Here is a 71,023-nt window from a genome sequence, read left to right on the forward strand (position 1 = left end):
TCATCATACTGAGGGAGGAAGATAAGGGGATTAGTTCTTCTGGATCTAGACAGGCTTTTAAGAAAATCTTAGCAGAGCTCTCACTAAATGATAAAGACTTTGGCACCTGAAATAGGTGAAATCCTTTTTTTACAGTAGCTTAAGTAGGGACTGAATAATCACTAATTGGGGTTGTGTTTAAGGGAATTCAAACCTCTGAAATCTCTTCCATCTACAGGTCTGATTATTTGGTTACTGTCTTTGAGCATATGTGTGCAGGAAGCATGGGGTTGCGGGGGGAAGAACACTAATCCCTCTTCAAAGTCTACTTTGAATAGGCATCATGTTTGCATTTTCACCTGTTATTTCACTTAGTCTTCACCATAGGCTTTCTAGATTGGTATTATTCTTAGTCTACCTAAGGAGTTCACAAAGGTTAGGTAACATGCTGCAAGCCACACACATGATAGGCAGCACAACCACACAGTATTACACATCTCCAGGTGGGTGGCAGATGATTGCATCGTTTGTCCCCAGCCCCTCCCTAGTGTAGGTAAGCCCGTGCACTGCTCACTGGGTCACTGGGGCAAGTTACTCCCACTGCCCTCTTGGTCTAACGGCTAGAGACAAAGCTGCAACAGAGGCCCACTCCTACTAGGAGAAAGGCATTTTGATCGGCATCTCTTCACAGAGGCTCCAGTGTTCTGGAGCTTTGTATACAGGAAGAGTCTTGTTGAACAATGAAGCCAAACCTTGCTTCCAAAATTCCCAGTTTTGTGGTTCACTGTGCATGAAGAGGCTTGAGACTTACCCTTGAGACAAGCTGGGACCATGATGATAAAAACTAGTTTGTGAAGGGAGGAGGCTGGGCTGATGGGATCTAGGGAGACAGGTAATATCTGGACCTTTGGTAGTTCATGTTATTCAAAGTCAGCAAGGTTTTTGTTGTTTTTTGCGACAGAGTCTTGCTGTATTGCCCAGGCTGGAGTGCAGTGGTGCATTCTCAGCTCACTGCAACCTCTGCCTATTGGGTTCAAGCAATTCTTGTGCCTCAGCCTCCCAAGCAGCTGGGACGACAGGCGTGGGCTACGAGGCTTGGCTAATTTTTTGTTTTTTTGAGATGGAGTCTCACGCTATCTACCAGGCTGGAGTGCAGTGGCTTGATCTCTGCTCACTGCAGCCTTCGCCTCCTGGGTTCAAGTGATTCTCCTGCCTCAGCCTCCCGAGTAGCTGGTATTACAGGAACCCCCAACCACATGATAGGCAGCACAAATACAAAAAATACAAAATTTTTTGTATTTTTAGTAAAGATAGGGTTTCACCATGTTGGCCAGGCTGGTCTTGAACTCCTGTCCTCAAGTGATCTGCCCACCTCAGCTTACCAAAATGCTGGGATTACAGGCATCAGCCACGGTACCTGGCCAAGATCATTTGATGTTCTTGGGTGAATGACCACTTTCACCTGGATCCAACCAATTTTTGGTGCCCCAGGGAGCATGATCCAGACTTCTCTCAAGATAGAGGGTGTGCTAAAGGCAAACTCCAGCAGTCATCCTATCCCCACGCATTCTGCCTTTCTAAAGATAAGCTCTTCTGCTCTGCTGTTACCACTCAGTACTCTAGATTAAACCTCTTTCCGATGTTCATTCTGTACCCATGACGACATTTCTGCTTCCTGGAATGTTGTAGCCTTAGGGATGAAAAACTCACCAATCAGCTGTGGTCTACCTGAGGCAAGTCAGTCACCTTCCTACTCTGCTGTCTTCCACAGCCAGCAGTTGGCCACAGAACCAAGCACTGACTCACCAGCCTCCACAGTCTGGTTCCTTTTCAGCCTCTGCCCACCCCTGCCGCCCATCCTCCATCATCTATTCTGGCCATCTCAGATCCTTCCTGCCTTGCTCACTCCCACCTTTCCCTGCATCCGGCCCTCTGTACTTTCGTCTGTTTGAACGCTCTTATCTCCCCACATCCTGGGCCTCCATTCAAACCTTCCTTTTCCCTGGAAGTACAGCTTCAGTGGTTAACATCACAAAGCAAAACTGACTTCAACAAACTTTCCAAGACAACCAGGGACCAACACGGTTCAGATAAAGGGGATAACTAGGCGGCTTTAAGATCACTTGTAGTTCAGAGGTCACCCGGGGCATTAGGATCCATGCAGAGACCTGCAGAGCCAACCTACTTCCCCAAAGCACCCCCTTCATGCTGCCAGAACTTGCGCTGCCTCTCAGGAGAAACGGGGCTGCTACAGCTGAGTCACACAGGTGGCTGTGGGCCAGCCCGGAGCAGAACTGTGTTGCTTGGCATTTCTCCCAGTTCCTCTCGGGGCAGACTTCTGTGACTGTGTAGGGATTCATACTTACCATTGCACTCCACACGGAGATACTTTAATTTCTTTAAAAAGAATTTATTCACCCCAATGTTCGCTCCCACCTTACCCCCATTCCCTGCGCCCTTCCCTCACTCATGGCAGTATCCAAATCATCCCCAAATGGGATTGCTGTGCTTGAACACCTCCCATGATGCCTCTTATCCTCCACATGCATTTAGTTAGTTCCTGAAGCATACAGTCCCCTTGACCTGCAAACCCCACCTCAGCACGCACCTTGCCAGGTTGGAGAAGTCCTGGTACCCAGCGCAGTCTGCTTTGTTTTGCAGTGTCAGTGATCTCACAAACACTTGGCTGGCCACACAGTCCTATCTATAACTTCCAGCAGATAACTCAAGTGGGTGACTGGGGGGCAGGAGCCAGGTCTTGGTTCCTGTGTGTGCCCCAGGCCCCCCAGCACAGGGCCCACCCCTTTCATCTGGCTCAGCCAGGTCTTCCAGAATGGGCTCTGCTGAGATCCAAACATATTCGCTATTTGTGAGGTTAACTCATGGTTGGGCGTAGTGGCTCACATCTATAATCCCAGCACTCTAGGAGGCCAAAGGCAGGCGGATCACCTGAGGTCAGGAGATCGAGACCAGCCTGACCAACACGGAGAAACCCAGTGTCTACTAAAAATACAAAATTAGTTGGGTGTGGTGGTGCATGCCTATAATCCCAGCTACTTGGGAGACTGAGGCAGGAGAATCACTTGAACCCGGGATGTGGAGGTTGCAGTGAGCCGAGATTGCGCCATTGCACTCCAGCCTGGGAAACTTTGTCTCAAAAAAAAGAAAGAAAAAGAAAAAAAAACTTCTTCCTGGAACCTAGCAGGTATTCAGTTTATGGCCAAATCTCAAGGGAATAAAGGGAAAAGTGGGTCCAATGTCCTTTGGATTATCTTTACAAAGCAAGCACTGTCTGTAAACTTGTAATCTTCAGAACAAATGCTGGCCCTGTCCAGGTCTGTCCACAGGACAAGTCTTAGCTCCATTATGAGCTATGATGTCGACCAGCCACACTCAGTGGCGGCTCCTGGTTCCTCACTTTCCAGGGCAGCTTCTGCAGCAGCTTCAGTTCCTGCCACAGAGTCAGTGCACATTGATTCCCACTGCATTACTGAACACACTCCTGATCCTGGGCTCTGAGCTGGTCAGCTGGCTCCAAAGGTGTTAATCATCAGCACTCAGGTCTGCTGTCCTCACAGAGTCCCAGTGCACCTGGGATCCGAGTATCTCCACGTTGTCTTTGCTCCCTTCAAGGTTCACATCCTCAGGGTCCCACTGTGGAGAAAAGATACAAAGGGTACCTGGGTGGCATGGATGCTTCTCATCTGTTGAACCCCCCAAACAACAGCTCCAATCCTGGTTCTCACGATCCAGGCACAGACAAGGACAAAAGGGTAAGGACAAGTCACCCAGGCCTGTGTTTCTAGGACCTAAGGAGGCAAGCATAACTTTAAATCACGGAACGAATGAGCATCCACCCGAAACATAATAGCTCACTTTCTTCCCACCCTCATTTTCCAGCGTTCTCTGCCTCTACCAAGTGCTTGTCTAGTAAGACTGAGTCATGTTCTGTTTATCCTGACTCCATGCCTAACTCATTCCTGGAAAAAAAGCAGGCAAACTTAATCCTTTATTTTATTTGTTAAAGACAAGGCCTTGCTCTGTCACACAGGCTGGAGTGCAGTGGTGCAGTCATAGCTCACTGCCTCAAACTCCTGGGCTCAGGCAGTCCTCCTGCTTCGGCCTCTCGAGTAGCTGGGACTACAGGCATGAACTACATGCCTGGCTAGGTTTTTAATTTTTAGTAGAGATAAAATCTTGCAGTGTTGCCCAGGCTGATCTTGAACTCCTGGACTCAAGCAGTCCGCCCGCCTCACCTCCCAGAGTGCTCAGCTTTTATGAGGTTGAGCCACCACGCCCAGCTTCAGCCTGTTCTTTATGGGCCAGGTAAATACCTTTTCAGGAAACCTGCCCTGACTGCCTTAGCCCATTGAGCTCGCACCTGCACCTTGCTTTGTATTACCTATTCCACTCATTTGCACCTGAGCACAGACAGCCCTGACATTTATTTGGACATCTGCCTTGTTGTCTCAGGTAGATGAGCTCCTCAGGAACAGAGCAAAGGTTCGCTCTTGCCTCCTACATGGTGCTTCCTCCAAACCTGAGGCTCAGCAGACTTGTCAACACTTAAAACCCAATTCAGCGTGGTGGGCACTGCCAGTGACTATTGCATCACTGACTCAGATGAGTATGGGAAATTAAAATTTGCTGGGGTAAGAGTGAAAAGTTAAAACAAGTGGGCATGCTGGGCGCAGTGGCTCACACCTGTAATCCCAGCACTGGGAGGCCGAGGCAGGCGGATCATGAGGTCAAGAGATCGAGACTATCCTGGCCAACATGGTGAAACCCCATCTCTACTAAAAACACAAAAATTAGCTGGTCATGGTGGTGCTTGCCTGTAGTCCCAGCTAGTCGGGAGGCTGAGGCAGGAGAATCACTTGAACCCGGGAGGTGGAGTTTACAGTGAGCTGAGATCGCGCCACTGCACTCCAGCCTGGGTGACAGACTGAGACTCCATCTCAAAAACAAACAAAAACAAAAACAAACAAAACCAAGTGGGCACATAAGCATTGACGAAGCTGTCTGTGAAGTCCTCCCATTGTTCTGATATGATGGATTAGAGCCCAAGGGGCTCCTTAGTGTTACCTTTGGAGTTCCAGCCATGGAGGCAGGTAGGGATTGGGCTCAAGTCCTCCTCCTGTCACTAATTTGCCTTCGTTTTCTGGGGCCTCAGTTTCCTCATGTGTAAGCTGTGGTATTGGATCAGCACCTAGATAAGAAGATCTCTCCCGTTTCTGAGCCTCTTTGATGATTCTGAGGCACAAGGTCACATTTGACAGTACCAGGAAACCCGGGAAACAACAAGCAAAGCTGACATAGGATGTGTCTGCCTGGGCAGACGATCTATTTGGACAAGATAACAGAGCCAGGCATGGACATGCACTCCAAGAAAGATGCTCTAACGCTGCTCAAACTGAAGCTGAATCAAACATTCTGATCCTTAGAGGTCCCAGAGAAGATCCTGAAGGCCCCCTGAGCCACTGATGTCATGCCCATGCCATGGCAATTATAAAACACAAATCGCAGCTTTGTTTTGAACAGAAATAAAGAGCCCAGTTTGTTAGTGATGCACTGATAATAACTGAATCGAGTTCTAATACTTGGTGATTTTAAAAGCCATCATGTTAAAAAGACCACCTGATCCCCAGTGACCCTGCAGTGACCTGGTCTGTGTCGCTCATCCCCTGTACCTGTTTGGGCTTGTGCCAGCCACTTCGAAGTGCAAACATCTCATTAACTTGGATTGCAGACTTGGCTGGAGCCCTTTAACCAAATTCCTTTCTGACACTATCAGATCCCAAATAAAAGTGCCCACCAGGCCCCTCAGCCTGCATGACCCACCTCCCCAGTGAAAGAAGTAGGGCCCCGTTCTGTTCTCTGAGGATGGCCAGTGTGCTCTTTGATGAAAACTGTTTCCCACCTGAGGTCTGAGACCTAGATCATTGTTGTCAGAGTGTGTTCTTGGCCAGTCACACCAGACGCACCCGGGCTGCTGGCTGCTGGCTGAAAACACTGATGCTGGCTGGGCGTGGTGGCTCATGCCTGTAATCCCAGCACTTTGGGAGGCTGAGGCGGGTGGATCACGAGGTCAGGAGATGGAGACCATCCTGACTAATATGGTGAAACCCCATCTCTACTAAAAATACAAACAATTAGCCGGGTGTGATGGCACGCGCCTGTAGTCCCAGCTACTCAGGAGGCCAAGGCAGAAGAATCGCTTGAACCCGGGAGGTGGAGGTTACACTGAGCTGAGATCGCATCACTGCACTCCAGCCCGGGTGACAGAGCAAGACTCCGTCTCAAAACAAAAGAGAACAAAACAAAAACCCACTGATGCTGGGGGCCCACCCTAGCCCCCACAGGTAGGGGCTTGAGACCTAAGGTTTAGCATGTTTACAAGCTCCTAGAGTGATTCTTAGATGCCCTGATAATTGAAAACCGCTGTTCTAGCTTCTTAAATGCCTGCTTAAGAATTATTCTTGCCAACCCTGACCAGTTCAGGTGCCTGCAAACAGAAACAACCTGTCCCTTTGATCAAATGAGCCTTTAAACTGGTACAGGGTACGCACCACCACACCCAGCTAATTTTCGTATTTTTAGTAGAGACAGGGATCTCCCCATGTTGGCCAGACTGGTTTCCAACTCCTGACCTTAGGTGATCCGCCCCCATCAGCCTTCCAAAGTGCTGGGATTACAGGCGGGAGCCACTGTGCCCAGCCTAAAACTTCATTTTGTAATAAAACCACTGCTGGAAACCAAGGCATGAAGAGAATCTGAGCAAAAGATGATCCGTTTTCATATCAGAAACCATCCTAGGAGACGATAGGCACAGGTAGTCACAAAACGTGCCCATCTGTCACCTGGAGGCAAGGGTGGCACAGAGCGCCAGCTGCCCAGGGTCCCAGAATGACGATGTGCGGAACTGTTCATTGCCACAGCTGCTGCAGCCATGTCTGCCACTACTACTATTGTTCCAAACCACGTTTCTTCACTGGGTTACACACCTTCTTGAAGTCCCTACTAGATAGCTTGGGCTTACCAGAATACCCACAAAGCAGAACTCAGAACTGAGAGAGCCCTGAAAATCCTATGGATCCTCAGTCTTGCCTCTCATTTGATACTTTTTTTTTTCTCCTCAAGACAGAGTCCTTTCTGGGGACATTACCATTGTGAGAAAAAAAAAAAAAAGCGTCTTGCTCCGTCACCCAGGCTGGAGTGCAATGGCACGATCTCAGCTCACTGCAACCTCCATCTCCCAGGTTCAAGTGATTCTCCTGTCTCAGCCTCCTGAATAGCTGGGATTAGAAGCACACACTGCCATGCCTGGCTAATTTTTTTATAATTTAGTAGAGATGGTGTTTGCTGTGTTGCTCAGGCTACTCTCGAACTCCTAACCGATGGTGTTTGCTGTGTTGCTCAGGCTACTCTCGAACTCCTGACCTGGTGATCCGCCTGCCTCGGCCTCCCAAAGTGCTGGGATTACAGGCAGTAGCCACTGTGCCTGGCCAACATTTTTTTTTTTAACTAAAGGAATTTGTCATTGGGCCAGCCATCTAAGGACATCTCACAAAAACAGGGATTGAAATCAAGCCATAGGTAAACCCCTCCTGGAAGAGAAAGAGCATGACTGTCCATACCTGCTCCGAGTTTAGGGCCTCCCAATACTTCTGCTGTAGAATAAAAAGAGAGATAGGAAAAGCGTTGGACAGATTTTGCCACCATCACATAGCAGAGCAGAGCTCAGAGCCAGCCTGTCTGCTCAGTGAGCCAGGAGACAGGCCCTTAGATGGCTGGAGGCAAAGCCACAGGTGACTTCAGCAAGCAGGAAGGCAGCAGCTCCTAGCAGTCGCAATTTAGCTAAATGATCAATGAGATAGTTATGATAATTATGAAAGGCTGCATGTCCTGGGAAAAATTATAATCTATCAAGATTTAAAAATTACCGTTAGTAGAAATTATTATTAGGAGGAGTGGTAATAATAATAAATCTCTCATTTATTAACCACATGGTTGACATGATTCAACTCAAACCCATGAAACTAAGAAAGAGATGCCAATAAAATCCCTGCCTTGCGAAAACGGGGTATTTGGTACCAGCCAAGATTCATTTGTAGTCAGTGTTTACTGCATGGCTGGTCCCACTCCAAACCTCAAGTATGTCTGACTCAAATTCTTGCAGGGCAGGCATCACGTCTGCCCTTGTCACTCCAGCACCTCCTGCAGCACCTGGGAAATGTATGTTTCTTTTCTTTTCTTTTTTTGAGATGAAGTCTCACTCTGCCGCCCAGGCTGGAGTGCAATGGCGTGATCTCCGCTCACTGCAACCTCTGCCTCCCAGGTTCAAGCGATTCTGCTGCCTCAGCCTCCTGAGTAGCTGGGACTACAGGCGCCTGCCACTACGACCAGCTAATTTTTGTAGTTTTAGTAGAGACGGGGTTTTACCACATTGGCCAGGCTGGTCTCGAACTCCTGATGTTGTGATCTGCCCACCTCGGCCTCCCAAAGTGCTGGGATTACAGGCATGAGCCACCATGCCCGGCAGGAAATGTATCTTTCTGACATAGAGCTAAGAATCTATAAGTATCTGTTACATTGATCTGTACATGTCTGTTTTTTTTTTTTTTTTTTTTTTTTGAGACGGAGTTTCGCTCCTGTTACCCAGGCTGGAGTGCAATGGCGCGATCTCGGCTCACCGCAACCTCCACCTCCTGGGTTCAGGCAATTCCCTGCCTCAGCCTCCTGAGTAGCTGGGATTACAGGCACGCGCCACCGTGCCCAGCTAATTTTTTGTATTAGTAGAGACGGGGTTTCACCATGTTGACTAGGATGGTCTCGATCTGTTCACCTCGTGATCCACCCGCCTCGGCCTCCCAAAGTGCTGGGATTACAGGCTTGAGCCACCGCGCCCGGCCTACATGTCTGTTAAATAGCAGGCAGTCTGAACAGTCCACAGGATTTAGGGTTATTATCACATTAAAACAAAGTATGTTCAACTCTTTAAATTTTTCATTTTTAAAAAAGGAATTAATCTGAGAGAGGAGCTTGCTTTGTCACCCAGGCTGGAGTGCAGTGACATGTCTTAGCTCACTGCTGCCTCCACCTCTTGGGCTCAAGTGATCCTTCTGCCTCTGCCTCCTGAGTAGCTGTGACTACAGGTGTGTACCACCATGCCTGGCTAATTTTTATTTTATTTTTTTAGTAGAGATGAGGTCTCCCTCTGGTGCCCAGACTGGTCTCAAACTCCTGAGCTCAAGCAATCCTCCTACCCCAGCCACCCAAAGTGCTGGGATTGCAGGCATGAGTCACTGCACCTGGCCTAATTTTCATTTGATTTCATTTATTTATTTATTTGAGATGGAGTTTTACTCTTGTTGCCCAGGCAGGCATGAGCCACTGCACCTGACCTAATTTTCATTTTATTTATTTATTTATTTGAGATGGAGTTTCACTCATGTCACCCAGGCTAGAGTCCAGTGGTATGATCTTAGCTCACTGCAACCTCCGCCTCCCACGTTCAAGTGATTCTCCTGCCTTAGCGTCCTGAGTAGCTGGGATTACAGGCCCTCATGACCACGCCCATCTAATTTTTGTATTTTTACTAGAGACGGGGTTTCCCCATGTTGGCCAGGCTAGTCTTGAACTCCTGACCTCAAGTGATCTGCTTACCTCGGCCTCCCAAAGTGTTGGGATTACAGGCATGAGCCACCACACCCAGCCAGGTGTAAATCATTTCATCCATAAATATTTCAAAATGTATCTCATAGATAAGGACTTAAAAAAAAAAAACCCAAGCACAATGACATTATTATACCTAACAAAATTAGTGATAATTCCTTAGCATTCATCTTTTTAATAATATCCTGCTGAGGGAACATATACTGAAAAAAAGATTGTTTGGAAGAAATACAAATTACTAAATTGATTGTTCCACACACTCTGCAAAAGACAGAAATGTAGATGATATAAAGGAGCGTTGAAAAAGTCAACTTAGTAAAAAAAAAGTTTATTTAAAGCCAAGCAAACAAACAAGCAAACAAATAAATAGGCTCCAGTACCCTAACTGTGTTAAAATGAAATCTTGAAACTTATGATCTTAAATCTTCACTGACAGGCAATCTAAAATTTAAGAAGAGTGCCCTCTAGTGGGGATAGTCAATATTTTAAAAGTTACTTCATAAATCACTAATGACAATGTGTCTAAGGAGTACAGTTAACCCAAATCTTGATACCTGAGGTCTCTCCTCAACCCCCAAACTAAAAATAAATAAAATTATATGGTATTTTCAAACAAAGATCTGGCTGAGTGCGATGGCTCACGCCTGTAATCCCAGCACTTTGGGAGGCCAAAGAGGGTGGATCACTTGAGTTCAGAAGTTCAAGACCAGCCTGACCAACATGGCGAAACCCCATCTCTACTAAAAATACAAAAATTAATCGGGCGTGGTGGCGCACACCTGTAATCCCAGCTACTCAAGAGGCTGAGGTTGGAGAATCGCTTGAACCTGGAAGGCGGAGGTGGCAGTGAGCCGAGATGGTGCCACTGCACTCCAGCCTGGGTGACAGAGGGAGACTCCGTCTTACAAAAAAAAAAAAAATCTATCATAATTCTACCCTTAAAAGACAGCCTCTAAAAAGTTATTAAATAGCCCTCTGAAACATGTATGTATTATGTATAAAATAATAAAGCAAATGGCTTTTCTCCTTTAACATATGAGCATTTCCATATGCCCTTGAATCGTCTTCAGAAACATGATTCTATAACCTCCTCAAACCACTGCATACAGCATTTTAATTCACCTCATGTCTAAAAGCACACTTTTCCCAGAACAAATGATTTGGCTTTAAAAAGGGCAGACATCTGGCCGGGCACGGTGGCTCACACCTGTAATCTCAGTACTTTGGGAAGCCAAGGCAGGCGGATCACAAAGTCAGCAGTTCGAGACAAGCCTGGCCAACATAGTGAAACCCTGCTTCTATTAAAAATACAAAAATTAGCCGGCTGTGGTGGCAGGCGCCTGTAGCCCCAGCTACTTGAGAGGCTGAGGCAGAAGAATCTCTTGAATCTGGGAGGCAGAGGTTGCAGCGAGCTGAGACCGTGCCATTGCACTCCAGCCTGGGAGACAGAGTGAGACTCCCTCTCAGAAAAAAAAAAAAAAAAAAAAAAAAACGGCAGATATCCGGGGGAACATACCCTGATCTCTGCTGGTGCCAGAAAGTTTAGAGAGATAACAGAAGAGCCTTAGGCACAGAATCAGCAGGGACACATGGGCCTGAGACTTGGCCCTCTTCAGATGGAGCAATCTGGCATTTGGCGCTGTTCTCATGGCCCACACAGGTACATGGACATGCGTACGCACAAACGTACGCACACGCACACGCACATATGATTGCACTGGCTCCAGTCACAGGCATTCCCCAGTATGCAGACTTTGTTCCAATGACAGAAACAGCCTCTTTGCAGAATTCCTATAAAGCTTCTACCAGGTCTCTGGCATTGCTGGGAAGCACAGAAGGGGAAAAATGACTAGATGCTGTAAAAGTACTTTTGTCACCAAGGTGGACTGAACCTTTTCTTGAATCCCAGAGGCTAAAGAAAAAGAAGCCGGTAATCCCAGCACTTTGATAGGCTGAGGCGGGTGGATCACCTGAGGGCAGGAGTGTGGGACCAGCCTGGCCAACATGGTGAAACCCCGTCTCTACTAAAAATACAAAATATTCAATGGGTGTTATGGCAGGCACCTGTAGTCCCAGCTACTTGGGAGGCTGAGGCAGAAGAATCGCTTGAACCCGGGAGGTGGAGATTGTAGTGAGCTGAGATTGCACCACTGTATTCCAGCTTGGGTGATAGTGGGACTCAGTCTCAAAAATAAATAAATAGATAAATAAAATCCACAGGAGCAGCGGTCTTCAGGCCACTCACAGCACAGTGTTAGGTTCTTTCCCTGCTGTCACACATACCCCTGCCCCGTTTAGGTAAAAACGACAGTGAAATGTGATATCCCTAGTGGTTTCAATGCTGGGGGAAGTCAAGCCTGCATTTATAATATAGGTTCTGGCTGTCCCAGAAAGTGAGGGTCAGTCTCGTAAGCCCTGCTCTCTCTGGGCCTCTGTCACCTACATGTAGACCCCAGGCACGGGACTCTGAGCTCAGGAACCCTTATTCAATATCTGTTCATTGTGCCCTTCCGATGGCTTTGCCAGGAGTGAGGCTCACCGTGTACTGAATGGATGGGTGAGTGAATGAATGAATAGAACCGCAGTCTCCGTGGGGTATGCTGTCTTGTATGGAGATGGACAGAAATCTGCACAGCCCAGGAAAAAGACCTCTCTACATGGTTACTGGTCATACTGACTCTCACATCATTCGTCTGGTACCCTGACCAGTGCAGCCAGTGGGACACTCGAGGGAAGGTAAAAATAATCCAAGTTCTCAGCCAAGCGCTTGTGCCTGTAATCCCAGCACTTTGGGAGGCCGAGGTGGGTGGATCACCTGAGGTCAGGAGTTTGAGATCAGCCTAACAACATGGAGAAACCCTGTCTCCACTAAAAAATACAAAATTAGCTGGACGTGGTGGCATATGCCTATAATCCCAGCTACTTGGGAGGCTGAGGCAGGAGAATTGCTTGAATCTGGGAGGTGGAGGTTGCAGTGAGCCAAGATCACGCCATTGCACTCCAGCCTGGGAAACAAGAGTGAAGCTCCATTTCAGAAAAAGAAAAAATAATAATCTAAGTTCTCCCTCCATGCGAGCCCCACACTCCCATGGTCCTGTCTGTCTCAGCCTTCTCCTGATGAAAAGACACTTGGGTAGAGGGTCTGTTTTCTCATCTGTAAAATGGGAATAATGCATAATAAACATGGTCCTGCACACCTCCCTGGGTATCAGTCTCTGCTAAGGCAGTGGAGTGCAGTGGTAAGAGAGGCTTCAGAGCAGAGAGAACTGGGTTCAAATCCCAGGTCTGCCACTTCTTCTTTTTTTTTTTTTTTGAGATGGAGTCTTGCTCTGTCACCCAGGCTGGAGTGCAGTGGTGCGATCTCGACTCACTGTAGCCTCAGCCTCCTGGGTTCAAGCGATTCTCCTGCCTTAGCCTCCTGAGTAGCTGGGATTACAGGTGCATGCCACCATGCCCAGCTATTTTTTTGTATTTTTAGTAGAGACAGGGTTTCACCGTGTTAGCCAGGATGGTCTCGATCTCCTGACCTTGTGATCCGCTCACCTCAGCCTCCCAAAGTGCTGGGATTACATGCGTGAGCCATCATGCCTGGCCCAAAAACATTTCTTAGTTTTAAAAACAGAAAATAGGTCAGGCGCGGTGGCTCACGCCTGTAATCCCAGCACTTTGGGAGGCGGAGGCTGTTGGATCACGAGGTCAGGAGATTGTGACCATCCTGGCCAACAAGGTGAAACTCCGTCTCTACTAAAATACAAAAAAAAATTAGCTGGGCAGCATGGTGCATACCTTTAGTCCCAGCTACTCGGGAGGCTGAGGCAGAGGAATCACTTGAACCTGGGAGATGGAGGTTGCAGTGAGCCAAGATTGCGCCACTGCACTCCAGCCTGGTGACAGAGCAACAGAGCAAGACTCTGTCTCAAAAAAAAAGAACAAAAAATATAGATATATAGATTACCAGAAGGCCCAGGGGATTACATACCTGTAAAAAGATTTCTTGCTCATTTATTAAACAGTCTGTATTGGAAACGTTACAATCCTGGCTGACCTGCTATTGTCTATATTTAGTTTGGTATTAAGCTATCTCCTCACAGGACCTCAGTGGCTTTGTCATTTGTATTATCTGTATGTTTTCGGGCGTGAAGGAGGAAGACTGTGCTGGGAGGTGGGTGAGGGTTATGAGGAGGGAGGCTGCAGCGGCTGAACTTCTAAAACTATATTCCTTCTACATGGGCAAACGCATTCATTTCCACTTGCCTAATGTAAGTATGTGGCCCTGTCTTCTTGGAATTTACTTTTTATTTTCTTTGAGATGGAGTTTCACTCTGTCACCCAGGCTGGAGCGCAGTGATGTGATCTCGGCTCATTGCAACCTCTGCCCCGCTGGGTTCAAGCAATTCTCCTGCCTCGGCCTCCCCAGTAGCTGGGATTACAGGCACCTACCACCACACCCGGCTAATTTTTGTATTTTTAGTAGAAACTGGGCTTCACCATGTTGGCCAGGCTGGTCTCAAACTCCTGACCTCAGGTGATCCACCCGCCTCAGCCTCCCAAAGTGCTGGGATTACAGGTGTGAGCCACCTGTGCCCAGCTAGAATTTACATATTTTTAACAATAGATTTCCAGAAAAGAGAGAGATAAGAGTAGAGAAAGAACAAGGACTGCAAAACAGAAAAACGGCCCAACTGAGGGTGGGCGGCAAGCCTCGACCTTGTTTTCACAGAGCAAATGTTGCTTCTCCCTCTCCCCCGCCCACCCCAGACTCACCAACTTCACTGTCCCTGCCCCCTGAGCGCACCCTGCTGCCATGCTCACTCCGTTCCCCTTTAGCCTTAGATCTCTGCCAGGACTGCGGGCTCCAGGCTGCCAGCCACGTGCCTCGGGTGTCCTACAAATTCTGAGACCAGATCCAAGAACCAGACAACACAGAATGACACAGGAGTACAAGCCCAAAGCATGCAGAATTCCCAGCTCAAACCCAGCCCTCAGGGACCAGCTATGCTTCAGGATGGAGGGACAGAGAGATGCAAAGACAACCCAGGCCTCCGTAGCTCACCAGGGCACACGGCCAGCAGTGGAAGTGGTGTCAGAAAGGTATGTGCTCTGGGGCCAGGTATGGTGGCTCATGCCTATAATCCCAGCCAGCACTTTGGGAGGCCAAAGTGAGTGGATCACCTGAGGTCAGGAGTTTGAGACCAGCCTGGCCAACATGGTGAAACCCCATCTCTACTAAAAAAACACAAAAATTAGCCGGGCGTGGTGGTGGGCACCTGTAATCCCAGCTACTGGAGAGGCTGAGGCACCCAGAATCTCTTGAACCTGGGAGGCAGAGGTTACAGTGAACAGAGATCGTGCAACTACACTCCAGCTTGGGTGACGGAGTGACACTCCGTCTCAAAAAAAAAAATGGTATATGCTCCGGGCACTCAGAGGAAGGAGCCATTAGTCTCTGGGTCAGATTCTGAGCTGTGGCAATGAGGCCAAAGGCCTGGGGCCAGAGAACAGCCCATGGCCAGGCGGTGCGCCCAGTGAGGGCAGGGGGCGCCTGAGGCTGGGCAGGCTGTGAAAGGCCAGAGCTGCCACCCTGAGGAATCCAGACTTCATCCCAGTCAGTGGTACTGAGTTTCAGATTTCAAGGGCCAGTACAAGTTCAGCCAATCTTAGGGGACTTTAATTGGCCAATAAGGCCAATTAAAACCCAAAGCAAAAACTTGACACCAGCTACTGCTTCCTATTGCCATTCTTTCCCAAAAGGGCATTTAGCACCGAGACGGCTGGGATGAGAAAAACTGAAAGTGAAAGACAGTCCTCTTCCCCCACCGAAGACAGTCCTCTTCCCCCACCGAAGACAGTCCTCTTCCCCCACCGAAGACAGTCCTCTTCCCCCACCGAAGACAGTCCTCTTCCCTCACCGAAGACAGTCCTCTTCCCCCACCGAAGACAGTCCTCTTCCCCCACGGAAGGCAGTCCTCTTCCCCCACCGAAGACAGTCCTCTTCCCCCACCAAAGACAGCTAGCAATTGTCTACTGACAGACAAGCGGTCACTACATTTTCCCTGTGGTTCTCATTTTTCCACAAATGGAAACTTCCTCACTGAATAGGGCTGGGAACCACAACTGTGGGACCAAGTGAGAGAGCTACGCCTGTGTGTGATTAGTAGATAAAACTCAAAGCCGGGTGCGGTGGCTCACCCCTGTAATCCCAGCATGTTGGGAAGCCAAGGCAGGTGGATCACAAGGTCACGAGTTTGAGACCATCCTGGCCAATATGGTGAAACCCTGTCTCTACTCAAAATACAAAAATTAGCTGGGCATGATGGTAGGCACTTGTAGTCTCAGCTACTTGAGAGGCTGGGGCAGGAGAATCACTTGAACCCAGGAGGCAGAGGTTGCAGTGAGCCGAGATCGCGCCACTGTACTTTAGCCTCGGGCGACAGAACAAGACTCCATCTCAAAAAAAAAAACAACAAAAACTCAAAATGAGGTAAAATTTATGCAAGTGTCAGCCATGATGCCCACCGCAGGGCCCACTTGTTATGGCACCAGCAGCACAGTAGGATATAACTGGTGTTCCTCAGGAGGAAGAAAAGCTCCCATGGGTAAATTAGTTTGAGAAACACTGAGACTTTTTTTTATTTAAAAGAAGACGGAGTCTCGCTCTGTCACCTAAGCTGGAGTGCAGTGGCGTGATATCCACTCACTGCAATTTCCACCTCCCGGGTTCAAGTGATTCTCCTGCCTCAGCCTCCCGAGTAGCTGGTATTACAGGAACATATCACCACACCCAGCTATTTTTTAAATTGTATTTTTAATTAATTAATTAATTTTTTTGAGATGGAATTTCCATCTTGTCACTTAGGCTGGAGTATAGTGGCACAATCTCAGTTCACTGCAACCTCCGCCTCCTGTCAAGTGATTCTCCTGCCTCAGCCTCCTGAACAGCTGGGATTACAGGAACCCACCACCACACCCAGCTAATTTTTGTACTTTTAGTAGAGTCGGGGTTTCGCCATGTTGGCCAGGCTGGTCTCAAACTCCTGACCTCAGGTTATTTGCCCGCCTCAGCCTCCCAAAGTGCTGGGATTACAGGTGTGAGACATCGCACCCAGCCAACACTGAGACTTTTAAAAATTTATTACTCATGCATTTATCATGCAAGTGATCTATGAAGATTGGACTCCAATATGCAGTGTCCCTGCAATTAATGTGACCATGGAAACCTCTTATCAGTACTGAGATAGACTGTAGGAGCCCTGAAGAAATTCATTCATTTTTCTTTTCTTTTTTTTTTTTGAGATGGAATCTTGTTCTGGTGTCCAGACTGAAGTGCAATGGCGCAATCTCTGCTCACTGCAACTTCCGCCTCCCAGATTCAAGTGATGCACCTTCTTCAGCCTTCTGGGTAGCTGGAACTATAGGCATGAGCCAGAATGCCTGGCTAATTTTTGTATTTTTAGTAGAGACGGGGTTTTACTATGTTGGCCAGGCTGGTCTCGAACTCCTGACCTCAGGTGATCTGCCCACCTTGGCCTCCCAATGTGCTGAGATTATAGGCGTGAGCCACCGTGCCCGGCCTCATTCATTATTTAGCAGGTGTGAGGTTAACGTGGGTAAGATGAGAACAGCTGTGTAAGCCCCAGGAGCACCCAGCAAGTGTCAGCAAACGATGGCACCCATGCACCCGCCCAGCAGGCAACAGCCGTGTACCTCCAGGTCAGAGTTGATGGAGGGGACCTCGGAGGAGCTACTGGAAGAGACTCGGACCCGGATGACCTGAACGGGAGGGTATGACGGGGGCTCCTGCAGGGACGCATCTCCAGTGCTCGTCTGTCCATCACCCGGCAGCCTGGTGGCACTGCAGCCTGCCTACAAGGAATGTGAGAAAGGGCAGACAGGGACACGTATTTTAGTCTTCATGGGTGAATTGTCAAAGCATTCACAAACTTCAGTGTTCAAAATGTACAAAAGGGTGTGCAGGGCAGCGTCCACCTGTGCCCTCCTGCCCCAGCCATCCAGTTCTCCCAGGGGCAGCCAGTGCCCAGTGTCAAATGCACATACACATATTTCCCTTGATTTCCAAAATGGTAGCACACACTCCATTCTCTCAAGCATCTTGCTTTTTTCCACCTAACACTTATGCCTTAGAGATAGTTCTATATCAGAAGATTGGGGCAGGAGGGGTTGCTAGCATTTTAGGTGTTTCCAGTCTGTTTCACCAATCCCCTACTAATGGGTGTTTAGTGTGTTTCCAGCCTCTTGCTCTTGCAGTCAGTACCGACTGACTGCAGTAAATTACACTGTACATCCAATATTTCAGGGTAAAGGATAAATTCCTAGAGGTGGAATTGCTGGATTAAAGACAGTATGTACATTTGAAATCTGTATAGCTACTGCTATAAATATACCCCATAGAGGCTTTCCCCATGCCACCAGCAGGGGATGAAAGTGAGTTGGGATGAATTAGGAATGTTTAAGGTAGAAAGAAACTTGTGAGATTTTCTCTCTGTGTATCTATCTACCTACCTACCTACCTACCTTCCTGTCTGTCTGTCTATCTATCTATCTATCTATCTCTCTATCTATCTATCTATCTAACTATCTATCTATCTATCTATCTCAGACCAAAGCTTCCTCACATGGGCTCATGTAGACTCCCTCAGAGATCTACAGAGCTCCACCAGCTGAACTTCCGGAGTCCTGTAGGATTCACGTCATTCCACTGACACATGACAGGGCAAACAACCTGCTTTCTAGACCAGCATCTTCCACTAAATGAACCATGTGACCTAATGTATTGTTCATTTTCACGATGCTGATAAAGACATACCTGAGACTGGGAAGAAAAACAGGTTTAATGGACTTACAGTTCCACATGGTTGGGGAGACCTCACAATCATGGCGGAAGGCAAGGAGGAGCAAGTCATGTTTTACATGGATGGCAGCAGGCAAAGAGAGCACTTGTGCAGGGAGCTCCTCTTTTAAAAACTATCAGATCTCGTGAGACTTACTCACTGTCATGAGAACAGCATGGGAAGGACCTGCCTCCATGATTCAATTACCTCCCACTGGGTCCCTCTCACAACACGTGGGAATTCAAGATGAGATCTGAGCGGGAACACAGCCAAGCCACATCACCTAAGAAAGACAGGTGTTCTCTCTGAGTCTCAGTTTCCTAATATATAAAAGGGGGTGATAATCCCTGCTTCACCTCCAGTGAGGGGGTATTATGGGTTCAGATGTAGATGCCCTGGACACATGAGAAGAATGGCTGTGAGTACTTGACCCAAATCAAGCAGGGCTTCTGCCCTTGATGGGTTAGTGCACAGGTTCACGTGAGAGTCAGCTGGACGGGCAGAGAAAATCTACAAGAGAAACAAAGGTAGCGTTCTGGAAGCAACCCAGGAACACAGGGGAGGGCCACCCTGCTGCCCAGCTGGGAAGGATGCTGAAACAGAAAGCTCTGGATGGGGGTGGGGAAGCAGATGCCTCCCAGGAACAACAATGATACATTCTATAAATGCCCAGGGCCTGACCACACCTGAGTCAACAGATAAAACAGTTTTCAAATGCTCCAAGCCAAGGATGTGAGAGTTGATCCATGTGGCCCCATGCACCTCTGCCCCTCTGGAGGCTCAGCTTGAACCACGGCACTGCTCCCCCTGCGTCTCTTGGAAAATCGCTCCATAGGACCAGCTTGGGTTGGCGGGGTGGGGGGTTTGCTGGGAAAACAAGGGAGCACCTCTGCAGCTCTCCTTATCTAGTTCCAGATGGCTCTTCCGACGGGATATGTATCAGTGCGCATGGCTAACAAGGGCGCCTGTTTCCCCCAATCTTGCCCATTGGGACATTCACATTACACAATGTGACAACAATGTTTAAAACTGCTAGTGGAGCAGGTACAAAATGACGCACAGAGGGCATATGCTCTTTATAAAAGCCCAGGTCCCCAAATCGGACAGGCTTGGTTTGAATCCTATTTCTGTGATTTTTCTAACTGTGGGGTCTTGGGCAAGTTACTTAACCTCTCTGTGCCTCAATTTAAAATAACATTATTAATTGTTAATAAAATAATAATAATAGATACGGGCCAGGCACAGTGGCTCACACCTGTAATCCCAGCACTTTGGGAGGTCACGGCAGGCAGATCCCTTGAGGTCGGGAGTTCGAGAACAGCCTGGACAACATGGCGAAACCCCTTCTCTACTAAAAATACACACACATACACACAATAGCCAGGTGTGGTGGCATGTGCCTGCAGCTCAGCTATTTGGGAGGCTGAGGAACGAGAATTGAGAATCTCTTGAACACAGGAGGTGTGGGTCACAGTGAGCTGAGATGGTGCCTCCGCACTCCAGCCTAGGCGACAGAGTGAGACTCTGCCTCAAAAAAAAAAAAAAAAAGAAAAGAAAATAGAAATAATACTAGTATCTCTCTACTATGGTTTGGAAGTGGTTCGTTTGGCTCCACCGAGTCTCATGTTGAAATGTGAGTTCAGTGTTGGAAGTGGGGACCGGTGGGAGCGTTTGGGTCGTGGGGAAGAGCCCTTCTGAGTGGCTTGGTGAGATTCTCACGAGTGAGTTCTCACTTTGTTCTGCAAGAACTGCTTGTTAGAAAGAGCCTGGCACCCTCTCCTCTCTCTCCTGCCATGTGGAACCTGCTCCCTTTTGCCTTCCTCCATGAGTGGAAGCAGCCTGAGGCCTCATCAGTGCAGATGCTAGTGCCGTGTAAACACACAGAACCATGAGCTACAGAAACCTCTTTTGTTTCTAAATTACCCAGCCGCGGGTATTCCTTTACGGCGATGCAAAACAGACTAGGACACTTCCTCATAAAGTTGTTAGGATAATTTTTATTAACACTTACATGCTAAGTAGTAGTATTTTATTTCTGTTTATTTTTTTGGGACAGAGTCTGGCTCTGTCACCCAGGTGGAGTGCAGTGGCATGATCTAGGCTCACTGCAACCTCTGCCTCCTGGGTTCAAGCGATTCTCCTGCCTCAGCCTCCCGAGTAGTTGGGACTACAGGTGCCCGCCACCATGCCTGGCTAATTTTTTTGTATTTTTGGTAGAGATGGGGTATTACCTTTTGGTCAGGCTGGTCTCGAACTCCTAACCTCAAGTGATCCACTCGCCTCAGCCTCCCAAAGTGCTGGGATTACAGGCGTGAGCCACCGCCCCCAGTCAGTGGTATTATTTTATTAAGAATAAATTGCCATTTATCAAGTGTTTACTTGGTGTCAGCCATTATGCCAAGTAAAAGGCTGTATGGCACAGAGGTCAATGGCACAAACTCGGGTAGAGACGGGTCTGAATCCGGTTCTATCACTGACAAACTGCGTGACCTTGAGCGGGTCACTTACCCGCTCCAAGCCCGTTTCCTTATCTGTGCAATGAGTACAACAGCTCAGGAGTCGGCTGTGGGGAGTTAATCTGTGTAAAGCGTTAGACCAGTACTCTGACCCGTAAGTACCATGGAAGTGTTGGCTGCTATTCTCCACTCAGAGCCTGGCAAGTCCGTCCCTCTCAGTAGATAGGCTACGAGGGGAGGGGTGCCCCCAGCGCTGAGGGAGGCGCCTGCCAGCCCAGGTGGACAGTGGGGCTTGCCCTCTGATGCACACAGAAGGAAGAAGCTGGATGGAAGCTTGAAGACGCCCCTGTGGGCTTCGGTGGGAGAGAATGAACGCGGAACACACTCTTCTTTCATGGAGTCTGTTTCCCAAGAATCCTGCCAAGACCGAGCTCCCGGAAGGGTTAAAGTGAATACAACTTTTACACTATTCTTCTTCAGAAGTCCCATGAAGTAGAACTTTCCAGTGCAGGCTGGGCACGGTGGCTCATGTCTGTAATCCCAGCGCTCTGGGAGGCTGAGGTGGGTGGATCACCTGAGGTAGGAAGTTCGAGACCAGTCTGACCAACATGGTGAAACCCCATCTCTACTAAAAATACAAAATTAGCTGGGTGTGGTGGCACACGCCTATAATCCCAGCTACTTGGAAGGCTGAGGCAGGAGAATCCCTTGAACCCAGGAGGTGGAGGTTGTGGTGAGCTGAGATCACACCATTGTACTCCAGCCTGGGCAATGAGAGGGAAACTCCAACTCAAAAAAAAAAAAACAAAAAAAAAACAACGACTTTTCAGTGCAGAGCTCTGCCCAGATGCTGCAGGAACTCCCATGCCTTCCCAAGAGATTCCCCGAACGCCCTGCCTCCTCCCTCCCTTCAGAGGGATGGTTTCACGGCTGAGGCGGGCTCCTAGCTGTAAAGGCATGCTCTGAATCTCTCTGAACTTCGCGTAGGTCACACACCAGGTTCTGTGCACCCAGTATCCAAGGAGCAACAATAGCAAAGAACAAAACCTCTCTCTCAGGCTCAGACTCTCAGCGGGTACCAGTGTGTCTGGGCAGCCTGGCAGGGCCCTCACCACTGGACCATGTATTCAGAACACACCTTTACCGAGAGCCCGGGACTGCAGTGGTATAGGCACTGGAAGTCAAAAAGACAGGAGATAAACTATACATCTCAGCAGGACACAGACACACCAAAGTAAAAGACAGTGACAAGTGCTTTGCAGAGAATTGAAACCGGTAACAAAATAGAGCGTAGGACAGAGGGGTCCTACTTCGGACGTGGTGGTAAGAACTTTGGTGAAGAAGACATTTATGTTGAAGCTGGAAAGACAAGAAAAGGTAGCCATGTGAAAAATCGAGAGGAAGAGCATTATGGGCAGAGGAATGGAGAGAAACTCTGTGCAGCTAGACGAGAATGAAAAGGAGGGAGAGGTGGAGTCTTGCTATGTTGTCCAGGCTGGTCTCAAACTCCTGGCCTCAATGATACTCCTACCTCAGGTTCCCAAAGCATTGGGATTACAGGTGTGGGCCACTGAGAGCCCTGGCCTGTTTTTTTTGTTTGTTTTTTTGTTTTGAGACAGAGTCTTGCTCTGTCACCCAGGCTGAAGTGCAGTGGCGTGACCTCAGCTCACTGCAGCTTCCGCCTCCTGGGTTCAAGAGATTCTCCAGCCTCAGCCTCCGAGTAACTGGGACTACAGGCACGTGCCACCACGCCTGGCTAATTTTTTTTTTTTTTTTTTTTTTTTTTTTTGTATTTTTAGTAGAGATGGAGTTTCACCTTTTTAGCCAAGATGGTGTCTATCTCCTGACCTCGTGATCCGCCCGCCTGGCCTCCCAAAGTGCTGGGATTACAGGCGTGAGCTACCGCGCCTGCCAGGAGTGTTTTAAACAAAAGAGGAACAAGATGTAGTTTACATTTGTGAATGATTCTTCTGGCTGCTTGTTAAAGATGGGCAGGGCAGGACCAGAGGAGAAGTGGAGAGGTTGACCAGCCAGGAGGCCGCTGCACTCAAGACCTAGTTTAAATAAGGAAGCATTTACAGGACTCTCAAAAGGAATGGATGGGCATGGGGGTGGGGCCGAGGAAAGAGGAATTTTGGGCTTAAGCCACTGCATAGACAGTGTGTCATTTACTGAGATGAGGACAGGGAGAGGAGCCGGTCTGGGCATGGAAATCCAGAATTCTGTGTTGGACACAGTAAGTGTGAGACGCCATATGGTGACAGCTGAATGGGCAGCTGGGCAGCTGAGATGGGAACTGAGGGGAGGGGAAAGGACGGAGACACGAACCGGGGAAGTCAGCAAGAACTGGTATGCAGAGCGAGGCGACTGTGGGACTGCAGGGGTCCACCAGGAGCAGGGAGCCTGCCTGGGACAGGGTGTTGGACTCCCTCTCTACAGTCAAGCTTACCCGGAGGAGCCAGCAGAGGCTGCGGGGAAAGAAGAGCCTGTGAAGGGGCAGAAAGCACAGAAGAGTGCGGGCCACAGGCGCCGGGAGCAGCTGGTGGCCAGGTGCGTGGAATCTCAGAATGCAATGACGGCGGATTTAGCAGCTTGGAGGTCATCGCTGACCTTGACAAGAACCGTCTGGGTGGAATTGTGGGACATGGGGCGAACTTCTTGTCACCTCTTTCCCAATCCTCTTCCTCGTGAGGACCCCTCGCGTAGAACTCAGGGAGTCATCCGGAGCCCCGCCCCCACCCGCACCCCCTCACCCCTCCAATGCTCCACTTCTCGTGTCTCTCAACTCTGTCTCTGCTTCTCCGCCTGCTCCAACCTCTGTTTGTCACACTGCCTCTTCCTCGGGCTTCCGACTCGCCCTGACAGGCTGCTCAGCTGCTAGTCTCCTCTGCCCCAGGCCACCCACAACAACTTCCCAGGATGGCTCTAAATGCACATCTGACCCTGAGTCTCCAGTTCTCAAACCTCCTGATTCCCATCACCCTCAAGATGATAGACTCCATGTCTACATGACCCGACCCCTGCCTCCTCCACCTTTTCAGCTCCCCTCACTCCTGAAGGGTACCAGCATATGCCACCCCGAAATACGCCTCTTTAGCATATGGATTCTTTTTTTTTCTTTTTGTTTTAGATAGAGTTTCACTCTTGTTGCCCAGGCTGGAGTGCAGTGGTACGATCTCGGCTCACAGCAACCTCTGCCTCCCAGGTTCAAGCGATTCTTCTGTCTCAGCCTCCTGAGTAGCTGGGATTACAGGCGTCTGACACCACGCCTGACTAATTTTTTATATTTTTAGTAGAGACAGGGTTTCACCATGTTGGCCAGGCTGGTCTTAAACTCCTGACCTCAGGTCATCCGCCCGCCTCGGCCTCCCAGAGTGCTGGGATTACAGGCATGAGCCACCATGCCGGGCCAGCATATGGATTCTTTAGACTTAAAGGTATTTGAAAAGCAACAGGAGCTATTAACCTCCCCTAACTGCCTGAAAATAGAGTATAAATTTTCCCTTTCATAAAGGAAATTTCTATTTATAAAGGAAATTTCCATTTGTAAAGATATTTCTGCACCAGGAAGAGAGCTACTTCCAGAGACAACTCTTGTCACCCGAGAGACCCTTACCTGTATAGCAAGACAGCCCTTACTTACCCCACAGGTCCTCCCTCAACTTGCCTCCCACCCCAGAACCCTAAACCTCTTTCCCTTTATTCAGCCTAATATGGTATGTAAGCCACCATCATCCGGCCACCTCCTTGAGCCACAGTTTTCTTTGTAAATTTCCATGTACGAGTAACTAAAGCTGTTTTTTTTCTTGTTAGTCTGTTTCATCAGTTATGAGGGTACAGGGAAAATATTTTTCTCTCCAACACCCCCACTTGGAGAGCTCCTTTTTTACCTGCTTCTCTGCTTTGTCTTGCTCATCCCTCAGCTAAAGCATCACCTCCTCCAGGAGGCCTTCCATGACTGCTTCCCACCCTCTTGGGCACCTGGATGTGACCAATGGCCACTCACCTGCTGCACAGGCTCGATGGTCAGCTCCATGTAGTGACTGATTGCTGTCATTGTCCTCAGTGACTTGCAGTGTGACAGTGTGGTGAGAGGCACCCAATCCGAATTCTTGTAAGTAGAGGCAGGGAGACAGAAAGAATTCTCAAAGTCAGGAGGCATTTTCTAAAAACAAGGTCACATTTTATCCAAAAGAACACCCGTGACATTTTCTCTCTCTCTTTTTTTTACAGCACATCTCACTTTCTGCTTTCTATAAGATGTATCTTATCTTTCTCTTTGAGGTGACAGTAATTTAATGGTTCCCAAATTTTGCAGCATAGTAGAATCAGCTAGGAATCTTTATTTTTTATGTTTTTTATTTTTTTGTAGAGACAAGTCTCACTGTGTTGCCCAGGTTTGTCTTGAACCCCTGGGCTCAAATGATCCAGGAGTGATCCTCCCACCTCAGCCTCCCAGCGTGCTGGGATTGTAGGCATGGGTCACCACACCTGGCTTATTTTGTTTTTTCTTTTTCTTTTTCTTTTTTATCCATGTCCCTGCAAAGGACCTGAACTCATTCTTTTTTATTTTGTTTTTTAAGATCACTGAGCAGCGATCTGCAGTGAGCTGTGATGGGGGCACTGCATTCCAGCCTAGGTGACAGAATGAGACCCTGTCTTACAAACAAAACGATGAACATTTACTTCCCACTTTCAGAGATTCTGATTTCATTGGTATGAGATATAACCGGGCAAGTGGATAGTTTAAACGCTCCCCAGGTGATTCTAACATGCAGCAAAATGTGGGAACCACTGCAATAGGTGCCAAATGTGGTTCTCTACCCTTGGTGCACATCAGAAGCACCCTGTGGGCTTGCTAAGATACAGACTACAGCCGGGTGCAGAGGCTCACACCTGTAATCCCAGTGCTTTGGGAGGCGGAGGTAGGCAGATCACCTGAGGTCAGGAGTTCAACACCAGCCTGGCCAACATGGTGAAACCCCATTTCTACCGAAAATACAAAACTTGTCCGGGCATGGTGGCGGGCACCTGTAATCCCAGCTACTCGGGAGGCTGAGGGAGGAGAATCGCTTGAATCCAGGAGGCGGAAATTGCAATAAGCTGAGATCATGCCACTGCACTCTGGCCTGTGCAACAGAGTGAGACTCCATCTCAAAAATAAATAAAATACATATTGCTGGACCACACCCTCAGTGTCAGATTTGGGAGATCGGGTGGAGCCCTTGAATTTGCATTTCTAACATTTCCTAGGTAATCCTGGTTTAGGCCACTGCTCTGAAGGATTGCTAAAGAGACTCCAAAGGCTTCTACTTCTGTCTTCAGAATTCCAAGACGCACAGCGCCCTGTTACTATCTTAGCTCCCTTTTGGGATACAATTTCCTAACAGTTGCTAGAAAGAAAGGAAAATAACTTCCCACTAGGGCCTTCACTGGGAACTTGGAATTCTGGTCTGAGGACCTATATAAAACGCTTTCATCTGTCATATATATACACCATGATCTTCTATTTCACTGACTCAGTCGGATCACATTGGAAAGCCATTTGGAGAACATTCGGAGGAGCAGTTTTCGTTTTAGTCGGTCCAATGCACTCCCCATTACTTCCTCCATCCTGGTCATGAAGGAGGGTCACTCACAGCCTCATTCCCACTCTCTGTGAGAGGAGTCAGTAGTGAAGAGTCCAGGTAATACATGAGAAATTTCTTTCCAAAAGAAATAAATAAATAAAAGGGCCAAGAGTGGTGGCTCACGCCTGTGATCCCAGTGCTTTGGGAGGCCGAGGCGGGCAGATCATCTGAGGTCAGGAGTTCGAGACCAGCCTGACCAACATGGAAAAACCCCATCTCTACTAAAAATACAAAATTAGCCCAGCATTGTGGCACATGCCTGTAATCCCAACTACTTCGGAGGCTGAGGCAGGAGAATCGCTTGAACCCGGGGAGCAGAGGTTGTGGTGAGCTGAGATTGCACCATTGCACCATTGCACTCCAGCCTGGGCAACAAGAGTGAAACTGTCTTAAAAAAAAAAAAAGAAATCTTAGAAAAAAGGGAGCCACTTTATATTCAAGTCCTCACAAGCTTTCTTTGAGGTGCTTTCTCAACTATTTGGAACCAAAGACTTTTGATGAAGACAAATGGCTTCAATCAGAATAGAAGAAGTTGTCACCTATTTAAATTAATAAAAGGGGACACGTTACCTTTCGGCAGTGGCATGACATAATTGTAAAGGTTTGATTTTACGGTAAACAACATTTTTACTTTTTATTTATTTATTTATTTATTGAGACAGAGTTTCACTTTGTTGCCCAGGCTGGAGTGCAGTGGCACAATCTCGGCTGACCGCAACCTCCTCCTCCTGGGTTCAAGTGATTCTCCTGCCCCAGCCTCCTGAGTAGCTGGGACTACAGGCGCCTACCACCACTGTGGTGATTTGTCGTATTTTTAGTAGAGACGGGGTTTCACCATGTTGGCCAGGATGGTCTCGAACTCCTGAGCTCAGGCAATCTGCCCATCTAGGCCTCCCCAAGTGCTAGCATCACAGGCGTGAGCCACTGCGTCCAGCCTAAACAACACTTTAAAAGATCAGCTTTTAGCATTATCAACAACAACAACAAAAAGCAATAGAGTAAGCAGTTACAGTCCAGTGACCACAAACAGCAAATGGGTCTTTGTGGCCTGAGAAAACTTTGTGGAGACAGCATCATAAGCCGATTCCCGAAGGCTGTATCATAGCTGAGCACAATGACAGCCTCTGGAGCAGTTAGGTGGTGGTAACGATGCAGATGTTAAAGATGCCTGTGAAAGTGGGAATATGGTTTTTGGAGAAATATGAGTGAAAATCACAGATTTATTTATTCATATTTTTGAGATGGAGTCTCGCTCTGTTGCCCGGGCTGGAGTGCAATGGTGCGATCTTAGCTCACCACAACCTCCGCCTCCCGGGTTCAAGCGATTCTCCTACCTCAGCCTCCCAAGCAGCTGGGACTACAGGCGTGCACCACCACACCCGGCTAATTTTTTTTCTTTTGTATTCTTAGTGAGCCAGGGTTTCACCATGTTGGTCAGGCTGGTCTCCAACTCTTGACCTCATGATCTGCCTGCCTCAGCCTCCCAAAGTGCTGGGATTACAGGAGTGAGCCACCATACCTGGCCCTATTTATTTTTTTGAGATGGGGGTCTCACTCTGTAGTGGAATGCAGTGGCGCCATCTTGGCTCACTGCAACCTCTGCCTCCAGGATCAAGAGATCCTCTTGCCTCAGCCTCCTAAGTAGCTGGGACTACAGGCATGCGCCACCACACCTGGCCGATTTTTTGTATTTTTGGTAGAGACAGGGTTTCACCCTGTTGCCCAGGCTGGTCTTGAGCTCCTGAGCTCAACCAATTCGCCTGCCTTGGCCTCTCAAAGTGTTGGGATTACAGGTGTGAGCTACAGCACCCGGCCAAAATCACATTGTTTAAAAATGAATATATTAAGGTATGTAGCATGTGAACTTATATACCACTAAGTAAATTATTCAAAAGAATTAAGTGGGCATTTGACTATTTCATCTACATTGTTAAAAATATATTAAGTCATTAAGTGATCAAAAAAACTTCAAAATATTTGTATAACTGGGAAAATGAAGGATCCTATCGCATTCAGGGTTCCCTTAGCTTTGAACATAAACAGTAGCTTTTTAAAGTGACCAAGTGGGCTGGGCACCCTGGCTCATGCCTGTAATCCCAGCACTTTCGGAGGTGGAGGTGGGCAGATCACCTGAGGTCAGGAGTTTGAGACTAGCCTGGTCAACATGGTGAAACCCTGTCTCTACTAAAAATACAAAAAATTGGCCGGGCGCGGTGGCTCACACCTGTAATCCCAGCACTTTGGGAGGCCGAGGCGGGCAGATCACGAGGTCAAGTGATCAAGACCATCCTGGCCAACATGGTGAAACCCTGTCTCTACTAAAAATACAAACATTAGCTGGGCGTGGTGGTACACACCTATAGTCCCAGCTACTCAGGAGGCTGAGGCAGGAGAATCACTTGAACCCAGGAGGCGGAGGTTGCAGTGAGTTGAGATCGCACTACTGCACTCCAGTCTGGTGACAGGGTGAGACTCCGTCTCAAAAAAAAAAAAAAATTAGCCAGGTGTGGTGGCACATGCTTGTAATCCCAGCTATTCAGGAGGATAAGGCAGGAGAATCGCTTGAAACCGGAAAGCGGAGGTTGCAGTGAGCTAAGATTGCATCACTGCGCTCCAGCCTGAGCAACAGAGCGAGACTGCATCTCAAAAAACAAATAAGTAAATAAAAATAAAGTAAAAAAAAATACAAATAAAAATCAAGTGACCATGGGCCGGGCGCGGTGGCTCATGCCTGTAATCCCAGCACTTTGGGAGGCCAAGGCAGGTGGATCACGAGGTCAAGAGATCGAGACCATCCTGGTCAACATGGTGAAACCCCGTCTCTACTAAAAATACAAAAAATTAGCTGGGCGTGGTGGCGAGTGCCTGTAATCCCAGCTACTCGGGAGGCTGAGGCAGGAGAACTGCCTGAACCCAGGAGGCGGAGGTTGCGGTGAGCCGAGATCGCGCCATTGCACTCCAGCCTGGGTAACAAGAGCGAAACTCCATCCCAAAAAAAAAAAAAAAATCAAGTGACCAACTGGCCAAGCAGGGAGGGACTTCCAGAATTCCTAAGCCCCGGCCCTCACTGAGGCTCACTGCCCTGTCCACTCCATGCCAGTAAACACGATGGGCCCGTTACATGTCATGTTAGGTTTAACCACTGTTCCGTCAGCAACACAGGACAGCTGTCTGTCGCCTGCAGAGAACACTCAGCAGGCAGCTTTCACACGTCCACAGCATCCTGCTGTTTCTCAAGATACTGTTGCTGGGACCAGAGTTTTCCAGCCAGAGACCTTGTGCTCGTTCCTCGCCTCCTGGTCCTCTTCCTCTTTCTCCGCACAGGTCAAAAGTGCTTGGCTGTCGGGGCTCTCTCTGGCTTCAGCGGCAAATCCCAAGGCCTGTCTCATCTTGCTCTTCATCACACACGAAAGGAAAATAATCTGAGATGGTGGAAGTTAAGGCAGGAAGCAGATTCCAGCAGCCTACTGCGGCCCTTCACCCCTTCACACCATGCTGCCCCCGACCCCGACTCACATACTCTCCTCCCTCCCCAGTTTTATCCTGCCTGGGATAGAGAGTAGCTCATCTGAAGACACACAGACCTGTCCCCACAAGGGCCCAGCACTCAATGAGACCCTGTCCCTAACAAGCACTTGGTAGATATTTGCAAAACAAAACATTATGAAGAACATCTTTTTTTTTTTTTTTTTTTTTTTGTAGTTGTTGTTGAGATGGAATTTCACTCTTGCTGCCCAGGCTGGAGTACAGTGGCATGATCTCAGCTCACTGCAACCCCTGCCTCTCCAATTCAAGCAATTCTCCTGCCTCAGCCTCCTGAGTAGCTGGGATTACAGGCACCTGCCATCATGCCCAGCTAATTTTTGTATTTTTAGTAGAGACGGGGTTTCACCACGTTGGCCAGGCTGGTCTTGAACTCCTGACGTCAGGTGATTCACCTGCTTCGGCCTCCCAAAGTGCATTACAGGCGTGAGCCACCACGCCTGGCCCAGACTGTGACCTTATTGGAAGTAGGGTCCTTGCTGATATAATTAGAGACAATGGAGTCATTGTGGATTAGACTGGGCCCTGACTCCAGCCACTGGGGTCCCTGTAAGAAAAGGAGACACACGAAGATACACAAAGGGAAGAGGGCCATGTGAAGGCCGAGGCAGAAATGAAAATGATGCTGCCATGTGCCAAGGGACACCAAGAGCCACCAGCAGCTGGAAGAGGCAAGCGAAGACTCCCCTCTAGTGCCTGCAGAGAGGGTGCGGCCCTGCTTTGCCCTCACACACACCCCACCACCAACACAGCATAGCCATTACCCACAGGCAGCATCTAAAAATACAAACATTTTTAGTCTCTACTAGAAATACAAAAATTAGCCAGGCGTGATGGCACGCACCTGTAGACCCAGCTACTTGGGAGGCTGAGGCAGGAGAATTGCTTGAACCTGGGAGGTGAAGGTTGCAGTGAGCCAAGATCATGCCATTGCACTCTAGCCTGGGCAACACGGCAAGACTCTGTCTCAAAAGAAAAAAAAAAAAAGGGAAACATAAAACTACAAATAATTGCATTTGTGTTTGCCTGCCCCGACCTCCTTCTTCTTTTTTTTCTTTTGAGATGGAGTTTCGCTCTTGTTGCCAGGCTGGAGTGCAATGGCTTGATCTCAGCTCACCACAACCTCCACCTCCCTCCAGGGTTAAAGCGATTCTCCTGCCTCAGCCTCCCAAGTAGCTGGGATTACAGGCACGCGCCACCATACCCGGCTAATTTTTTTTTTTTTTCTTTTAGTAGAGATGGAGTTTCTCCGTGTTGGTCAGGCTGGTCTCGAACTTCCGACCTCAGAGGATCCACACGCCTCAGCCTCCCAAAGTGCTGGGATTACAGGTGTGAGCCACCACACCCAGCCTGCCGGCCCCAACCTTCAAACCACTCCTTGGCTGCTGGGAGAATTCCATCTAGCAAGAGAAAAGGAGAGTGGGGCAGGCACAGGGAGCAGCGGAGACACAGGCCTCCTCTGACTGCAGGCAGGGAGCTCCCCAGGCCTGGGTGGATACAGCGAGGTCCAGCGCAGCACGGCCCAGGGAGGTCAGGAACCAGGGTGTGGCTCGCAGCAGGTACTCAGGCTGCCGGTCATGGGCCACAATGGCCGAGGCATAGAGGAGGCCAGCCAGGGCCGACAGGAGCCGGGCCCACAGGTGGATGGAGGGAAATGTCTTCCCCCGGCACTGCACAGAGAGAAGAAGGGGCTGGGCAGGGAAGAGCACCAGATCACAAGATCCAGGTCCCTCAGTGGCACAGCAGGTTGCAGGCAAGCCCTCTGCCCACAGCCAGTCCCCCAGGGCAATGCTTCTGCTGCATTTCCAGTTTTTGCTCAAGTTGCTTCTTCTGCCTGTCAGACTCCTACTCATCCCTCAGAACCTGGCTTGAACTTAACCCTGGGAAACCTTCCCTTACCAACTCCATCCTAAGGGGAGCAAGCAACTCCCTCTTCTGGGCCCTAACACATCCCTCTAGCAGACTACCTTTCATTGATCATGACTCAGCTCTTTACACAGTCGGCTCCTGAGAGCTGGGCGGGGTCCTCACCATCTCAGTGCCCCAGCACCTGACGCTGGGCAAGGGCTTGTCAATGTCCGCTGGGAGAACGTGACGGGGAGTGGTATGGTTTGGACATCTGTCCCCCTAGATCTCATGCTGAATCGTAATCGCCGGTGTTGGAGGTGGGGCTGGTGGGGGGTGACTGGGTCATGGGGTGGATTTCTCATGAATGGTTTGGCACCATCCCCTGGGTGCTGCTTCACGATTGTGAGTGAATTCTCTAGAAATCTGGCTGTTTAAAAATGTGTGGCTCCTTCCCTCCTACCCTCTTGAGCGCACTCTCTCTCGCTCTCTCACCAAGTGGCGTGCCTGCTCACACTTTGCCTTTTGCTGTGAGGCCCTGAGGCCTCCCCGGAAGCCCAGCAGATGCTGGCGCCATGCCTGGACAGCCTGCAAAACCGGGAGCCAATTAAACCTCGTTTCTTTATAAATGACCCAGCCTGAGGCATTCCTTTATAGCAACGCAAGAACAGCCAAACACAGAGATCGAATTAGAGGAGCTAAGGCCTGACCCTTCTCTCCCTGGGACCGCCAGTTCTGAGCCAGGTCAGATGGGGAAGGTCAGAAAAATGAGAGATGATATTCTGAAAATTTTAAAGCCAAGAGGACATTTCTGGAGCCTATGTTATGAAAATATTGGTTCAAAAAAAGGAAATATACACTATTTATATGTAAGTAGCCTTTATATACAGAAAGTCACTTTATATATACATGAATATGTATACGTAAACACCATGTTTGCCCAGGATGGAGTGCAGTGGCGTGATCTCAGCTCACTACAACCTCCACCTTCTGGGTTCGAGTGATTCTCTTGCCCTCCTCCTGAGTAGATGAGATTACAGGCATCTGCCACTGCGCCTGGCTAATTTTTGTATTTTTAGTAGAGACGGGGTTTCACCGTTTTGGCCAGGATGGTCTCGGACTCCTGACCTTGTGATACACCCGCCTCCGCCTCCCAAAGTGCTGGGATTACAGGCGTGAGCCACCACGCCCAGCCAACACCATATATTTATGATTATATACTTATATATTTAAATATACATGAATTAAAATTATAAATGATTTGGTTTATATATTAAACTCAATAGATGAGTTATATATAAACTAAATGATAATTCATTAGATGAGTTTATATATATATACAAATTATGATTTTTGTATACTTTAATTTTATATAAATTAAATTATATATAGATAAGTTTATGCATAATTTAGTTTATATATATAATTTAGTTTATATATAATACATATAAAATTTAGTTTATATATAATATACATATAAACTCATTAGATAACTCATTAAATATGTTCATTCGATGACCATCTTTACAGATACACAGGCCTTGGCTAGGGAATGGAAAAAAATCAGGAGGAAAAGCATGTTTTGGCCAATTTTGCCCCATTTTAATTTTAACTGTCAAAAAGAATCCTTAAGAGCGTCACGTTTCCGTCTGCGTCCCCTCCAGTTTTGTCCCCAGGCCTCCCTGTGTCTGGCCTGCCCCCTGAAGACTGTGTCACAGCGAGAGCACAGTCTGATGCTTCTCTGGGGGGCAGCCCGCTAGGAGGGTGGGGCCTGGCCCACTGGACCCCGAGACTGAGGGTGGAGATGACGCCCTTTCCCATCAGCCCTTCCCACCTCACACAGGAGCAGCACTCTCTGGCTAGAGCTCCCCGCGGGCTGCCTGGCACATCCATGTAGGGGCTGGAGGCAGAACATGCCAAGATGGTGCCTGCAGCTGCCAGGACTCCTGGTGTCAGCACAATGCTTCACTCATCAGTGGCTGTTTCGGACCCCTTGTCCCATTCGAGGACTCACTCCTGGAGCAATGGGAACTTTCCCACCAAAGCCACCCAGCCATCTCCTCAGCAACCTCACCATGGCCAAATTAGGAGCAGCTTCTGGAAGAGCCAAGGTCTGAAGCCATGCTGGCCTGGCTTCCCAGAATACCCCAAATCCTGCTGGGTTTCTCCCTACGAAGGAAACCCTAGCCCTGGCTCTTCTCCATGCGACCAGAGTCACTGAGAGGTGGCAGCAGCTACTTCTGTATAAATACTGCCTGCTTCCTTTTTTGAATCCCCAGTGGAATCTCACTCTATCATCCTGCCCAGGGGCCCTCAGGCTTCAATACCTTGTAGGGACGGGGAGAGGACTACCTCCTAAGACGAGGGAATGCTGACGGCTATCCAGATGCCAGACAGCGTGTAGTGGCTTACCCTGAAGTTCTATCTTTTACTCAGCAGGAAGGGGCCGGGTGTAGTGGCTCATGCCTATAATCCCAGCAATTTGGGAGGCCAAGGCAGGTGGATCACCTGAGGTCAGGAGTTGACCAACATGGTAAAACCCTGTCTCTACTAAAAATACAAAAATTACCTGGGCACAGTGGTGGGCGCCTGTACTCGGGAGGCTGAGGCGGGAGAAATGCTTGAACCCAGGAGGCAGAGGTTGCACTGAGCTGGGATTGAGCCATTGCACTCCAGCCTGGCCGATGAGCGAAACTCTGTCTCAAAAACAACAATGGCTGGGCGTGGTGGCTTACGCCTGTAATCCCAGCACTTTGGGAGGCTGAGGTGGGCAGATTATCAAGTCAGGAGGTCGAGATCAGCCTGGCCAACATGGTGAAACCCCTCTCTACCAAAAATACAAAAATTAGTCGGGCATGGTGGTGGGTGCCTGTAGTCCCAGCTACTCGGGAGGCTGCGGCAGGAGAATGGCTTGAACCCGGGAGACGAAGGTTGCGGTGAGCCAAGATCGCACCACCACACTACAGCCTGGGTGACAGAGCAAGACTCCACTTCAAAACAAAAACAAAAACAACAAAACAGAAACAGGAAGACGCCCATCCCCAACCTCTTCCCTGTCTTGGTTCTGTTCTCTGAGACTTAAGAGAACAAGGCTGCTCTTTCTGCCCCACACAGCCCTTCTGATTCATGCACCCATCAGCTTCCTTTTTTTCCAGGCCAGATGAAATGGCTCTCTGTGTTTGCTGACCCCTACCATGATCAGGCCCCAGGTGCCTGCAGGGCGGTGGGCAACGACACAGACAAGGCTACTGCCCACAAGGTGCTAACATTCCACTGCCGGACCAGGCAGAACCGGGAAAATAAGGGGCACCTTTCAGGTTGTTACAAATGCTCTGAAGAAAATACACAGTGCTGGGGCTGGCCTGGGGGCCGTTTTAGGTGGAGTGGTGTTATGGGTTACAATATGTGCCCCCAAAAGAAGTCCCTAGGCTGGGCATGGTGGCTCACACCTGTGATCCCAGCACTTTGGGAGGCCAAGGCAGGTAGATTACTTGAGGTCAGGAGTTCGAGACCAGCCTGGCCAAACATGGTGAAACCCCATCTCTACTAAAAATACAAAAACTAGCCAGGTGTGGTGATACACGCCTATAATTCCAGCTACTCTGGCAGCTGAGGCAGGAGAATCGCTTGAACCCGGGAGGCAGAAGTTGCAGTGAGCTGATATCACGCCATTGCACTTCAGCCTGGGTGACAGAGGAGACTCCATCTCAACAACAACAAAAAAAGACGTGGAAGTCCCAACCCCAAGTGCCTATGAATGTGGCCTTATTTGGAAATAGGGGCTTTGTGGATGATCCAGTTAAGATGAGGTCATTAGGGTGGGTCCTAGTCCAATGTCCTTATAAAAAGGAGCAAGTCGGACACAGAAAGGTACAGAGGGAAGGCCACGTGAAACTGGGAGTTACCACAAGTCAAGGAGCTACCTGAACCTTGGAGAGGAGTGAGGCCTGGAACAGATCCTTCCCTAGCGCCTGCAGAGGGAGCACAGCCCTGCCGGCGCCTTCATCTCAGACTTTCTGACCTCCGGCACTGAGACGATCAACTTCTGTTGTTCAGAGTTAGTAACGCTTTGTTACAACAGAACTAGGGAATTACTACGGGCGGTCAGGTCACTGTGCCAGCTCCTTCACAGGTCTTCATGCCAGCGGCCTCCCAGCTCTGACACCACTCTGGAGAGCCACCCTGGTGGGCTGCTGACCACCTGGTGGTCGCCAATCTCCCCTCCATTAAAGACAGCACACCTGCTGATGAGGCAGTCACAGCACAGACTTCAGCTTCACTGACTTCACAAACAACCACCAACAGCGCTCCATCCCCGAATGCTAATCAGGACGCTCTTGGGCAAGTAATTTTTTTTTTTTTTCTGAGATGGATTATTGCTCTGTCACCTGGGCTGGAGTGCAGTGGCACGATCTCGGCTCACTGCAACCACCACCTCCCAGGTTCCAGTGATTCACCTGCCTCAGCCTCCCGAGTAGCTGGGATTACAGGCACCCGCCACCATGCCTGGATAATTTTTGTATTTTTAGGAGAGATAGGGGTTTTGCCATGTTGGCCAGGCTGATCTTGAACTCCTGACTTCAAATGATCCACCTGCTTTGGCCTCCCAAAATGCTGGGATTACAGGCAGGAGCCACTGCACCCGGCTGATTCTTTTTAGACGACATGGGCCTATGGCATGCCACGGGGTTGGATTTGGCCACTGTTTAATCAGTGAGACAGGAGCAGTTATTTCAGAGTCATCTGCACAGGAAACTTGGCAGAGCAGCTGCCACACGTCCAGTCTTGCTGTTTCTCAGGAGCTTTCACACGTGGGGGCTTTTCCTGTGTGCTCTCCTCTGCCAATGGCCTTTCCCTAGCCTGTGTCCTCAAATTCACGTTCCCTTCTGAGCCAACATGGCACCTCCCCACTACCCCACTGCTTGGCAGTGTAAACAGTTTTCACCCTTGCTCATTTGAAGAGCGTAGGAAGCTTCTCTCTTCTCTCTCTCTTCTGAAACCCCAAATGTTTGTTTCTTTTTTTTCTTTTCTTTTTTTGAGATGGAGTCTAGCTCTGTCGCCCAGGCTGGAGTGCAGTGGCACAATCTCGGCTCACTGCAACCTCCGCCTCCTGGGTTCAAGCGATTCTCCTGCCTCAGCCTCCTGAGTAGCTGGGATTACAGGTGCCCGCCACCACGTCCAGCTAATTTTTGTATTTTTAGTAGAGACAGGGTTTCACTGTGTTGGCCAGGTTGGTCTCGAACTCCTGACCTCATGATCCACCTGCCTCACCCTCCCAAAGTGCTGGGATTACAAGTGTGAGCCACCACGCCCGGCCCCAAACATTCGTTCCTATCTTTCTTCAAGCATTAGGAGATGCTGCTTCACATTCCTGTGTCTTCCATGAGACTGTGAGCTCCGGAGGGCGGGCGCTCGGCCCTGCTCACATCTTACCCCCCAGGACCGGTCAACACAGGGCCTCCCTCACGCGGATGCCTGGAGAATGCCTGCCAGTAAGACACTCTTGATCTACACAGAACCTTATAGCTGACTCCTGTAGTCTCCCAAACTTCATTCTCTCCTGGGTTTATCCAGTTTAGGGGCTTTTTACTCAGAGCTTGCTTTTCATTTGCTACAGGAAACGGGAAAGTACACCTGGGCTTTCCCCGAGAGCCTCCCGCAGTCCTCAGAACACACCGGGTTGCTGCCCCCTCTCCACACACACTCACTTGCTGTCATACACACTAATGCTCTTGAGAAAAATCTGAGTCCACGTACGTGCCCCCACAGTGATGCCACACCCTCGCCCCATGACCTGGCCCTCTCAGGATGCTCCCAGATGCCCTGAGACCTGCCATGTGACCCACGGTCCCAGGCCCACCCCCAGCCTCACAATTCTGGAGAGAGGGGGGATCCGAGAAGCCCAGGAGCCGAAGGCAGCAATACCACCCAGCAGGTAGCCGAAGATCTCAGGGTTTTCCTGAAAGAACAGGTGATCCGCCATCAGCACTCTGCAGAGTCTGCCCATGCGCCCCAAGAAACAGCCAAAGCTCAGGAGTCCTTTCCTGCTTTTAGGTTTCTTTCAACAATGGAAGGCTTAACCCTACTGCCCCAGCTCCCGCCTCATCCCACCCTGGGCATTTGGCAGGACATGCAGTACCCCGAGTCCTCCGCACAGTGGCTCAGCCTCACCTGCAGCAGGTTCGCCAGCAGCCTCCTCTGTGGCCCCCGGATGGTGGCTGAATCCTTTGGGACAGCAACCCAGAGAGCCCAGCACGGACCCAGGCTCAGCGGCAGGGCCAGGGCAAACACGCCGGCCCCAAGCTGCCGCCTCCTCTTCCTCTCTCGGGCTTCCCAATCTGCAACAGACACCAAAATCCCACGTGGCTCCTGGGAACTAGAACTTGTCAGATAGCGGCATGGGAAGAACTGGTGTCAACTCCCCACATGACGCCAAAACAGGGTCCCACGTTATTCTGTAGGCCAGCTCCTCCCCACCCTTTGGGGCCCCGTAGCTGTGCCACCTCTTCAAGGAGCCTTTCCTCTCCACCACTGGGGCACACCCCTGCCCCCCATAACTGGTGCTGTTCTCCTTCCTTAGGCAGCGATGAGAGATGACATTATCTTCTATTGTATGTATCTGCATGCAGACAGTAGTGCCTCATCGGGACTAGCGCTCCTAAGCGTAAGGCACTATCCCCTGGTGGTTTTTACAGTCTCTGCAGAGCAGAACTGGTACAAGCTCAAGCGTGGTAAGAGCATCAACCAGCGAATCGGTGATGGCACCAGCAGGAACTGTGAATGGACAAACAGCAATGAGCGGGGCCTTTGTTTCTTTGTTGCTGTTGTCATTGTTTGAGATGGAGTCTTGCACTGTTGTCCGGGCTGGAGTGCAATGGCATGATCTCTGCTCACTGCAACCTCTGCCTCCTGGTTTGAAGTGATTTTCCTGTCTCAGCCTTCCGAGTAGCTGAGATTGCAGGTGACTGACACCACGCCTGCCTAATTTTTTGTAGTTTTAGTAGAGACGGGGTTTCACCATGTTGACCGGGATGGTCTAGATCTCTTGACCTCGTGATCCACCCGCCTCGGCCTCCCAAAGTGCTGGGATTATAGGCGTGAGCCACCGCGCCCGGCCTTAGAAATGAGTTTTTACCATGTTGGCCAGGCTGGTCTCAAACTCCCAACCTCCCTTTGCCTGCCTCGGCCTCCCAAAGTGCTGAGATTACAGGTGTGAGGCACCATGCCCGGCCCCTCATCCCTTCTTTTTAAACAAGGGTCCAAGCGCACTGCTCACCCTTCTCAAGAAGCCCCAGCTGCAGATGCTCAGGGCCACTCATCCTGGCCCCGTCATTTCCAACCCACCCTGTGGTGCCCCGTGCCTGTTCCTGGCATCCACTTCCAGCAGTTGTGAAGCTTCACCTGGCCACCCCGAACTTGCACGCTGAGATATCACTATTCATCCCCATGCCCTGCTCCACCCTCCTCCTAGCCTTTGCCCATGCTGCTCTGTGCGCCCGAATGCCCGGCCTGTGGTCCCAGCCCTAGTGCCCTGAGTTTCCTTGACACCAGCAGCCCTTCCCTCCCTCTGGCTGCCCACAGTGTGCACACATGTCCAAACTGGTGGCCCGAATGAGACCCTCTCCTTTCTCTGCGTCTGGCTGGCACCCACTCAGAGAGCCCAAAGAGTCGGCGTTCAGTGTGCTGATGAATGAATGGGTGAATAGAGACAGGAGCAGACAGCCATGTACTCACCTGAATTAGACTTGAATCTGGATCCACAGACTGGGAAGAGGGTGAACATGAAGTTCACTAAGTCAATAGCTGCAAGGTAGGCACCTGTAAAGACCTGGAAGCAAATGGGAAGAGAGTCTTGGCATTCAAGTATCTTTGCTGGAGTGCAATGGAACCATCTCGGCTCACCGCAGCCTCCGCCTCCCGGATTCAAGCGATTCTCCTGCCTCAGCCTCCCGAGTAGCTGGGATTATAGGCATGTACCACCACGCGGGGCTAGGTTTCTCCATATTGCCAGGCTGGTCTCGCCTGGCCTCAGGCAGTGTGCCCGCCTCAGCCTCCCAAAGTGCTAGGATTACAGGCATGAACCACTTCACCCAGCCGGCCCTATTGTATTCTGTCAGCTAATGAAAATGAGCACCCAAAATGAAAGGTGATTTGCTTTTGAGACAACGATGCTTGAAGCAGGGTCTAGAATGCTCCAAATCTGTGCCCTGCCTGCTAGGCTGTCTTCCTTCATTTCTGCCTGGATGGGCATAAGGCCAAGAACAGTCCCAGGAGGTGCTTCCACAGTGGGCACAACAGGATTTCCTGGGATACGTGTTTTGGGATAGGACCCTTCTACACAGGTTTGTCTGAGCGCCGAGGCTTTTGGGAAACTTGAAGCTACTTTTCCCTTGCCCGAAAGCCTCCATCACTACCTGGGAAAAGACTCAGCCACCCCTACATGAGCTGGGGCTGGGACAAAGCTCTAAATAACTATTTATTAAGCACCTACTAGGTGCCAGGTGCTGTTTAAAGTGATAAGGATACAGCAGTGAACAAATCCTTGCCCTTGTAGAGCTGACATTCTAATGGGAGTTCACATACAAGAAGTAATAAACAGGCAAGGCTTCACAGCTCAGGCCTGGAAATCCTAGCACATTGGGAGGCAGGCAGATTGTCCTGAGCTCAGGAGTTCAAGACCAGCCTGGGCAACATGGCGAAACCCTGGCTCTACTAAAAATACAAAAATTAGCTGGGTTACCCTCTCTCTACTAAAAATACAAAAATTAGCTGGGTTACAAGCTACAGAAGGCTTAAAAAAAAATTAGGTGGGTGTTGTGGTATGCACTTGTAATCCCAGCTACTCAGAAGGCTGAGGCAGGAGAATTGCTTGAACCCAGGAGGCAGAGGTTGCAGTGAGCCAAGATCACGTCACTGCACTCCAGCCTGGGCGACAGAGCGAGACTCTGTCTCCAAAAAAAAGGAGTACACGTAAGTAAAGTATATGGTGCATTAGGGATTAAGCTATAGAAAAAAAACAGACTAGAATAATAGAATCCAGAACACTGGTAGAAGAGGTGGGTCACCATTATAAGCAGGGGAGGTCTTATTGAGAAGGTGACTTTTTTTTGCTTGTTTTTTGAGACAGAGTCTTGCTCTGTCACCCACTCTGGAGTGCAGTACCGTGATCTCGGCTAACTGCAACCTCCGCCTCTCAGGTTCAAGTGATTCTCCTTGCCTCAGCCTCCTAAGTAGCTGGGATTAGAGGCATGCACCACGCCCGGCTAATTCTGTTTTTAGTAGAGACAGGGTCTCCACTCCCAACCTCAAGTGATCCACCCGCCTCAGCCTCCCAAAGTGCTGAGATTACAGGCCTGACCCATTGCACCTGACCAAGAGAAGGTGACTTTTGAGCAAAGACTTGAAGGACTAAGCAGGGAGCCAAGCGGATATCGGGAACAAGAGCGTCGGAGCGGGGCAGAAAGAACAGCAAAGGCACAGGTTCTGAGGCGACACTGTGCTATGCATGTTGAAGCAACAAGACAGAAGCCACATGGCTGCAGCAGAGAGCGAGTCAGGCCTCTGCTGGCCTAAGCCACCGTCAGCTGTAGGCCCAACATACCTGGATTGTGAGCTGTCTGGCCAGAATAGCCCCGACGGTGTCGCACAGACTGGTCAGGAGGCAGCATGCAGCACACAGTGGCGACTGGTCCTGTCTGGATTTCTTTGCACATCTCAGATAGAGAAGCCTGGGGTGACAGGGGTGTGAACAGAACACAGGACCCATGAGTTTGGACCCAAACTCGTGCATCTGAAAAGGGCAACTATGACCTGCATCCTCACGTGTCCCCAGGGTATTTAGGAGGCGTTTTTGAACTTAGTTTCCAGATGGGAAACAATCAGAAGACTCCCAAGCCACCTGTCCAGATGCCCGTGGCAGAAGCTAGACCTCATGAGATGTGAAGACACCACCTCTTTTAGTGAAGAGGAATTACGTTCAGACTCCCAAATTAGGCTGACTCCATTTGATGACGCCCCTCTTAGCACTGAAAATGTAGCCATCAGGTTTTATTTTTTGAAAGGGAAACAGGAGGGCTATAAAAGTAACCCAGGCCAGGTGGGATGGCTCACACCGATAATCCCAGCACTTTTGGGAGGCCAAGTCCCAACGCTTTGATTGCCTGAAGTCAGGAGTTCAAGACCAGCCAGGCCAACATGATGAAATCCTGTTTCTACTAAAAATATAAAAATTACCCGAGCGTGGTGGCGAGTGCCTGTAATCCCAGCTACTCGGGAAGCTGAGGCAGGAGAATTGCTTGAACCCAGGAGGCAGAGGTTGCAGTGAACCGAGATCATGCCATTGCACTCCAGCCTGGGCGATAGAGTGAGATTCCATCTCAAAAAAAAAAAAAAAAAAAAAAAAAAAAAAGCAACCCAACCACTACAGATAACTACAGAGCAGAGTTAGCTGCCTAAATTAAAAAGAAACTTGTTTCTCTGAAATAAATTAGAGTGAAATTCTTCTAAACCACCTGGGAAGTGAGGCAGCCTGGCTTCTGCCGGCCTGTGTCCACAATGAGCACGTTCTTTACACAGGGAGAGCCTTTTTGGCACTTTGTGCTGACCTTTCCTTAGAACCCCCCCGTTGATTCTCTCCTTATGGCCCCTCTCCAGCCCACAACCACCGGCGAATATGCACAGAAGGGCAGGGCAGGACGGGCTGGAAGAGGCCGGAGGTTTCTATCACCGTCACTGACAGGGTCTCAGAAATGCGTTGTTGTACGTGCCTCTTTGCTACATTTTCTGGAGACACTGAGGCGTGACTGCAGCTCTGGTTTCATTTCTGTTAACCAGAGGGCGGCACTCATTGCACATCCTTCGAACAATTTGGCTGATTCTGAGTGCCTGTCCTTGGGAATGGTGGATGACAGAAGGCTTTGGCTTCCTAAATATTTCTTTTCTTTTCTTTCTTTTTTTTTTTTGAGGCAGAGTTTTACTCTTGTTGCCCAGGCTGGAGTGCAGTGGCATGATCTTGGCTCACCGCAACCTCCGCCTCCCAGGTTCAAGCGATTCCCCTGCTTTAGCCTCCCTAGTAGCTGGGATTACAGGCATGTGCCACCATGCCTGGCTAATTTTGTATTTCTAGTAGAAACGGGGTTTCTCCATGTTGCTCAGGCTGGTCTCGAACTCTCAACCTCAGGTGATCCGCCCACCTTGGACTCCCAAAGTGCTGGGATTACAAGCATGAGCCACCGCGCCCCACCTTCTAAACATTTCTTACCTGATGGCCCAAACCCGAAGCTCACAGTGGCAACATCAAATTTAATCTGGGTCCTGAGCTCCTAAAACCAATTCAAGGCTAAGGAGTGAAGATCCTTTTTTTTTTTGAGATGGATTTTTGCTCTTGTTGCCTAGGCTGTGCAATGGCACAATCTCGGCTCACTGCAACCTCCGCCTCCCGGGTTCAACTGATTCTCCTGCCTCAGCCTCCCGAGTAGCTGGGATTACAGGTGTCTGTCACCATGCCTAGCTAATTTTTCATATTTTTAGTAGAGACGGGGTTTCACTATGTTGGCCAGGCTGGTCTTGAACTCCTGACTTTAGGTGATCCACCTGCCTCGGTCTCCCAAAGTGCTGGAATTACAGGTGTGAGCCACTGCGCCCGGCCAGGAGTGAAGATTCTTAAACTGGAGACTCCCAGAGGCGGACCCAAATTAGAAATAATATATATCAATGCTCCCATTCGAGAGGAGAAAAGTGAGGCCTCTGGTGAGAAGGTGAGTTAGTGGTGGTCTTCTGGCTTCACATGCAGGGGCTTTGCTCCGTACCCTGTTCTCAGCCACTTCCCCAGCTCTTGGGGCTGGGTTTCCAGCTGACCTTAACCCAGCCCACACACCACTCCAAAGACACATCCTCCAAAGAGAAAGAGGATGGGGGACGTTCAGGGATGGCGAGGCCCTGAAAACAAATGGGTTATGTCCAGATCCCAGGCAGGGTGAGAAGCAGAGGCTTGCTCTTAACCCCTTCAAGGGTGGAAAGTGCCTAACAGTGCTGGTCTGAGGACTCTGTGGGGAACAAATGGATACTGGGTGTCCAGTGCTTGTTAGTTTCCAGCCTCTGATCTGGACAGTTTAACCTCTTTTACCAGCCTGCCCTTTTCAGTAGGATCTGGGGTTTTGGTTCTTCCCTTTCACTCAGGCAAGTTAAACTCTCAGAACCTCAGGGTTCCTTACCGAAAGTGGGGGTGACAGGACCTACCTCCTGGTGCTGATATTGTGAGTGGCAGGCATTGAATGAGTTAAATGAATGCAACGCTGGGCCCATAGTAAATGTTCTAGGCATCTTTTTATTTGTATTCCAGTCACTGGGTAGTGGGGCTGCAGAATCTCTGCAATACGACCACATGCCTTAGGAGAATAACCACTGAGCACCTACGGGGAGACAGCTGTCACCTCTCCCAGGGGTGCTGGTCCTTTCTCCCCCGCCAGGGAATCCTGGACAATGCTAGTGGGTTTCCAAGCCTAGGACAGGGCGGCTGAGGACCTGGAGATTCACTCTTAGAACTTAGGCTATGGTGAGCATCTGGAGAAACCAGTCCAGGTGCTGGACAGACCACGGAAAAGACAGGCCAGTTGGATCGTCACTCCCCTTCCTATCTAAGAGGACTTTGGGTAAATTGAGGCCAGAAACATCAAAAGACTTGCCAAGAGTTGGTGGCTTAGTTGGAGCAATACAAATGATGTTTAATGAGCACTTACTAAGCGCTTTACCCGTACTGAATCATTTAATCCTCCTATCATCCTATGAGGTATTATCCCCAGTCACAGGAGGCCCAGAGCTTGTGAAGGTCATACCACGAGTCAATGGGGCAAGGGCTGACAACAGCACCACGGCTCGCGTTGTACTCGGGGCCCCATCGGCTGCACCACCCAGCCTCCTCCCTGTGGCTCACAGCCCAGCTTTCCTGTGCGTAGGATCTGGAAAGAAGTACCTCACTTCAGTCTACAGAGCAATGTTCCATTTGATCCTGTTACTGAGCCCCCCTTTCCGCCCTCTCCTCTAGGTTTCCAAAAGGGAGTAGCAGGGGCGTGGCGCTTCTTTCCCCGCCCGGCAGCCCCCCGACCCAGGGCCCCATTACAGCGCGTGGGCGGCGATCCAGCAGGAGGAGGCGCAGATCCACAGGCCGAAGGAGATGCAGACGCGGTGGCGGGCGAAACAGCGGTCCAGGTAGTCCCAATCCCAGAGCGCGGGCGCGGGGCTGGGCGCCTCCCCCATGGCGCGGCTGGGGACCTGGGCGCAGCCTCCCCCGCTGCAGGCAGCCGCCAGCACCGGCCGCCCCGAGCCCCCTTCTCTGGGTTCCGTTCTGCCGCAGCGGTCCTGTCCGAGCGCACCGACCGCGGGCAGAGAAGGGCGCGCTCCCGGACGCGGGCGGCGGCTGCGAAGGCGCCGGGGAAAAGTTTCCGGGACCGCGCGCTCCCCACCCCTCGCGCTATTGTCGGGGGTCGGCGGGGAGGAGGCCGCCCCCCAGCGGCGGGAGCCGGGAGCTGCCCGGGCACAAAGACTGCAGCCCCTGCGGCACGGCCCGCGGCGGCGCCAGCTCCCCGCGGACCTCTTCGCGGTCACCCACCTCCAACATCCTGACCGGAGCGGGGCAGGCGGCTGGGCTTGGGGAGGACCGGGTCCCTGCTGGTCACTGTAAGGCACGGCGTCCCTTCCGGCATTCGGCACCTTTCCCGAGCCAACAATGCAATTAGTTGCGCTGCTGAAGCGCCTGGCTGCTGGGATCCCAAGGTGAATGGGGCCTGGTCCTGATGCCGGACAGGGCGCGATAAAAAGGGTGGGGTGCAAGGCCAGGAAGGAGGAAACTAACATGCTGGAGAACAAATACTCCCACATCCGCCTCTCACTCTCCTTTCTGGAGCTGTTCCCCGCACCGTCCGCCCCCAGGCAGTGCCCAAGCCTGGCTTCTGGATGTCATCCTAGACCACAGCCCCCGCAGCCAAGGAACTGCTTCTCTCTGGAACCGTCCGCCTCCTGTCCAGCCACATGGGGCACAGTTCAAGTACACAGGGCTGTTTTTCTTGAGAGCAAACTATTATTGTAATTTTTAAATCTCCTTTTTGATTTTAGTAAGTTTGCTTAAAACAAGACATGACTTGAAAAATTATTTCTACAGAAGGATTAAAAAATTCATTTAATTTTAAAAATACAGCTTTATGGATATATTATTTATATGCTGTAAACTTAGTGCTTTTAAAATGTACAATTCTGGCCGGGCGCGGAGGCTCACGCCGGTAATCCCAGCACTTTGGGAAGCTGAGGCGGGCGGATCACGAGGTCAGGAGTTCAATACCAGGCTGGCCAACGTGGTGAAACTCCGTCTCTACTAAAAAAAAAAATACAAAAATTAGCCAGGCATGGTGGCGGGCGCCTGTAATCCCAGCTACTCCGGAGGCTGAGGCAGGAGAATTGTTTGAACCCGGGAGGTGGAGGTTGCGGTGAGATGAGATCGCACCACTACATTCCGGCCTGGGCAACACAGCAAGACTCTGTCTCTAAATAAATAAGTAAATGTACTTTTACACCAAACTGTATTAGGAGGTGGAGCCTTTTAATGGTGATTAGGTTATGAGGGTGAACCAGAAAGCAGGCGCTTCCACCAAATCTGCAGGCACCTTGATCTCAGACTTCCTAGCTTCCAGAACTGTGAAAAACAAATCTGTGTTATTTACACGCCACTCAGTGCAAAGTATTTTGTTATAGCAGCTCAGATGGACTAAGATAGGCATTGCGTTAAGAGCTGGGGACACTATTGAGTGAAACGGACATGGGTCCTACCTTCATGGAGCTTACAGTCCAGTAGGAGGGAGAGAAATTAAGCAAGCAACTGGCGGGGCACTGTGGCTCACGCCTGTAATCCCAGCAATTTGCAGGTTGGAGGGCTGAGGCGAGTGGATCACTTGAGCTCTGGAGTTTGAGGTCAGCCTAAGTAACATGGTGAAACCCCATCTCTACAAAAAATTAGCCTGGCATCGTGGCATGCATCTGTAGTCCTAGCTATTTGGGAGGCTGAGATGAGAGGATTGTTTGAGCCCTGGAGGCAGAGGTTGCAGTGAGTTGAGATTGCACCACTGCACTCCAGCCTGGGCAACAGAGTAAGACCCTGTCTTAAAAATAAAGTTACAATTAAAATATGCTTTTTACCAAAAAGGGCCAAAATTAAAATAATAAAACAAGATGAAGAATGAATGGAGTGATTCAAGCGTTAAAAGGAAAAAAATACATAGCCAAAGTTTCTCATAGTCTATAAATAGTACCCACAGGGTCTTTCTAGCTGAGCCACTTCCCACATTGTGGAAGGTTCCCCCCCTGCCCCCCGCCCCGCCCCGCATCCGAAATCCCTGCCGTCTGTTCCTGGAACTTCTGGTGTGTGTCCTGTGTGCTCATCAGTGGTCATCTCTGCCTTTATCTCCCTCAAATACTAACCTGTGATTGCCTAAATCCTCACTCCCCTGGGGATATTGTTCACCTGCTATTCTCAAAAGATAATTCACTCACTATCCTGCTAAAGTAGGGAAATGCCCCACCCAGTCTTGTATCACCCTCTCATCAGGCCCTAGGGCAGAGCTCCCTGAGCTGTGAGTTTGTAGAGATTTGAAGATACCACTCTTAATTTGATTCACATTACGATGGCTTCCCTCCCACTCAGGCTCAGCATGAACTCTCAGAGCTGGGCCTGATTTAAAAGATGCTTTATTCCTCCTCACCCACTCTGGGCTGGATTTACACACCTCAGCACTTTGTTCTTAGATTAGTGGTTAATGGTTAGTGGTTAGTTCTTAACCATTTTTTGTGACCTCTTTGAGAATCTGAAAAAGAAAAAAAACTCATGTTTTAAAAATAGGAATTTATGTGCACACCACAGTTTCTCATACAATTTTTAAAAATTTATGAACCACCCTCCGCCCCCTGAAATTCAACTATGGATTCCCCAGGAGCCCGGTCTAAAAACCCCTAGTTCAAGGGTTTGAGTCCTTTTCTTCAAGTCCCCTGGCTGAGCAGTTGGGGCAGTGTGGTCCATAGATCGCTGGTATCACAACTCACTGCAAGGCAATCGACTTCCTGCAGAAAGGGTGCTCCTGTTAGCCGTCTTGCCGTGAGAGTACAATGAACAAAGGTAAAGCAGACATATTTATCCTTTATGCATTTGGGATCACCCTACTGCTGTGTCTGATCTCCGTTGGTTGGAGCCAGACCTCGCAATCTAAAACTGAACACAATCTAGACTGCTGGTGAAAGTGCCCTTTCTGCAGGAGTAAAGATTGCCTTGCTGAGAGATCCTTTGTCCCAGTGCTCACTTTTCTTTGTGGCACCGAAAATTTACATATAACATAAATCCAGCTCCCTGGGCAGGTGTCCTTGGATTCAGCATAGATTTGTCTCCAGAGTTGCTGTAATAAATTGGCACAATTTTAGTTGATTCCTTCACAGTTTGAGATCGCCTGGCCAACATGGTGAAACCCCGTCTCTACTAAAAATACAAAAAATAGCTGGGCGTGGTGGTGTACGCCTGTAATCCCAGCTACTTGGGAGGCTGAGGCAGGAGAATCGCCTGAGCCTGGGAGGTGTAGTTTACAGTGAGCCGAGATCGCGCCATTGCACTCCAGCCTGGGCAACAGAGACTCCATCTCAAAAAATAATAATAATAATAAAAAAGAAGCAATGGGAAGAGTGTGGGCTCTGGAGCCTGCTGATCTTACACTGGAATTTTCCTTCCACAGTGCAGCAGTTGTGCTGTGACTTGGGGTAAAGCACTGGTCTTCCTTGCACTTGTGTGTTTCTTTCTGTAAAAGGAAGGTCAGCTAATGGTGGGGAGACATAATAGCTCAGTTCTGTTTTTGTTTGTTTTTTTTTTTTGAGATGGAGTCTTGCTCTTGTTGCCCAGACTGGAGTGCAATGGCACCATCTCGACTCACTGCAATCTCTGACTCCTGGTTTCGGGTGATTCTCCTGCCTCAGCCTCCTGAATAGCTGGGATTACAGGCATGTGCCGCCACGCCCGGCCAATTTTTGTATTTTTAGTAGACATAGGGTTTCTCCATGTTGGTCAGGTTGGTCTTGAACCCCTGACCTCAGTTGATTTGCCTGCCTTGGCCTCCCAAAGTGCTGGGATTACAGGCATGAGCCCCTGTGCCTGGCCTTTTGTTTTTGACACTGTCTAGCTCTGTTACCCAGGCTGGAGTGCAGTGGCGCGATCTTGGCTCACTGCAACCTCCACTTCCTGGGATTAGAAGAGCACACCACAACCAGCTAATTTTTGTATTTTTAGTAGAGGCAGGGTTTCACCATGTTGGCCAGGCCAGTCTTGAACTCCTGATCTCAAATGATCCACCTGCCTCAGGCTCCCAGTGCTGGGATTACAGGCAAGAGCCACTGTACCCGGCCAAATACCCCGATTTTTAAACAGGCCATAAAAATGTGACATGTACTGCAGCAGGGACATGTTTAAAGTACATTGGCGACACCCTGCCTTGTAAGCGGGGGTTTGAGGGAAGGTTTTCAAGAAATAACGCATGAACTGGGCCTTTTTACGTTTGCTTTTGGCAACGAGGCCATGGCAGCAGCTCTGCAGAGGCCCTCGGAGGCGGCAAGAGATGGCAGGAGAAAGGCAAATAGCAGAGGCAGAGCAGCACCCGAGGAGGGGAGGCGAGACAGTCGGCGGCCAGTTGCGAGGGAGTCAGGACTTCATCCTGCAGTGAACACTTCAGATAGTATCTTCTAACCAACTCCCTCCTGCCATTAGAACCCCGCCCAGGCTCTCCCTGTACTCTCCACAGGGTTCTGCACGTGGTCAGCCCTCAGGAAATGAATCAGTTCCTTAACCAGGCTCCTCAGAGGTCCAGCAGCTGCCCAGGAGCTAAAGATTACATTTTTGGCCACAGTTCAGAGCTAGCTGAAAAGAAAAACTAACAAGAGGACCGGAGCACTTGTCCTTCTGGATGGTGGGCAGTGATGTGACTGCTCAGAGGCATTTCCTATTGGCAGGGGTGACGGGACCTCAGGCACCGTCTTTCTGAAGGAAGAGCTGAAGCAGCCTGGGCAAGGGCAGCCAATGGTGACCGTAAATCCTGGCCGCCTGGGGGAGACAGGCCAGCAGTTCAACAGCTTTCTCTTCTGGGAAGGGCATGTTGCTTGAATCCGGGAGAGGGAGGTCGCAGTGAGCCAAGATCGTGCCACTGCACTCCAGCCTGGGCAACAGAGTGAGACTCTGACTCACAGAAAAAGAAACATAGATAATACCTGAGACAGTAATTTATAAAGAAAAGAGGTTTAATTGGCTCACAGTCCTGCAGATTGTACAGGAAGCACAGCAGCTTTTGCTTCTAGGGAGGCCTCAGGAAACTTACAGTCATGGCAGAGGCTAAGGAGAAGCAGGCACGTCTTCTATGGCTGGAGCAGGAGGGAGACAGAGGGGAGGTGCCACACACTTTGACGAGACCTCACCATCACAAGAACAGCACGGAGGATATGGAGCCAAACCATTCATGAGGACTCTCCCCCATAATCCAGTCACCCCCACCAGGCCCCACATCCAACATGGGGCTGACATTTCGACCAGATTTGGTGAGGACACAGATGTAAACCATTATCAGTAGTGCTTTCATGCTTCTGATTATATTTTGTAACTATGTTATTTAACTATAATTTACATACCATATAATTCACCAATGAATGGTCTTAAGCATATTCACAGAGTTGTATGACCATCACTGCAATCAATTTTAGGACATTTTTATCCTGCAAAAGACAGACCTCAATCTTCCCATTCCCTCCTATACCTAAGCAACCGCTCATCTACTTCCTCTATATAGATTTGCTTATTCTGGACATATTTTAAATAAGTGGAATAACCAGTGAAGATGGGCTAGTTAGTAAATACTGCAGCTTCCCTGCCACCGGTGGATATATGCTACACGTTCCTCAGTGGAAGTGCGCCCCCACTACCCACTAACTGAACACAAGTCCCTTGTTTAGAGTCTGAGGAACCCAACGAGGGCATTCGGAATGGGGAATTTCTGTTTCACCTTTGTCCCAGATGTGTCTCATGAACTATCCCTTGCCATCTTTTTTTCTTGTGATGGAGTCTCACTCTGTAACCCAGGCGGGAGTGCAATGGCACGATATCTGCTCATTGCAACCTCTGCCTCCCAGGTTCAAGCGATTCTCCTGCCGCAGCCTCCCGAGTAGCTGGGATTACAGGTGCATGCCACCACACCCAGCTGATTTTTTTGTATTTTTAGTAGAGATGGAAGTTCATTGGAGTTTCACCGTGTTGGCGTGTGAAGCACTGCACTGCCAGGAGGTTTCTGGGGCTCCCCAATAACTCCTTCTAGTGAGAGCTGGTGTTTCCAGGAGGCCCTCAGTCTTGACATGAAGACTGCTGGGTGCAGCTGGAGTAGGTTTCTGGGGCTCCCCAATAACTCCTTCCAGTGAGAGCTGGTGTTTCCAGGAGGCCCTCAGTCTTGACATGAAGACTGCTGAGTGCAGCTGGAGTAGGTTTCTGGGGCTCCTCAATAACTCCTTCTAGTGAGAGCTGGTGTTTCCAGGAGGCCCTCAGTCTTGACATGAAGACTGTCGGGTGCAGCTGTGCTCCACAAGAGCAGGCCCTTCTACAGTGCCAGTGTTTGGAACAGTTCCACAGGCAACCAGCGGCTTCTGCTCCTTCCCATCTGCACAGTGCAGATGACATTCTGTTGTAGCCCAACTTCACATGTCCAGGTGCTTGTAGAGTCTGCGACTTTTTTCTTTTTTATTTCTGTTGCCATGTTTCTTCCAGGGCTTCCCTGCCCCATTCTCAGAGCTCGCAGTAGCCGCAGTCACTACCCCGCTCCCGGGCTTGTAACCCATCACAGCCTGGACTCCTTTGGTCAAAGCTCTCACATTCTCCTAGGAAAGAAGAGAAAACATTATCTGAGATGTCAGCAGGCTATCCTTTAAGGGATATGCACAGTACTGTTAGTGGATCACTTCAAGATAAGAGGGAGTAAATCACTCAGTGAATTTCCATCCATCCCTTTCACTGGTCCTCTTCCTCTCCCCAGCAGTCTGTCTTGAGGTCATCTGTTCTCCCTCCTCATTCCCTCATCAACTTTGTTTAGTCCCATAGTTTAAAATGCCATCGACAACCAGACTCAGTCCCAGCTGTTTTCTGGACGTTTGTCTTAATATCAAAACTTAACCTGCTTCAACCAAATTAGAAATGGACTCTAAACAAATTTTAAGTTTACTTAGTAAAAAAAAAAAAAAATTACAATATGATTTACAAGTTGCTTATAATAGCAAAATATTACTCTAGAGGCTCCAGTTTAGACATATGAATTATATTAAAATTATGGCAAGTTTTCAGCTTTCCTGTATGTAGCCTTTAGAAACCTGTCAACTTTAAAAATTCAAAATGAATGTTCTGTATGCCGGCTGTAGGCCCAAGATGAAACTTGTGATCTTTTTGCATATTGGTAAATTTTCTTCCAAATACTGGTGCCAACTTGGAAATAATTCACAGTAGGAGCTGCGAACATCTAAGTAACACTCTGCAGTTTAAAGCAAGTGCCCTCGGGCAACTCAATCTCTTGGAGCCCCAGTGTCCTCAGGGAGTGATATCTGCTGGGCCTGCTTCCAGGCTCACTGTGTGAGGCCCGCAGATAAAGCACTGGATAAATAAAAAAGCATTCTCGGGACACAGCTGACCACCCCCTCCTAATCCCTGTCCCGTTTTTGCTATAGCAGTCACTTGAAAACATCTTTAAGCTACGTTGGGTACAACTGTATCATTTACCTCTTTGGCCTGTAGATTTGTCGTTTAAACTACTGCTGACAAATTGTAGCTGTGATATCAGCAACTAAAGTTATCAACATTTTAAAGTGCAGAAGACATTTATGAAGTCTGTTCTTTAGCACTTTCTATCACCAAATGTGTTGGCTCAGAGAAAAGACAACTGACTAAATGGGTGCAAATATTCGTAAATCATAAATCTGATAAGGGACTTGTATCCCAAATATATAAAGAACTCTTACAACTTAATAATAGACGTTTCTCTAAAGAAAATATACATGTGCCAATGAGCACGTAAAAAGATGCTCAGCCTCACTAGTAGTCAGGGAAATACCTATCAAAAGTATAATGCAGTACTACCTCACATGTATTAGGATGGCTACAATAAAAACAGATGGGAAATAATAAATGCTGACAAGGATGAGGAAAAATTAGAAACCTCATACCTCACTGGGGGTAATGTAACACAGCACAGCCACTTTTGGAAAGTGTGGCAACACCTCTAATGTTAAACACGGAGGTACAATATGACCCGGCAACCCTAGTATATACTCAAGAGAAAGGAAATCCACGTCCACATAAAAACTTGTACGCCATTATTCACAGTAGCCAAAAAGTGGAAACAACCCAAATGTCCACCAAATGATACATGGATAAACAAAATGTGGCATATCTATACAATGAAATACTATTTGGTCATAAAAAGGAATGAAATACTGACACATGCTACAACATGGATGAATCTTTAACGTCACGCTAAGGTTGAGCACGATGGCTCACGCCTGTAATCCCAGCACTTTGGGAGGCCGAGGCGGGCAGATCACAAGGTTAGGAGTTTTGAGACCAGCCTGACCAACATGGTAAAACCCTATCTCTACTAAAAATACAAAAAAAAAGAAAAAAAAAATTAGCTGGACGTGGTGGCGTGCGCCTGTAATCCCAGCTACTCAGGAGGCTGAGGCAAGAGAATCGCTTGAAACTGGGGAGCGGAGGCTGCACTGAGCCGAGATCAGTCCAATGAACTCCAGCCTGAGTGACAGAGCAAGACTCTGTGTCAAAACAACAACAACAACAACAACAAAAGATATTATGCTAAGTGAAAGAAGCCAGTCACAAAGAGCACACAGTATGATTCCATTCACATGGAATGTCCAGGACAGGCAAATCTACACATAAAGATTGATGATTGGTTGCAGGGGCTGGCGGAAAAGGGGAACGAGGAGTAACTGTTAATAAGTAAGGTTTCTTTTGCGGGTCATTAAATCCTTTTTAAGGTTACTGAAATGTGTTTATGGCATGTGACACTCAATAAAGCTGTTATCAAGGGTGTTGGCTCAGAGGTTTAAGAAAAGCTTTAAAACTTACTTGATGGAAAAAAGTTTTATCAACTATATTTTCAATCTGCTTTGCTTTTTTATTTCTGCCTGGCTGCATTTTTATTTCATCGCCATTCGTTTTGCTCTCTAGGAGTCGCTGGTGTTGATGCTGAAAAGTTACAGGATCTCTTCCAGGAGGAGGATGGCAGTAGAGCAGCTTACCCTACAAAGACAACACGAATGAGAACAGGGCATCCTCAGTGCCATCCGTGGCCTCAGTGGAGACATCTCCACCCAGTCACACTCTGATGGAGCTTTCTGCCTTCTGGTTAAGTTAGCTGAGTTGAGTTTTGGTTTACTGCAGCTGAAGAGTCCTTTCTCTATAATGGTCAAAGTGTTCGAGAGACCTAGCTCTTCCCATGCCCCCCAGACTAGGATGAAATCTCTTCTTTTCCCTTGGTTTCATTCCCACTCAAGTATTCTTCAGTATACTGACATGATTATACTTACGGTGAATATTTTCCAAAACAAAACTCAAGACACAACTGAACAGTTACGACTAATGGTAATGTTGGGGAGACTATTAGAGTCAGGGGAGTTCCTAGACTCCTGTATGCGGGGTTGCAGGTGCTCACTAGGTGTAAGTCAGCCTCTTTCCATCATAAATGCTCTGAAGGCTGTGACTATTTTTACCTCATCTTTACAGCCTCCATAGTAAGTGGTAAATGAATACATGACTTATCCATAGCAATAGTATTAACTGCTTTCTTCCTGAACTGAAGGCAAGCCCATATGGTTGTCACCATGCTCCAAGAGCTCCACTGATGTGGTCTTGAGAAGGCTGAGGATTTGAGAACCACCAAATCCTCAGCCGGGCACGGTGGTTCACACCTGTAATCCCAGCACTTTGGGAGGCCAAGGCAGGTGGATCACGAGATCAGGAGTTGACACCAGCCTGGCCAACATGATGAAACTCCGTCTCTACTAAAAATACAAAAATTAGCCAGGTGTGGTGGTACGCACCTGTAATCCCAGCTATTCAGGAGGCTGAGGCAGGAGAATGGCTTGAACCCAGGAGGCAGAGGCTGCCATGAGCCGAGATCGCGCCACTGCACTCCAGTCTGGGTGACAGAGCGAGACTCTGTCTCAAAAAGAAAACAAAGCCTAACCCTCACAACTGGTTATTAACAGGGCCCTATAATGCTTACTTGAGGAAAGAATTAAACTTAATACATAACAATTATTGGGGGCTCATTATGTGCCAGGCATTGAGCTTAGTGCCCCCCGACACAATCTCATGACATAGGCCCAGCTCATCTCCATTTTACCATGGGGAAACCCCCAAATAGCATGTTCTCATTTGAATAGGAGAAATAATAATCTCACAGACTTGTTATGTATTTTTACTGAGAAGACACACGTAAAACAGAACTATTTCTGGCAGGGTTAGCTTTGAAAAACTGTTAGCTGTTAATATTATCATTACTAGAGAAATACAGAGCTAGGCATATAAACAGCTTTACTACAAAGACCGTGACAATGATTGCAGTCATAACAAGCAATGGGCTGTAGGAGACGGAAAAGCTGGATGCATAAATTGGTGATTTTCACTCATAATAGGTGTTCAGAGACCTCCATCTTTTAATCCATACAACGTTAACTACCGTAGATCAAGAACACAGCTCCAGTTTCAATAAAAAAATATTTCCTTTATAATCGAACAGGTTGCCATTATCTAAGAACACAGAATGTGGAAAAAGACTTAGGTATTCGAGAGCATAAGAGGCAGGGTTCGCTTACACTGACATAGTCCTTCAGGATATAGCGCGCAGATCGAGGCTGGTCTGGCTGTCCATGCGCTGTCATGAATCCTCGCATATCTGTGAAAAGAATTTTACAAAACCTTAGATGACAGAATATCACAACAAAGACAACTGAGGTGATGTAGCTTCTATTAATAACTATGCATTCTTACTCCTATCTTTAAAAAAATTAGGTATCATTGTAGAATATATTTTGTTTAGCATTAAAAACACTAGGTAATCCAGGAGAATAAACTAGATACTTCTGATATCCTAACAATCACCTAGCACCACGCTCTGAAAGACAAATTCAGTTTCCTCTCTACTCCAGTTATTCCTTCTATCTTTTTATTTTTATTTTTTGTTGAGACGGAGTTTCACTCTGTCACCCAGGCCTGAGTGTAGTGGTGCAGTATCAACTCACTGCAACGTCTGCCTCCCGGGTTCAGGCGATTCTGGTGCCTCAGTCTCCTGAGTAGCTGGGATTACAGGCGCCCACCACCATGCCCGGCTAATTTTTTTATTTTTAGTAGAGATGGGGTTTCACTATGTTGGTCAGGCTGGTCTTGAACTCCTGACTCAGGTGATCTGCCCACCTCGGCCTCTCAAAGTGCTGGGATTACAGGTATGAGCCACCGCACCTGGCCTCTTTATTTTAAACATTTATTCATGGAGGCTACCTGTAGGAGAATGCTACATTGTCAATACTATTTGCAAAACAAAAAGCAATAGATTAAGTTTTCTTATTTAACGATATACCTACATTTTCTTCCCCAGTAAGATCCCTTTACTACTAACTCAATTAGAGGAGCAGCGAAACACAGTGGTTAAGAACATGGCTTCATTTGGGAGGCCGAGGCGGGTGGATCACGAGGTCAAGAGATCGAGACTATCCTGGTCAACATGGTGAAACCCCGTCTCTACTAATACAAAAAATTAGCTGGGCATGGTGGCGCGTGCCTGTAATCCCAGCTACTCAGGAGGCTGAGGCAGGAGAATTGCCTGAACCCAGGAGGCGGAGGTTGCGGTGAGCCGAGATAGCGCCATTGCACTCCAGCCTGGGTAACGAGCGAAACTCTGTCTCAAAAAAAAAAAAAAAAAGAACATGGCTTCAGCAGACAGGCTGGGTTCAAAACTCAGCTCCCTCACATACTAGCTGTCGACTGGCTTTTCCAGGTCAGAAGAAAATAGAATCCTAATTCACACAATATACAAAAATAAATTTAGGCAGATTAAATATCTAAATGTTAAAAAAAAATAAGTATTACAGGAAGATAGTTTTATCTTTTTGGGATGGATAAGACCTTCCCAAGTAAAACACCAAACCCAGTCAAACCAAAAAGGAAATATATGGTCTATTAAAATCATCAACTTCTGTGGGGCCAAAGACACCATAAATTAACATTGGGAAAAACGTGTAGCACATATAACAAAGAACTTCTAGAAATCATTAAGACAGGAACCACATATAGGAAAATGTGATTCCCAGAAGAAATATAAATGGCCACAAAACATTTGGAAAGATGTTCAACTTCACAACTATTTAAAGAAATACAAAGTAGAATGAATGACAGCAATTTTGCAGTATCTTTGAAAATTTACAGCCAGAGATTTTATTCTACATGCACTTGCAGATAGTGAACTCAGAAACTGTGAGTGTGGTCATTTGCTTTTACAAACTGGCTTTTTCCTTACTCTGATTTTATAAGGCAGCATTGGATGAAAAATCTTAAAAGATTCATTCTTTTCAGTTTTATCTGGAAGTACAATCAAATTGAAAGTTTGGTGGAAGTCCACCTTTCTGCATTTTCCAGGCTAACATCCTGGAGAGAGATCTCACCCAGGGTATGCCACTGACCAGCCACCTCACCTTGGGTCAGCTCAGGCTCTGAGTTCAGATTACTCTTAAAAGCGGGGGCTAGGGCTGGGCACGGTGGCTCACACCTGTAATCCCAACACTTTGGGGGCCTGAAGTGGGTGGATCACCAGGTCAAGAGTTCAAGACCAGCCTGACCAACATGATGAAACCCCATCTTTACTAAAAGTGCAAAAAAATTAGCTGGGAGTGGTGGCGGGCGTCTGCAATCCCAGCTACCCCAGAGTCTGAGGCAGGGGAATTGCTTGAACCAGGGAGGTGGAGGTTGCAATGAGTCGAGATCACACCACTGCACTCCAGCCTGGGTGACAGACTCCGTTTCAAAAAAAAAAAAAAAAAAAGGTGGGGGCTAGGAGGTGAGGTGATCTTCAGGGTCTTTTCTTGCTCTATGAATCTGTAATGACAATAGCGTTTAGTATTTCTCCTCTTTAGAGTCTCTACGTTCAAGGTTTGATTAAGTGTGATTCATATCAAATCACCTTTCACCTTTCTCTGCCAGTAAATACTCAAATAATCTGAACTCCTTCCCAGCAAGTGGCAATCCCTTTAAAGGTAAGCCACACATGCATGGAAATGTTCCTAACACTGTTATTTTTTTTTTTAGGTAGACACAGGTTCTCCAGGCCACTTTTAAAGTTTACATTTAAAGTAAGAAATCATAGGTTCTCACGTGGAATTGGGATAAATGTGAAGGTGGGATGGCTGTGGGCTCATTTTAATGTCAAGTAAGGTTTCCGGGGCTGATGGAAGGAGGATGCTTTGTGCCCCTCTCCTAACCAAGCTCCACTCCATCCCGTCTCTGAGGGTTTCCCTGCTGGTGTTCCCTCATACCTCTCCTGTCTCGCTCTGGTGCACATACTCTCTTTCTTCCACACAGCCCTTTTCTTCTTGTCTGGGAGAAGGCTCCAGAAAGAGCCAACACAGCCTAAGATGAGAACCCTGTGCCTGCGCGTGGCTACCATCAAAGCAGCAAATGTCCTAAAAGCTGTTTGCACTTCAGGTTACTTTGCAGGCAAGGCCCGCAGAGACAAAAACATTCACCTGGAAGACGGCTTGAAAATGCTAAAGAAATAGTGTAAATTTCTATCTTTGCACAATAGTGTTTCTAGTACTATTACTATTCTTATTTCTATTAATTAGCTATGCTGTCATCTTTGTTCATGTTTTCTTATGAATCACAACTTACATCCATAAGCTGTTAACAGTTCTTCTGACGTCGGAGGCCGGTGGGGATCTTCATCCTCTCTAGGCATTATAATATTAATCCCATAGGTAACTTCTAAAACATGTCTTGGAATATTCTGGCAAACGTAAGCTTGTCAGGGAATCCATTCTCTCGAACTGCCTCCCTGCTCCCCATGGCATAAGAAACCCACCTCTAGGAACACGGTACTTCGTTACTTGTATGACAATCACTTTCTCCTCTCCAAAGGGAAAGTATAATTATTGATTAATTTTAAAAGACTCAGTTGTTTTTTTCCTTTTAAACAAGGCCTTAAGTTCTAACAACTCTTCCATAGGAATTCTTTTAAAGTAATAATTTAAAATATCTCTGAAGCAGACTTTAAAGATGACACATTTTTACCCTGAAAAGACTGAGCATTTGTGAGACGATTCTAAGTCAGAGATAAAACAAGTAGAGTCTTTGTTTCTAATGTCTACAGTTATGCGGGATGACTTTTCCTCCTTTGTCTAATCTCCTATAGTTTGTCTGAAATTTTCTTAAGCCACTAACAATATTCTGTGTTGTACTATAGTTATTCACATACGTGCCTCATGTGCCCCAACAGACTGATGCTTCATAAAGTCAGGAGCCATCTCCATTTATGCCCTGTCTTCCACAGTACCTAACCTGAGGCTGCCTGCAATAAATAATTCATGTCTAACTATTAATTTGCAGAGAAACTTAAAAGTCCCGGCACAGTGGCTCATACCTGTAATCCCAGCACTTTGGGAGGACGAGGCAGGCGGATCATCTGAGGTCAGGTGTTCGAGACCAGCCTGGTCAACATGGCAAAACCTCGTCTATACTTAAAAAAATACAAAAATTAACTGGGCGTGGTGATGTGCACCTGTAATCCCAGCTACTCGGGAGGCTGAAGGAGAATTGATTAAACACAGGAGGCAGAGGTTGGAGTGAGCCAAGATCAAACCACTGCACTCCAGCTTGGGTGACAGAGTGAAATCCATCTCAAAAAAAAAAAAGGTACATACTTTTTCAAATAGATATATCTATAAATAAGCTGCGGCCTTTAGTTATGAAGGGTCTGTAATTTTACCCTACTTAGAAGCCAATGGATTACTGTGCCAGTTTCATGAAGTCTCCTGTTTTCTGCTAGTATCCACAAAACAATGACAAACTTGTTAGCTTGTAAATAGAGTAAAATCTCAGACCTTGCAAGTTTTTTTCTTTCATTTTCTTTTTTCTTAAAGACAAGAGTCTCGCTGTGTCACCCAGGCTGGAGTGCAGTGGCACTATCTCAGCTTATTGCAACCTCTGCCTCCGAGGTTCAAGAAATTCTCGTGCCTCAGCCTCCCGAGTAGCTGGGACTATAGGCGTGCACCATCATGCCCAGCTAATTTTTGTATTTTTAGTAGAGACAGGGTTTCGCTATGTTGGCCAGGCTGATCTCAAACTCCTGGCTCAAGTGACCTATGCACCTTGCCTGCCAAAGTGTTGGTGATTATAGGTATGAAGCACCATGCCTGGCCCCTGCACGGTTCTTCACAAATCCATCTTTGAGTCCTTTTTTCATGCTGGGGACTGTCCTCGATGCTTTATGTAAGTTAATTCATTATGCTACCGAGAGGCAGTAGAGTTCCTAATTTACTACTTACTAGCAGTAAGGGCTTAGATAAATTATTTAACTTCTCTGTGCCTCAGTTTCCTCAAGTTTGAAGAAATGGGAATAACAGCAGTATCTGCCTTAAGGGTTGTTTTTTGAGGATTAAAAGATACTTGGTTAGGGTTTAGAAAAGCACATAGCAAGCATTCAATATATGTTAGTTATACTGATTAAATATAATCAACCGTGATATAGATGATTTTCCCCCACTTAGAGAAAAGCAAAGTACTTGGGAAGGTTAAGCAAGTTTTCCAAGGTCATTCAAATGGTTAAATGGCATTGTTAAATAGGTTTGCAACTTGGAGCTGAGTATCTGAAACCTGGATTCTTCCGTTCCTACACTGCTGAAATCAGGAAATGAAGTTCGAATTCTGAAGTTCTCATGCTATCTCACGGTATGAACTTGTGCAGATCACTAGTATTTTAAATTCTTCATCAAATCTGAATCGCTCAAATGCCCAAAACAAACCTGAAGCCCTAATACGCACATAACAACTAGAGTGTTTCCGAAGCAGAAAGGATATTAATGATACAGGTGGAATGTGATCTCTCATCTGATCAATTGGGAGGATTCCGCTGCAAGTCATTTCTGCCTTGGTAGACACAAAAGATGGCATCACTAAGCCTGGGCAGTCACATAGGCAGAGGCCCGGCTCCACGTAGAGTGTCTGAAAGACAAGTAAGAGGTCTGAGCTGGGCATACAAGAGATGAAGAAAGAGCTGCATACGAGTGGCAAAGAACCACAGACATACCTGAAAGTGCTTCGTGTGACCGGGTGTGGCAGACACAGATACTTTCTTGTTGCCCATGATAGTGTTGATTGTTGAACTCTTACCAACATTAGGGTAGCCCACCTAGAAGAGACTCAGCAGTTACCACACAGGAAAACAGTGCATCTAGCAAAGACTCAGAGGCATTGCAGATAGTGGCAAGACTAGCATAAGCATCTGGTTACTTCAGAAAATTATTTGAAATCGATGCTCTCTGTGTTTGTTGAGATATCTTTTTTCTCCTGTGATGAGGGTATATTTATTCAGATGTGTCTCCAGTGACAAATGGTCAGGCTATGCACATTTTAATTGTGTAGGTTTTGCTGTTTCATCCCCTTGTTCCCAGCCTTCCCTCACTGCCCCATCTACAGGTAGCTGTTTCCGTCGCATCTTCCACGCTGGGTGAGGACGATCAGATGGACATTTTAATAATCACAACACATTTTTTAAATTTTCAATCACTTTTTCGTTAGAGTCAGCATTCTTGCCTGGCATGTGGCGGGTGATCAATCAATGTTTACAGAATTTCTAGAGTGAGAAATTCAGAAAATGAGGAAGGCTGCTCAGTTTTTCCATAAATGTGAGAAAGAAAGGTACTTGTAGAGAAGTTGAACTTTCTGATACAAATTTTTAGCAACAATATAGAGAATGAAGCTCTAAAGCTCAAAGACATTAAGCAACTTTCCCAGTGTTCATAACAAGTTAGTTCTGCTGCTGCACTGGGAATTACACCTAGGTCTGTCTGACTCCACAGACAACTCTTTTAACTAGTGCAGTAAAATAAGATGCTAATCTACTTTAGTCATTTTAAGCAGGCATTTTGGGGCAGGGGGTTGGGGCAGGAGAGAAGGGGGCTCAAAAATAATTAGGATTCGCTATACTTAGCATGCAACTGAAAAGCTAGGAGACTTTAAACCTGCCACGATCTCCTTTCCCTCACTGTTATATTCTGGATAGATCTTTATAATAAATTCCTTCTCTAACATCTTACAATCTCCTTAGCTAAGGATGGGTCCACCTAGAACCATGCTGTAGCCCCTTGGGGTTTGGGCACTTCCACAGCCACCTCTGGAACTAGGGAATATAAAGCTGGGGATGTGATCTACTTCCCCTATCTGCTATGCTCGGCAGTGTTTACGCAACTAATGCATTTGTCATATTTTGTCCAGCCCCAAGATGTTGGGGTTCTCCCTAATAAGCATCTGGAACATTTACAGCATAAGCTGGCAAGGATCACAGGGTGTCGAAAGAACACTGGGTTGAAGTCTGAAGACAACAATAACATCTCTTTCATTCTGCTCTCTTGGTCCTTCATATGACAGGAAAAGCTTTACTGAAGGGAGACTGGAGGATGCATTTAATGTGAACAAGTATGTTACCAATACAACCCTTGAGGAAGCTGATTCCTTCGAGTTGGGGTCTGTCTGTCCCACTGCCTAATCTCGTGATGCCAGTGGGCACCAAGAGGGCAATGTTCCCTGCGATGCCAGAAGCCTGGTTAGTCTCTGGGGTCCTCATGTAGCTACTGAGGAATGGGGAATAAAGATATTATGTGGTAACAATGTTCTGACATCATGTCATCTTACCAGTCCGACTGTAAGTTGCCCATCTTTCACCTTCTTCCCGGTGTGTAGCTCCTTAAAAAGCTCTAGTAACTCCTGCTTTGATACCAGATGGCTAAAGTTGTGTATCTGCCTCTTCTGCGGGGTGTTCCTGCCCGGAGCCTCAGAATCTGTCATACGGCTTTCCTTCCAGTCCTGGCCACAGTCCTCTTCATCAGGACTGTCTTCTTCTGAACATGTCTGCCAGTCATCTTCCTCTTCCTCCTGACAGTCCTCATACTCACTGTCATCTTCATCAGTAGTGGGATTTTCACTCAGTGAAGGAGAGTCCCTGGCTGGGAGATGTTCGGTCTCACTGTGTGAAATTTCAGCCTCATCGAAACTGGAGTTTTCAAACTCAGTTGTGTTGCTTTGTCTATCATCTCTGTTTACCTCTTCCTGATAAAATAGAAACACTCAGAAGTACATAAGTGCAGTTTCCACTCTAGACAAGATACTCAATGAATTGGTTATGCAAGATGAACAGAGGACAGGCGGGCGCCATGCCTCACCCTGTAACCCCAGCATTTTGGGAGGCTGAGGCAGGCAGATCATTTGAGGTCAGGAGTTTGAGACCAGCCTGATCAACATGGTGAAACCTTGTCTCTACCAAAAATACAAAAATTAGCTGGGTGCGGTGGTGCATACCTGTAATCCCAGCTACTCAGGAGAATTGCTTGAACCTAGGAGGTGGAGGTTGCAGTGAGCCGAGATTGCGCCATTGCACTCTAGCCTGGGCGACAGAGCAAGGCTCTGTCTCAAAAAGAAAAAAAAAAGATGAACAGAGGACAAGCAAAGTTCTGATGGAGACTGAAAGATGAATATAGGGAGGAGACAATGAAAGCCTTTCAGTGCTGTGACAGACAACCATCAGTGGTGGCGCCCTCTTGGAGGAGAGGAGAAATGGGACCTTCCCTTCACTTTTTACTTTATATGTTTCTGTACTATTTGAACTCTGTACACATAACACGTATTGCTTTTGTAATTTAAAATAACTCTTTCGGCCAGGAGTGATGGCTCACACCTGTAACACCTGTAATCCCAGCACTTGGGTAGGCTGAGGTGGGAGGATTGCTCAAGGCCAGGAATTCAAGACCAGAGACCAGGTCTCTCCAAAAACAAACAGAAAACAACAACAACAAAAACGCTTCAAAGAAAGCAAGGGGAAAAGCTTATGTAAAACTTAATTCTTTGGCAGTACATTATTTTGCAATGGGCTGCATAATAAAGCAAAGCATTTCTCAGGAGCAACAACACATTTAACATACTCTGCACAAAGCAAGGGCATACTTTGCCATTTGCAGTTCGTTTTACGTTTGTATTTTTAAAGACAGTGGTTGGCATGTTTTAAAAAACTGCTCTCCTCTCTTAATTGCTTCTAGTAACTCAAAGCACCGTGGAGCACAGATCCGTGTGTGTGAAATGCAGTGGTAAAACTCAGCTCCACATGTGGAAATTTACCAATGAAAGATTCCCTTTGGAAAACGGAAGGTAAAAATCATTTACTACTCATGGGTGTGTTAATTCTTCTGAATCCCTCTTGACAACAAAGCAGAAATAAGGCAGTTTACAGTTACTAATTCTTATCAACAAGGGTGAATTTGTCGGGACTTGAAAGTAATGGAAAGCTTGTATGATTTCCAAGTAATTTTGTATTAGAATGATTAACAGTCACAGAAGGGGGCACAATGAATTCAGTCAAACATGTATCCTAAATCTTAAGAACGCAGAAATAAGAACAAAATGCCAGGAAAAATAGGATGATTTCACAATCAAGCCTGGCAACTCAAAAAGAAACCTGGCTTATGAGAGAGATATAGAATTGGAAGCAAGTTCTATGGTAAATGAGCAGCGAATGTAAAGAAGTCAGTGTCCTCACTGTGAGCTCTTTTGAGTCATTTTAAAATATGAAAGAAACAGAAAAACAAGAATGTGAACTGAACATCAATGTGTAGTAGAAAAACTACAGCTGGGAGCAGTTCAGCCTCAGGAGAAGTGGTGAAGACAGTAAAAGGACTTTGCCATAATTAAGTTAAAAATTAAAAGAAAGGAAAAACTCAGTCTTTTGGGGAACACAGTGCAATTTCCAGGTGACCAAAGGAAACCCAGAGATACTCAACTCAGAATTGGGCTCTGTCTTTTGAAAAATGTCACATTTTTCAGAAGTTGAAAACTGAGGTTGAACAACAGAAGCTGAACAACTGTAGAAGATGAACCCAACTTTCAGGCAAGAAAACAGTGAATATCAAGCTACTTCTATACGTTCAGGTTTGATACCCAAATTACAGATATGGTTACAAGTAAGACTTCGCAACCTGAGAAATGATGGAGAACAGCAGAGTCCAGAAACCTTGGGAGAAGCAAATGGCACCTAACTCTGAAAAAGGAGGAAGGAATTACCTTCCATAAAGTATACGCTGTCAATCCAGTGACTGACATTAAAACAGTTCCACGAGTTACCTGGTGAGCTCTAACAATAAGACGGTCGTCAACAGGAGGCAACAAGAGTTACTGATCATGCAAAAAAGTTCATTCATTTCCCTTTGTTTTCAACTACTTGATTAGTAAATCAAGAAAGGCCAAAGCTGCAGAAACTAATCTCTTTCCCGTTTTTTACAGGATTATTGCATCAGAGCACAGCAATATAATGATAAGTATCTATTTTAAAAACTTCAGTAAGACAATGACATCCAGAAAAGATCTGAAACAACAGAAATAATGGTTTAAGAGGGTGAACTATTCTTCTGTCTAAGAATGGTAAGCATCTATACTTAATGCTGAGAAGATTAAATGAATTAAATATGTAAAGTGTTTAGAACAGTGGTGCGTGGTAAAGAATATGTTTTAATTAACTTATTACTTTTACGGGTTAGTTTTAATTAATGATGGTAATAACTATTATTATTATATTCGTGTGAATATATCTATATTCACATAAAAACGCTTCGCACAGAGTGCTGATAGTAAGTCCACAGGGCTGTATCCTTGGTCCTATCCTGTTCAACAGTGTTATCAGTGATGTGAAAATTCACAGCTAGAAGGTAAGGAAACGCTAACTGCACACTCTAAGATGAACTCTGCCTTGGTACTAAACCATTAACATATTTAAAGGGAACAGCACTATCCTAAGGTGAGATAAAACAGAACGAATGTCTTTCTCTACACGTAAAGATGGGATGAAGTTTGCTTAATAAGTCTTTTTTTTTTTTTTTTTGATATTTGACGGATTCAGTTGCTCACAGGTTCAATGAGCCAAGAGCAAACAGCTTCTGAAAGGGGATGAACTAACAGAAACTGAATGAATGTGAATATCCTGATCATGAGAAATATGAGTGCTCTGTATATGCCCTAGGCAAACACCACCTGGAATAACGTATTCAATTAGGCGTGGCCAGTTTTAACGGCAGTCCTGACGCAAGCAGACAGGCACCCAGGATGGGCGCCCCGGAGCTGGTGTCTATGAGGAACACGAAAGCAGAGAATGCACAGCTGCAGGAGAGAACTGAAGGGACAGACTCCTCGGATCAAAGGGTACAGCGGCTGACTTCCTTCCACTGAATGGAAAAACTTTCTAAATTTTGAAGCAAAAAGGAACGAGTTACCTGGTTTCGAGCATCCTGTGGCTTAAAGTAGTCAAAGAGAAATATGCAACTGTTTGACAGGGACGGGGAGGAAGAAACTCCTTCCCAGAGACAGAGATGAGAGCTTATAAACTGAGCTCACGGAGAGGAGGGTGCTGTATTCATAACCCAGCTAGACACAATACTGAGTAGTCAACAGATGTCTGATACACAGACACAGGAGACAAGGACATGGAAAAAGACAGTACTTCGCAAGTCTCTCCACCTCTACAATTATCACTGATTTCTTTTCAGTTACTATTTTATTCGAAAGTGAAAACAAAGCCCCAACGACTTCTGCAAAATTTGGGTTACAAGATTAAGAAAATAATGTGGTATATCTTAATTTAGGGTTCTCGGTTTCTTTGTTTTCAAAACAAAGTCAAAACGGATTCTAATCAAGTCCTGAGAACTGACTGCATCCTTCAGTTGCACCCTGGTGTTCTGACGTCTCTTAAAAGCAGTTACAAGGTCACTGTGGAACTTCCTATACAACTTCCTGCCTATAACCTTTTTTAAAAATTAAAAAATATAGCTAATATCAGTGTGTAACAACAGTGGAAATGTCAGACTATCCAATAGCCACAGAGAAACTGACTTTGTAATTTACTTTCTATATGTCATCCTAATCCAGCACATGGGAAAAACCCTAATTCCCATAAATTTCCGATAAGAATAAACAAAACACAAAGTATATTAATGAGAAATCAAAATCCTCCTCTTTGAAACCCAACCGAGAAAAGTCCCTCAGATTACCTCAGAGTCAGCATTCAGGTGAATGGCTCCGGCCAAAGCTGACCAGAAAATAACCTTCACATCTTCTTTTTCAAAGTGTGTGGCCCAGGCACTCCGCTGCTCAGCAGTCAGCAAGTCTGCCTTGTTGATCAGAATGATGTTCTCCTTATTGGCATCTATTTCTTTCACATAACATTCCTAAGCAAGACAGAGATTTAGAAAGACCTCTTCAAACAAAGAAAAAAATGAAGCTAATTATATGGAAGATCCCAATAAAAGTTTTTACTGCCCCCATTTTTTTTCTTCTTCTCTTTTCCACCCAACTCCTACAGACTGCCCCGTTTTAAATCATATCCTAAATTTAAAGATTTTTAATCATGATGCATTTTACTAATCCTTTCAGTAAGCTTTGAAAAGAAGTTCCACCATTAATTTTTTTTTGAGATGAAGTCTCGCGCTATCACCTGGGCTGGAGTGCAATGGCGCGATCTCGGCTCACTGCAACATCCACCTCCAGGGTTCATGCGATTCTCCTGCCTCAGCCTCCTGAGTAGCTGGGATTACAGGCGCATATCACCCTCTCCGGAGAATTTTTTTAAGTTTTTCAGTAGAGACAGGGTTTCACTATGTTGGCCAGACTGGTCTCAAACTCCTGAGCTTGTGATCTGCCCGCCTCAGCCTCCCAAAGTGCTAGGATTACAGGCGTGATTGTGTAATCACCATCATGTAATCACCAAAAATATTAATGGTGGGTGTCCAGCCTACCATTAGTATTTTTGTTATTTAAAAATAATCTGGGCCAGACATAGGGGCTCATGCCTGTAATTCCAGCACTCTGGAATGGCGGAGTGGGGAGCACTGCTTGAGCCCAGGAGTTGGAGACCAGCCTGGGCAACATGTCAAGATCCTGTCTCTACAAAAAATTACATATATACAATAGTAATAAATAAATAAAGAATAATATATACTACAGTTCTCAAAAAGAAATATGAATACCTCACATGTTATACAACGTTTTGTTAACCCAAAACTTTATTACATTACCTCAAGGGATTCTCACACCTTAGTTATTAACCCCTGTGGTGTTTCATAAACTTAGCTCACTTGTAAAATACCACAGGGAGTCATAACTGAAGTGTGAGAAGAGAGAACTTATGGGATGAATTAAAAAGTGAACTGACCAGCAATATGCTAAAATAAATAAAACGCTATTTCAACGGGTGTTTCCTGAAAAATGGGAAACTGGCAAATGCCTATTAAGTGGCTTCTAAACTAAAAGCTAGAAAGCCCATGTAAGTGTCTGTGACTTCTTGCAGATGGAAACAATTGTTTGAGAAGAGAAAACATCTGTCTAAACAGTGGCATTATGTAAGCTCCTGACCTTGGAAGGAGAGGAGGCCTAATTAAACAATGCCAGAGAGGAAAGAGTGTATGCCTACAGTTATTGTGCTGAGTGACACGGCCCTTTCATTGCTACTCAAAGGACTTATGTTTGAATTTTGTCAAACTTGACTTACCAAATCCTCACATCTAAACAGGAGTGGGTTTCGAGCATCTACTATCTGGACCACAATATCACTGAAAAACAAACATGACATAGACCTATCACTGTGAAGCGAAAGGGGTTATTAACCACATAATAATGGCCAGTAGCAAACACTTGCAATGTATGAAGCACTGGACATATATTAATTTTTTTTTATGAGATGGCGTTTCGCTCTTGTTGCCCAGGCTGGAGTGCAATAGCACGATCAAGGCTCACTGCAACCTTTGCCTCCCGGGTTCAAAGATTCTCCTGTCTCAGCCTCCCAAGTAGCTGGAATTACAGGCATGCACCACCACACCTGGCTAATTTTGTATTTTTAGTAGAGATGGGGTTTCTCCATGTTGGTCAGGCTAGTCTCGAACTCCTGACCTCAGGTGATCAGCCCACCTTGGCCTCCCAAAGTGCTGGGATTACAGGCGTGACCCACCACGCCTGGCCCATATGTTAATTTTTTAAGGTATAATTATTCCCAGTTTATGTATGAGTGACTTAAGGCTCAGGGCACTTAAGTAACTTGCCCAGAGCCACCAGCTAATAAGTAACACAGCCAGAATGGGAACCCAGGCAGCTTGGACCAGAGGTTATGCTCTTAATCATAACATACTATTGCTCTCATATAGCTTAGAGGGGTTCAGATGATGTTTCATTGTCAAAACATCCACTGTACTATGAAACTCTCCTGGTGAGATAAAACAGTATTCCAAACACTTCACTCCAAGGTGAAGTCTACTAAATATTCAATCCCTAATCTGCATTCATGTTAAGGCCTCAAAAGAAACTAGTAAATCACTCACTGACACCTGCCACTATTGAAACTAGTATCTTATTTAAACCCAGGAATAACAAGGAAGAAAGCATATTTTTGGGAAACAATCATCCACCGATTCCAAGAATGTGTCTAAATGGCAAAACCACAAAACAGGAAAGTAGCGATTTAGGGTGCCCGGCTGAGCAGGAAGGGCACGTCCAACTTCTTCCATCACAGAAGGTATGGCAATAAGGCAACCTGCAGCCGATGGCAGGCCCCTCAAATCCCTCACAAATACAGTGGGGACTGCAGGTCTCCAGCACCGCAAGTGGAAAAAAAAAATTCGCTTCTCTGGGAGGCTCCTCCCTTCCTTCAGCCTCTGAGGCTGGATGTTATAAAGGCCCACCGTGACTGCCACTGGAAGGAAATAAGCTACAGATGCATGACTACTACCTCACAGCAGGGTCTCCCCAAAATCCTTATTCTGTTAACCAGCCTTTTCTGGGGGAACTTTGCAAATATGCTAAACACCAAGGAATTAAGGCTACCATTTAGGGCACACTTTTGACATTAAAAGTCCATCTTCTTTTAGAATAGTTACAATTTTAGCATAATCCTGTGATGCAAAGAAACTCACAAACTTGCTAATTTTGGACAAATTGTTTTTTAAGTTCTCTAGTTAAGCTGGTTCTAGTATTTCCTTCTTTAAGGTAAGCATTCACTTTCAAATGGGATATTTAATAGTAAATGAAAAAATGATTGCCAAAAAATGGACAAAGCCTAATCAACTAAAACCACAACGTCTACAAACATTATGTCGACAAACTGAACGTATAGAAAGAACAGTCAGTTTAGAAACACCAGTAAGAAAAGAAGACATTTTAAGACAGCTGCTTCATGTGCTGAATGAGGATGCGGAGCAAAGCGCCAGCCACAGAGCAGTCAGGGTCGATACAGCACAATGGAAGTGCCTTATCTTACTGGAATACAGTATTCTGCCCTCAGTGCCTCTGCAGTTTCCTGCATTTCAATGACATATTATACGTCTAATCTTTTCTGACCACCACTATTAGAATTAAAGAGGCAGATGGCTTAGCCAGCCTGTTACCAAACAGGAGACATCTGCTGTGGAGAAGACATCAATAAATATTTCCCATTCAAAGATGTGGCGGCAGTCATTTTTAAATAAATATTTCTATGTAACTCAGATCCACTTTCTGACAACTGTATTCCTTGAGTTAGGAAACATTTTCTCTTATTTTAAAAAAGGAGAAATACCACATAATAAAAATAACAGAGCAAGTAATACTGTAATCCAATGGAAGCTGGAAGTTTCGAGATGTACAGGCTCACTTGGGAAGTTATTCAGGGAT

General features: G+C 47.4%; 2 protein-coding genes and 1 long non-coding RNA gene across 3 annotated transcripts in view; 1 reads left to right on the top strand and 2 right to left on the bottom strand.

The window, feature by feature from the left end:
• Positions 1–2,294: 2,294 nt before the first annotated feature.
• TMEM44 (transmembrane protein 44) lies at positions 2,295–45,231 on the bottom strand. Its single transcript, XM_012448959.2, has 11 exons — positions 45,095–45,231; positions 41,579–41,705; positions 39,712–39,805; positions 38,149–38,315; positions 37,850–37,936; positions 31,632–31,802; positions 29,865–30,011; positions 24,966–25,070; positions 17,359–17,517; positions 7,617–7,649; positions 2,295–3,633 (listed from the first exon to the last, which is right to left on the bottom strand). Exons 1-11 carry the CDS (start codon positions 45,229–45,231, stop codon positions 3,523–3,525), a joined length of 1,338 nt encoding a protein of 445 aa, XP_012304382.1. The 3' UTR covers positions 2,295–3,522.
• A 5,037-nt stretch (positions 45,232–50,268) lies between these two features.
• LSG1 (large 60S subunit nuclear export GTPase 1) overlaps positions 50,269–71,023 on the bottom strand; it is a 31,487-nt gene continuing 10,732 nt past the window's right edge. The window contains exons 6-14 of the mRNA XM_012448958.3: positions 68,874–68,934; positions 67,378–67,554; positions 62,987–63,400; positions 61,383–61,484; positions 61,154–61,297; positions 58,970–59,093; positions 55,906–55,985; positions 54,155–54,328; positions 50,269–51,903 (exon numbers count right to left, since the gene is read on the bottom strand). Coding sequence (XP_012304381.1) covers positions 51,724–51,903; positions 54,155–54,328; positions 55,906–55,985; positions 58,970–59,093; positions 61,154–61,297; positions 61,383–61,484; positions 62,987–63,400; positions 67,378–67,554; positions 68,874–68,934 — 1,456 coding nt within the window. The 3' untranslated portion in view covers positions 50,269–51,723. The remainder of the gene's footprint in view (positions 51,904–54,154; positions 54,329–55,905; positions 55,986–58,969; positions 59,094–61,153; positions 61,298–61,382; positions 61,485–62,986; positions 63,401–67,377; positions 67,555–68,873; positions 68,935–71,023) is intronic.
• LOC135270803 (uncharacterized) lies at positions 64,405–67,916 on the top strand. The gene is made up of 3 exons (XR_010338951.1): positions 64,405–64,492; positions 65,621–65,758; positions 66,234–67,916. It is a non-coding gene; the product is annotated as an uncharacterized LOC135270803 (long non-coding RNA).

Source organism: Aotus nancymaae, unplaced genomic scaffold (genome assembly GCF_030222135.1).
Source record: "Aotus nancymaae isolate 86718 unplaced genomic scaffold, 86718_ANA_hifiasm-v0.15.2.pri h1tg000067l, whole genome shotgun sequence".
In the NCBI taxonomy this organism is placed as follows: domain Eukaryota; kingdom Metazoa; phylum Chordata; class Mammalia; order Primates; family Aotidae; genus Aotus; species Aotus nancymaae.

Bases quoted from the DNA above. Each gene is read 5' to 3' on its own strand.
- TMEM44 (XM_012448959.2), bottom strand. From the start codon at position 45,231: ATGGGGGAGGCGCCCAGCCCCGCGCCCGCGCTCTGGGATTGGGACTAC. The intron at 38,316-39,711 runs GTGAGTACATGG...TGTCTGTTGCAG, and splicing joins CAGATTCAAGTCTAATTCAG to ATTGGGAAGCCCGAGAGAGG. The intron at 7,650-17,358 runs GTACACGGCTGT...TTTATTCTACAG, and splicing joins CCATCAACTCTGACCTGGAG to CAGAAGTATTGGGAGGCCCT.